Source organism: Tachypleus tridentatus, chromosome 13 (assembly GCF_004210375.1).
Source record: "Tachypleus tridentatus isolate NWPU-2018 chromosome 13, ASM421037v1, whole genome shotgun sequence".
NCBI lineage: Eukaryota > Metazoa > Arthropoda > Merostomata > Xiphosura > Limulidae > Tachypleus > Tachypleus tridentatus.
This window is the reverse complement of record NC_134837.1, coordinates 201,323,305-201,395,393: the sequence shown is the minus strand read 5'-3', so window position 1 is coordinate 201,395,393 and position 72,089 is coordinate 201,323,305. Positions and strand designations below refer to the sequence as shown.

At 34.9% G+C, this 72,089-nt stretch overlaps 3 protein-coding genes across 3 annotated transcripts in view; 2 read left to right on the top strand and 1 right to left on the bottom strand.

Moving 5' to 3' along the window:
• The first annotated feature begins 30,643 nt into the window (after window positions 1–30,643).
• Window positions 30,644–47,484, top strand: LOC143238406 (uncharacterized). Its single transcript, XM_076478577.1, has 4 exons — window positions 30,644–30,736; window positions 35,272–39,947; window positions 41,904–42,218; window positions 45,675–47,484. The coding sequence occupies exons 1-4, from the start codon at window positions 30,719–30,721 to the stop codon at window positions 45,850–45,852; spliced, it is 5,187 nt and encodes a 1,728-aa protein (XP_076334692.1). The 5' UTR covers window positions 30,644–30,718; the 3' UTR covers window positions 45,853–47,484.
• Window positions 47,485–53,517: 6,033 nt separating this feature from the next.
• LOC143236014 (uncharacterized) lies at window positions 53,518–65,990 on the top strand. Its single transcript, XM_076474205.1, has 2 exons — window positions 53,518–53,593; window positions 64,709–65,990. The coding sequence occupies exon 2, from the start codon at window positions 64,759–64,761 to the stop codon at window positions 65,848–65,850; it is 1,092 nt and encodes a 363-aa protein (XP_076330320.1). The 5' UTR covers window positions 53,518–53,593; window positions 64,709–64,758; the 3' UTR covers window positions 65,851–65,990.
• A 4,601-nt stretch (window positions 65,991–70,591) lies between these two features.
• The window catches only part of LOC143236015 (large ribosomal subunit protein eL34-like), a 13,622-nt gene continuing 12,124 nt past the window's right edge, over window positions 70,592–72,089 (bottom strand). Inside the window, exon 5 of the mRNA XM_076474206.1 lies at window positions 70,592–70,707. Within this exon, the coding sequence (XP_076330321.1) occupies window positions 70,626–70,707 (82 nt within the window). The 3' untranslated portion in view covers window positions 70,592–70,625. The remainder of the gene's footprint in view (window positions 70,708–72,089) is intronic.

Genomic DNA, 72,089 nt, shown 5'->3' with positions numbered 1-72,089 from the left:
TTAAGCACGAAGCTACACAATGGGCTATCTGTGCTTTGCCCACTAGGGATATCTAAACCCGGTTTTTAGCAGTGTGAATCCGAAGACATTCTGAGAGACTGTGGTGAAAGATGTTTCAACATACGAGACTCTTATCATTATTTAATAGCTGGTCCGCGTGGAGCGCTACGGACTATGAATGTTTAAATATAGTTGTTGTTGTTTTGAGTTAAGCACGAAGCTACACAATGGGCTATCTGTGCTTTGCCCGCCACGGGTATCGAAACCCGGTTTTTTAGCGTTGTAAGTCCGCAGACATACCGCTGAGCCACTGGGAGGGGGGCCTTTAAATATCGAGCTCGCTTAACGAGGAGCTTGCGTGTACTCGAGGTTACGCTTTAATTTCATAACCGTCACACGTGCTGTTCCAAATTATTTCAAGACAGTTTCCTAAGAAGGACGCTTAACGTTAATGGGCCATTTCGTTTATTATAACACCAGTCCATTATCAAAATAGAGACGACAAAGAAATGATAATTACAGAGGAAAATATGTGCCCAACTTTTCCTCGTACACGTCCAGCTTCCTTGTTTCACAGTATAGACATCAAATGAATTTGTTTTTCTAATAATTGCACAGAACTCCAAGAAAACTTGGAGAACACTCAGTTTGTTTTGTAATAAACATCTTATACTGTGATGAGTCAAGCTACTTAGAACATAAAAAGTGTCCACACAAATCAAAACCACGTCGATACATATCTTTTATATCGTCTTTTGTTCATCATCACTCCTTCAACTTAACTTTTTGTTGTTTTCCAGAACGTGCAGTGCATACTGGAGGGATTTAGACATTTTGGCAATAAAGTTATACTAAAATAACTTTTACTGCCCAGCGAAGCGTTAGCTGAAATAAAAAAAAATATTACTACTATTTTTTTTTATATAATTTTATTCTCAAATTAACGTTTGTCTTTTGACATACGTGTGTTGTTATTGATATAATGGTAGAAATCTACGTCGTACACTTTCCATTTTGATTGGTCGAAAGCGCCACAACATATTTTGTTACAGAACTTGATGGTTAAACACGTTCTTTGATAACACCGGGTACCGTCACGTGCAAATGGAGCTTCACTTTTAACTTCGTTTTATTAGTTCCGTGTTTACTGAACTAGTGAAATCACCCAATGAGGATAAGTCTAACAAGTCTGTTTGTTTTCTTTTCCTGTTTCTATTCTGTTTGACTTTGAAAACTGCTGTTATGGAAGTCTCCAACAGTAAGAACCAATCTTATAAACAATATGATGGTTTAAAAACATGCCACTGAAATTTACAATTAGGAACACAAATATTATATATTATAAAAACGAGCACTGATTTAAATCTTAAGAAAATGTTACATAAGACTTTATCTTGGTAGTAGTTCTAAAGACCGCAACTATCTTATTTATATATGTATCTCATACGATACCACATCTCTACAATGTGAATATTTGAACTTTAAAAGGGTGGAGCAAAGCGACATTGGATTATCTGATGTATCCGCCGAATGGAATAGAATTCTGGTTTAATTTCAGAGTTGTAAGTCCGTGGGTTTACCATTATCCTAATGGGGTGGAACATGAATGGGGGAATGATTGAAGAACTAAAAAACATTTTGGGATCTCCTCTTCTACAAGACGCAGATAGTCTAGTTGACCAAACCAGCCAACCTTTTCTACAACACCTGAAGTTTACTTATGTGACAATTAATTACCAAACTGAAGGCACTCACGAATCACAAGGAAACATCTCACATTTCCCATAATGCCTCAAATAAAGAACGCTTGGTTCATCCTTATGTCTTTTGTATTTCAGTTGTTTGCAGAATTGTGATTGTAATAGGTACTTTAAAACTATTTGCTATAGCATATCTAACTGATATAAACGAAAACGTTAATTTGACTAACAAGTATATATGCAAAAACGGCTCGTTTGGGTTGAGAAAATATTTTACATAGAAGAGCGAACAACGTTTCGACCTTCTTCGGTCATCGTCATCACTGATGGCTAACAAGTACATTTTCTGTTATAAAGAACAGAACTGAAATCGATTAGTGATTTATATATCGTAATTCATTTGCTGAAGATTCTTTAACTTCTCAAATTCGCAGAAACCATTTGTCAACTTCACTTAAAAAGCTTCAAAAATACACATTCCAGTTGTAAAAAATATTTTCCTGTCCATTCAGTAATTACAAGTAAAAAGCTCAACGCATATTTAACAAGTATAATTGAAATTCACAGTCTAATAAACTTCTTGTATGCCATCTACGCACACATACAAACAAACTCAATTTACACTATATAATAACTTCAGAATATGCACTATTGCTACCATCTATAAAATAATAATAGCTGTTTGTAAACTGGTAGTAGTGAAAGATAATAGGTACTGTATCCAACATCTATAAAACAATAATAGCTGTTTGTAAACTGGTAGTAGGGAAGGACAATAGATACTGTACCTAACATCTATAAAACAATAATAGCTGTTTGTAAACTGGTAGTAGGGAAGGACAATAGATACTGTACCTAACATCTATAAAATAATAATAACTGTTTGTAAACTGGCAGTAGTGAAAAATAGTAGGTACTGTATCCAACATCTATAAAACAATAATAGCTGTTTGTAAAGTGGTAGTAGGGACGGACAATAGGTACTGTACCTAACATCTATAAAACAATAATAGCTGTTTGTAAACTGGTAGTGGTGAAGGTCAATAGGTACTGTTACTACCTGGCCCGGCATGGCCAAGCGCGTTAGGGCGTGCGACTCGTTATTTGAGGGTCGTGGGTTCGCATCCCCGTCGCGCCAAACATGCTCACCCTCCCAGCCGTGGGGGCGTTATAATGTTACGGTCAATCCAACTGTTCGTTGGTAAAAGAGTAGCCCAAGAGTTGGCGGTGGATGGTGATGACTAGCTGCCTTCCCTCTAGTCTTACACTACTAAATTAGGGACGGATAGCACAGATAGCCCTCGTGTAGCTTTGTGAGAAATTAAAAAAAAAACAACTGTTGCCACCATCTATAAAACAATAACAGCTGTTTGTAAACTGGTAGTAGGGAAAGATAATATATACTGTATGTATCCAACATCTATAAAACAATAGTAGCTGTTTGTAAACTAGTAGTGGTGAAGGACAATATATACTGTATGTATCCAACATCTATAAAACAGTAATAGCTGTTTGTAAACTGGTTGTGGTGAAGGACAATATATGCTGTATGTATCCAACATCTATAAAACAGTAATAGCTGTTTGTAAAGTGATGGTAATGAAGAATAATATGTACTACTGCTACCATCTGGAAACCTGATTGGGTAACAAAATATTTACTTTTATAGTTGAATAATTATTTTCTTTAATATCTAAGCGAATGGAAAATAAAACAAAAACTCCTATGGGAAAGAAGAAATTGAAGTAGATATTCAAGGAACAGATCATAAATTAATGAAAATAAACAGAATTTAGCTAATATAAATGTGAATTTAAACCAAAACTTGAGGTCAAGGAATATCCAATTGGTGAGGAAATATAAATAAATATATATATATATTCGAGTGACTGCACATAAATATAACGAATCGTGGAGTCTGTTGGATTATAGCACGATAAAATAAGATTCAATATAAAACCTAAACGTACAATCGGTTATAACTTAGAACAAGTCACACTTTTAACTATTACGTTTCATACATATTGTCATAAATACATAACCACCTGATGATCTTCATTTTCTTTGTCCTGAATGTTACGAACCACTGACTTTAATCGTTTAGCCTAGTTTTCAGCCACTAAAACAGAAAGTTCGCTGATGAGGAAGTGAATCTGTCCCTCGTGTAATCGTTATGATTTCCTCATGACAAAAGCATATCCGGTAAAAACTGGTTTGTCATCCCAACGGTTCATCAGCTTACAAAAACGTCCGAGTTTAACCTAATTCTTCATGTAGTAGTTTCACATTTTACAATATCCATGTTGCCTTGCCATCACCGAATTATTATTATTAGTTGTTGGTTCAACAGAACAATTTTAAAATCAACAGATGTTTCGTGACTGTTTCTCTTCAGCGGCGAAGTATAACAGAATTACCTTAGAGGGTTTATCTACCCCTTTTCCGTATATCTTTTGCATCACTAATATAATTCTGTATTTATTTCTGTAACATTGTACATACAGTATTTATTGAAAGGTTTAAAAAACACATACTAGTAAAGAAGGTGAACAGTTTCACACATCAGAAGCAAATGTTTCAGTGACATGTTTTCATCAGTATTCAGTTTTATTCTAGAAATGGAACTTTAATGAATATTTCCATGTATGTATGTATATATATATACATTGTTTATCTATTGTGCAATTATGTTTGACTTTTTAAGTTTATAGTAACTTAGTGGATAAGTTTACATATGAAGAAATCTGAAAAAAACAGTATAAAACACTTAAGATATAATTGTTTTTATAACGTTTCCTCTTTTCTTTAAACCACCTAAAAACGCTGTTCAAAAACTAGATAATAGTGTATTTAAGAGAATATTTGAATCAGCTTCCGGTAACCCAAAAGATGGCTTTCTTTAGTGGTCCATTCCAATGTTTCGGAACATTAAGTTGTATATTGAATTAATCTGCCGTTAAACGTAACAATGTTGAAGAAACTATCGAAATATAACGAAACGTAATAGTTTTATGTGACCTTTCTCAGTATGTGTTGTACATTATTAATCAACGAAAAGTAACGTTGTTATTCGAACTACCCTAATTATCGAAACGTAACGGTGTCACGTGAACAATTCTAATGTGACTAATAGTAAGGTTATGCGTAATAATACGTAATATTACACGTTCCATAATATTATGATGTAAACTTATTCATCCCAATAAGCGGAAACATAAGTGTCAATTGTTCCATTCCAGTATACCATCACATGATGGTATAAACTCATTCACCTTAATAAACGTAACAGTATCCACTAGTTCATTCCAATGTACAATACACGATGGGATTCATTTCTCATCCCATTCAGCTAAAACATAATACTGTCCACTAGTTTAATTTAAAACCAATATTTTATGGCGAACTTTTATCTTTCCAACTTACCAAGTCATAAAAGCGTCTACTAATCCATTCTACCGTACAAACACATGATGCCATTTTCTCATCCCAATATACTGAAAAATGACCATTTCGGTTCAATGTACTGTAACAAAATGGATACCACAGACATATTTCACCGTTCTTTAGAGTGCTGTTCATCAATCCATCTCAATAGACTAGAGTTCGATATTGTCCAACCACATACACCCTACGATACCATAATTTAAAGATGTCCTGCAACTCATTCCAGTCTCGGGAACAAAAGCATTATACTGACCTATATTAATATACTATTGAATATTAACTGAATACAACAGAACGGTATTTCGTCAATAAGGCCGCTTTGATAATACCTGCATAAACGAGTAGGAATCTATCATTGTATTTACTTTCCTATATAGCCCGGCATGGCCAGGTGGTTAAGGAACTCGACTCGTAATCCGAGGGTCGAGGGTTCGAATCCCCGTCACACCAAACATGCTCGCCCTTTCAGCCGTGGGTACGTTATAATGTGACGGTCAATCCCACTATTGGTAAAAGACTAGCCCAAAAGTTGGCGGTGGGTGGTGATGACTAGCTGCCTTCCCTCTAGTCTTACACTGCTAAGTTAGAGGCGGCTAGCGCAGTTAGCCCTCGTGTAGCTTTCCGCGAAAATTAAAAATAAACAAAAAACAGAAGCTATCTACATGAATGCCCAGGAATATATCATTGTATTTATTTCCAATATGAACGTGCAGGAATTTATATGGACACTGACTTGCCATTATGTTACTAAGTGATGTTGAAACAATAAGTTGTTTTTGATATATTTGCATATCTCCCTACACTTTTCAGTCAGGGATTCAATACTAGAAGTGACTTCAAGTTGTGATGATTAGAACGTATTTATAACAAATAACCTATCATGACTATCTGAAACTAGCAGTTTCAAGTTCTATCACCTGTCTTTAACCCAGCTACGACACTAAGAGCCATTGTAATTTCCATCAAGATATAACGGTTCCTAAGCCACAAAACAAACTTAGTTCCCTTCCTGTTTGAACCTCAACGGATATTATTTCATTATGATATAAATTGGTGAATTTGATGTGTTAAAGGATATTAGCCTAAAAACTGTCTCATCTCGAAACAGTTGCTAATAACTTACTTATTTATGGATTTCATAATAAACAAGAGAAATTCAAACCTTGACAGCTGATACGTCGCTTCTACTGAAGACAGTGCAAAAGGTTTAACAATGTTTTATGATCACTTCTTACGGTTATGAGTATAACAAAATCTATTTTCGGGCCTTTCTGATGCTCGTTCCTGTTCTGGATGAAGCAAAATTTACCTTCGGGCCTTTCTGAACCTGGTACTTGTTCTGTTTATCGAATATGTGTACATTCAGGTATTTGTGACGCATTTTATTATTCTGAGTGTAGCAACATCTACATAAAGGCCTTTCTCAAGCCTTCTCTTGTCATAAGAATGATAAAATAAACACCTGGGCCATTTTAGAAGCAGGTTTTGTCCTGAGATTAATGAAAGCTTCACCAGGGCCCATCTGACGCTTGTTTTTGTCCTGAAATTAATAAAATTTCCACCAGGGCCTATGTGACGTCTGTTAACGTTCTGAATTTAAAAATATTAACAATCAGGCCTTTCTGATACTTCTCTTGTTGTAGGAATAATATAGTCTACATTAGGGCCTTTCTGCCTTTTATTCTAGTTCTGAGTATAGGAGAGCCTAAACTTGGGTCCCATTCAGGTGAGGTAGAAAACTGCATAAATTACTTACAATACAAGTAACCATATAGAGCTCGTTTTACGTGTCTTAGTGACCTGAAATCTGTATTCAAGAACAATAAAAGATAAACACATACGACGACATAAACCAGGTTCTACATTTAAAGAATACGAAATAGGGCACGAACAAATATTTTAAAACGAAGGTCTACTAGAAATAGCAACATCGTGTTTATATAATATTATGCATATGTATGTTTAATAATGGTTGTCATTCCCAGGTCCCACTTTTCGGGAGAGCATGTAAAAGGAGGCTGACGATAATTTAGAGAGCCCGCCCTACCCCAGCTTCAGCTCTGGTGATAATGAAATGTGGGTTCGGCCAGATAAAAAAACATTCTGGAGCAATCTGTGAGCTCCATCAAACGATATAAAATATATAATTACCAGTCTGTAAGACTCACTATACTAAAAATGTTTTTAATTAGTGTTTTCTTAAGAAAAATGCACACTCTGTGTCCATATTACTAGGGATCTCTGGATGAATGCACGTTTTCTCTTGTAATGAAACATAAAACAGGTCGGGCGATCTGGATGGCTTCTCTAAATAACGTGTATTTCATTCTACGTGCCCACAAAACCGAAACACTACACAAACTGAGAAAGCTTACAAAGACAGATTACTGAAAGTCAAATCAGCCATGCATGATGTCGAACAGTTAATTATTACCATTGTATGTATATCATTTTATTTTTTATTCTTGTTGACTTACTTTCGACTATAATCTTGAACATGTCGTTCTAGAATCTAAAAAAATAAGAATGGTGAAGGAAATGTTCAGAGAACTTAATTATTTAGGACTAGAGTTGTGAATTTTAACTCATTGTTGTTGATAAACACTATACAAGTTAAGTTACATTGTTGTTGATAAACACTGTATTGGTTGTTACATTGTTGTTGATAAACACTGTATAGGTTGTTACACTGTTGTTGATAAACACTGTACAGGTTAAGTTACACTGCTGTTGATAAACGCTGTACAGGTTAAGTTACATTGTTGTTGATAAACACTGTACAGGTTTAGTTACACTGCTGTTGATAAACACTGCACAGGTTAAGTTACATTGTTGTTGATAAACGCTGTACAGGTTAAGTTACATTGTTGTTGATAAACGCTGTACAGGTTTAGTTACATTGTTGTTGATAAACACTGTACAGGTTAAGTTACATTGTTGTTGATAAACGCTGTACAGGTTTAGTTATATTGTTATTGATAAACGCTATAAAGGTTAAGTTGCATTGTTGTTGATAAATAGTGTACAGGTTAAGTTACACTGTTTACTTTGTTTACATGTTCGTTTATTCGTGGTTTCTAGTTGTTCATGCAGCAAAACGCGGAGCTGACAAGCCAGTTTCGATTTCTTGTAATATCATAAAAATATTACTTCACTTTAACCTGTATGTGCGATATAAAGAGTGATAGTCAATCCATGAAGATGAATGGTTGGTAGTTGGGCGTTTCTGACTGGCGTTTCTGGTGAGCATTTGAAAACTAGGGAGTTAATCTTGGTAGTTACAAAACAAATATTTACATGTAATATTGGTATATACTAAATATAATTAGTGATTATGTATTTTATCTATGGATGACACTTAAAAAAATTACTTGACAGGTTTGGATGTTGTCAGTTCTTTTTTATCGTACTTTATCATCAGTTGCTTTGAATGAAAGTCCATATAAACTAGTTGAAATTATCTTTGTAGAATGAAAAGCAACAGATGTAATTAGATGATAAATGTGAAAATCGTTTGGTATGTTCTCTTCTAACCAGATACCTTAATAATTATGATACTTTTATAAACTGTCCAATTTATAAAAGTCCAATTATATGTTTTATGACCGTAACAAATACAGTGGACATTTAATCACTAAATTCAAAACTGTACCGGAAATTAAACTGATGTATGAAGAATTTTTAAACAGTCAGCAGAATATTATAAAAGTTCATGATTAGTCATAAAATCTTTTTATATCGGTCTTAGTATATTTTAAAGTTGGCAGGACGTATAAACGATTTGACATGGTTGTCAACATTTCCTTTGAAACGTTAAAGTTGTAGCTTCACGTGCAACATATGAACTCAATTTATGTAGTCTACTCTATAGAGTAACAATAGATTGGGCTAATTACCATACCAAATATCAGGTCATTCCTTAAATAATGTCCGATTTTAAGTTCAGAAAAAGAGAATGGATTTCAAACGTTTTTAATGTTATTTAATCAATAATGTATGTTACGTTATTATTAATTACTTCCAGCCAACGATTCACAAGCTTCTGAATCTACTTCTATGCAATTCTTGGGGTTTGGAGGAAAAGAATGTAGAGAGGGTAGTTTTGACATCTACATGTGTTCCAAGCTCTTTTTCATCAAGATAGTTCTGCAAACTTCGGAATAGATGATAATCAGATGGGGCAAGGTCTGGAGAATAAGGAGGATGTGGAAGGTTTTCCCAATCTAGCTCTTCAATCTTTGTAGATGTGATCCTTGCTGTATGGGGCCGCGCATTATCCTGGTGTAATACAACACCTTTATTATTGATCAAAGCAGACCTCTTTTCTTTCAGTAAAACATTGAAGCGCTCTAGCTGTTGAATAGAAGTCTGATGTAATCGTGAGTTACGTCCACGAGAGTGCACGTAGGTGCAAATGTTCACTTTTGCTCTAAGATTGGTTTCATGGTTGTCAAATCATGGGGGACCCATTTTCCAAGTGTAGACACCTTTCCAAGCTGTTGCAGAGACGGTGAACTGTTGAATTGGTTGAATTAAGCTGCTGTGCTAGTTCTTCAACCGTTACAGCATAATCCTCATCAAATGCAGATAGCAGCAAGTCATCATTAAACTCAACATGACGAACTGAACGTGACGCATCACTTAAGCTGTAGTCACCTGATGTGAACTTCTGAACCACCTTCGACATTTTCTTTCATTGAGAGACTCCGCACCATAAACACCTTGAACGTTTTGTGGAGTTTCTGATGCACTATTGCCTTTTTTAAACTCATAAAGCATTATATGCCTAATGTGTTCCTCAGACACATTAATCTTCATAACGGTTTATTTGATTAATGATCTGAAAAAGTAAAGTTGAATTAGTTTCTTTTATTTGTCTGAACATTTTTATACATGTCCTACTACATATTTTAGTCATTAAAGCCTTCTACAAGAACAGAAATGATTATGTACTTTCTGTATTAAATTTTCGGACATTACTTATGGAATGACTTGATATATTGATGCAAAACATTGAGCTGTAAGAACAACAGTGTTCTCACTCGATTTTATCAACTTCCATACAATGTAAAATAAACAGTACGAATTTCAAAACTTTTTAGCAATAAAAAATATTAATTCTGAGTATTTAATTTCACACTTAATAGTATAATAAACCAGCTTCCCGGGGATATCGATATTCGCATCTGATTTCAAGTGACACTCAACCAGTTCGGTATTATGCACGTCACAGTGATAATGTCTCTAGTACAATGGCAGCAATCTAACCTAAAACTAAGTCCTCTAAACCTTAACTCACCACAGAGAAGGATGTCCTAAACTTCTGAAAAGGCTTAAGTTATTGGGATTTTTCACCCTAGAAAAAGAAGGCCAACCTTACAAACATACTTAGGTTAATGGATTACTTTAATTCTAAGGAAAGAAGTCCTAAGTTCCGGAAGTCCTAAGGCTATTGGGTTTCTTCACTCCTGAAGGAGCAAGTCCTACATTCCAAAAAGGTTGAAATTGTTAAGTCTCTTTATCATGAGGAAGAAAGGCCTACCTTAAGTTTTAGGTTATTTCGTTTGTCCATCCAAAAGAAGAGAGCCTTAACTTTATACAGCATTTCGGTTATTAGATCTTTTCATCCCTGAAAAAAAAGTCTACTTTCTGAAGGTGTTTTGTTCATTCGATTCTTTCACTCGTAGAGGAAAACAGAAGGCCATCCTTCCAAAAGTGCTTACGTTATTGGCACTAAACAATGGTAGTTTGTCTGTAATTAAATATGCAGTTCACACAGTACAGAAAACTACGTTATTCATATCGACTGTATGTTGAATATCCAGTTTGACTGAGGTGTTAACTGCCTAGATGTTTAATATATAAATTCAATTGCTGTTAACCATCTAGACTGACTAAATATTAAATATACAGGTTTACAAGGTATTAACTACCTAGATTGCTCAATACTTAATATATAGGTTTATTAGGTATTAAATATCTACATTGACTAGGTGTTACATATCCAAGTTGAATGGATGTTAAATATCTAGATTAACTAGATGTTATATATCCAAGTTGACTGGGTGTTAAATATCTAGATTAACTAGATCAGTGATGTCGAGAAACCCACTTGTTGAGAAATTTATATGCAAAAACGGCTCGTTTGGGTTGAGAAAATATTTTACATAGAAGAGCGAACAACGTTTCGACCTTCTTCGGTCATCGTCAGGTTCACAAAGAAAGAGGTAACTGACCGGAAGCTGACCACATGTTTGAAAGGGGTTGTGTAACTGTGTGTCGAAATGTAGAGGGCGGTATTAGATGTTTGAATATATAATTTTATTTATTTTATTATATTAATATAGGTATAAAGGCGTTCCTTTATATCGGTTTATTTTGGGTTTAAGTTGTTGTATAAGTAAGGCTTCTTTAATTTTGCGTTTGTTTATGTTTGTTTCTTTATTTAGTATTTGAGTGTTTTCTATGGTTATGTTGTGTTTATTTGACTTGCAGTGTTCGAAAACGTGTGAAGGTGACTTTTTATGTTCTTTGAATCTGGTTTCCATTTTCCTACTTGTTTCTCCAATATAGAAGTCGTGGCAGTTATCACATTGTATTTTATAAATAATGTTGGTGTTGTGTTTGTCAGTGTAGTTTTTACATAGTATAGACCTCAGTTTTGTGCCTGGTTTTTGAATAAATTTGGTATTAACTGGAATGTCATATTTTGTTACTAATTTTTGCCAAATGTTGGTTATTTGTTTGCTGATGTCAGGAATATATGGTATACAGCAGTATATGGTTTCGTGGTTTTTTGATTCGTGAGCTGTATTTACTTTAGTTGGTGGTTGATTTTGCTTTTTGTCTAGGTGTGTGCGTATAATGTTTTCTACGGTTTGTGGAGGAAACTTATCGATATTGATGAAGTATTGTTTTATTTTGTCTAATTCATCGTTAATTTTATCTGGTGAGCATAGTTTTATGGCTGTGTTTATTTGGTTTCTTAGTATGTTGAGTTTTTGTTTTGTTTCATGTGCTGAGTCCCAAGGAATGTATAGTCCAGTATGGGTGATTTTTCGGTGGATTTCTGTTTTGAATTGTGTGTCAGTTCTTGTAATTTTGAGGTTAAGAAATGATATTTGATTGCTTTCTTCCTGTTCACATGTGAAGTTAATGTTGGGATGTATAGAGTTAATGTGATTGAAAAAATTAAGTATGTGTTCTGTAGATTTGAATCCCGCAACCGTGTCATCTACATATCTGTACCAGTATAGTGGTGGATGTAATGCTGTGTTAATTGCTTGTGTTTCAACTTGTGTCATAAAATATTGGCTAGAACTGGTGATACTGGGTTGCCCATGCTTAGGCCATTTGTTTGTATATAGTTTTGGTTGTTGAACATGAAGTTGGTCATTATCGTGGTGAATTCTATGAGGGTTGCTAACTGGTTACTGGGAATTTCTATAGTTGGGTTAGGGTCTCGGATATAGAGTTCTAAGGCTATCTTGCAGGCTTCAGTGGTTGGAACTTCTGTAAAGAGGGATATAACATCGAAACTGGCCATTAAGGCTTTATGATTAAGTTGATTTAGATTAGACTTGAAATTAAAAGAGTCTTTGATGAATGAGCTGGCTGATGTTACATATTTAGAGAATGCCCATGCTATGTATTTACCAAGATTGTAATTAAACGATTCATATGTGGACATTATTGGTCGTAATGGACAATCTGGTTTATGAGGTTTGGGGATGCCGTATATTTGCGGTGTGCGTGAGTCGGTTTTACGTAGGTAGGAATAAAGTGTTTGTGAAATTGTGTTGGCTTTTTTCATTTGTAGTAGTAATTTGTTCAGTTGCGTGTCGTGTGTCTTTGTTGGATTTGTGTGTATTGGTTTAAATTTGTTCGTGTCTGATAAGATGTTATTCATTTTTTGAATGTATTCATTCATGTTCATTATGACTATAGCGTTTTACTTATACAACAACTTAAACCCAAAATAAACCAATATAAAGGAACGCCTTTATACCTATATTAATATAATAAAATAAATAAAATTATATATTCAAACATCTAATACCGCCCTCTACATTTCGACACACAGTTACACAACCCCTTTCAAACATGTGGTCAGCTTCCGGTCAGTTACCTCTTTCTTTGTGAACCTGACGATGACCGAAGAAGGTCGAAACGTTGTTCGCTCTTCTATGTAAAATATTTTCTCAACCCAAACGAGCCGTTTTTGCATATAAAAAGATTAACTAGATGTTAAATATCTGGTTTGACTTGGTGTTAAATATCTAGATTAGCTATATGTTAAATATCCAAATTGACTCGGTGTTAAATACCTAGATTAACTAGATGTTAAATAGCCAAATTGACTCGGTGTTAAATATTTAGATTAACTATATGTTAACTATCCCAGCTGACTTTGTGTAAAATATCTAGATTAACTAGATGTTAAGTACCCAAGTTGACTGGGTATTAAATATCTAGAAAACCTAGATGTTACATATCCAAGTTTATTGGGTGTCAAATATCTAGATCAACTAGATGTTAAATATCCAAGTTGACTTGGTGTTCAATACCTAGATTAACTATATGTCAAATATCCAAGTTGACTTGGTGTTAAATACCTAGATTAATTAAATGTTAAATATCCAAGTTGACTTGGTGTTAAATATCTAGATTAACTAGATGATATCCAAGTTGATTGGGTGTTAAATATCTAGATCAACTAGATGTTATATATCCAAGTTGACTTGGTGTTCAATACCTAGACTAACTATATGTTAAATATCCAAGTTGACTTGGTGTTAAATACCTATATTAATTAATGTTAAATATCCATGTTGACTTGGTGTTAAATATTTAAATTAAATAGATGTTATATAATTAAGTTGACTAGGTGTTAAATACTTAGATTAACTAGATGTTAAATATCTGGTTTGACTTGGTGTTAAATATCTAGATTAGCTATATGTTAAATATCCAAGTTGACTCGGTGTTAAATACCTAGATTAAGTAGATGTTAAATACACAAATTGACTCGGGGTTAAATATTTAGATTAATTATATGTTAACTACCCTAGCTGACTTGGTGTAAAATATCTAGATTAACTAGATGTTAAGTATCCAAGTTGACTGGGTATCAAATATCTAGATCAACTGGATGTTATATATCCAAGTTTACTGGGTATCAAATATCTAGATCAACTGGATGTTATATATCCAAGTTTACTGGGTATTAAATATATAAATCAACTAGATGTTATATATCCAAGCTGACTCGGTGTTAAATATCTAGATTAGCTAGATGTGAAATATCCAAGTTAACTTGGTGTTAAGTATCTAGATTAACTCGATGTGAAATATCCAAGTTAATTTGGTGGTAAATATCTAGATTAACTAGATGATATCCAAGTTGATTGGGTGTTAAATATCTAGATCAACTAGATGTTATATATCCAAGTTGACTTGGTGTTCAATACCTAGACTAACTATATGTTAAATATCCAAGTTGACTTGGTGTTAAATACCTATATTAATTAATGTTAAATATCCATGTTGACTTGGTGTTAAATATTTAAATTATATAGATGTTATATAATCAAGTTGACTAGGTGTTAAATATTTAGATTAACTAGATGTTAAATATCCAAGTTGACTCGGTGTTAAATACCTAGATTAAGTAGATGTTAAATACACAAATTGACTCGGTGTTAAATATTTAGATTAATTATATGTTAACTACCCTAGCTGACTTGGTGTAAAATATCTAGATTAACTAGATGTTAAGTATCCAAGTTGACTGGGTATCAAATATCTAGATCAACTGGATGTTATATATCCAAGTTTACTGGGTATCAAATATCTAGATCAACTGGATGTTATATATCCAAGTTTACTGGGTATTAAATATATAAATCAACTAGATGTTATATATCCAAGCTGACTCGGTGTTAAATATCTAGATTAGCTAGATGTGAAATATCCAAGTTAACTTGGTGTTAAGTATCTAGATTAACTCGATGTGAAATATCCAAGTTAATTTGGTGGTAAATATCTAGATTGAATATATATAGATTATATATGGTTTTACTTTGTGTTAAATATCTTGATTGAATATATATAGACTATAGACGGTTTTACTTTGTGTTAAATATCCATATTGAATATATATAGACTATACATGGTTTTACTTTGTGTTAAATACCTAAATTAAATGTATGTAAACTATAGACGGTTTTACTTTGTGTTAAATATCTAGACTGACTCTGTTAACAGTTCGACGAAAATAATCGTTACAAACCTTTTTGTATGAAAAAAGATTACAAAAATAGTTAACATAATTGTCTGTTAATGTTACAAAGCACAGTTTTTACAATTATATGTTAACATCCCTTGATTCTCGACCAATTTATTGTTCACCAACAATTGGACGATGACATTTCTCAAAATAAATTGTGTCAGTTTGTGTGGGACATAAGAAATATCACAGAAAATCTAATGTGTTTCCCTTTCAAAGTTGTAGAAATAAACAACTATAGTGGGTTATTAATACCTGGATTTAGATTGTACTCTACGACCAAGACAAAAATACATATATCTGCATATCAAATATACACAATTCAAATGTATTCTCAACCTCAAAATTATGGTGTATTATTTACTATGATACTTGTAAAAAAATTGAAGTCAAATATAAAAATGAAATAAAAAATCGAAATGTCAAAGTTTGTATAGGAATAGCATTTTTATCTGAATTTGAGAACAGTAACTAAGTAATTTTACTACAAACATTGACCAAAATATACTCTTCAAAAAAAGAAACGCAAAAAGGGATGTTTTTGTTATTTTAAAGAGAAATATACGGAATAACGTTACAAGCTCAGAGTATGTGATGTTACACGTGTTAAGGCACTGATTGTTAGACCAAAATGACAATAAAAGTTGTGCACATTGAAAACGGAGAAAAACATCGGATTTTTCGCCAAAACGCATTCGTGTCCAATAAATTTGTTTGAGAGATCTGCATGTTCTGCAAGTGCAACATGTGCAAAATCCCTATAAAAGTGACGGGTTCTCGTTTTCCATAGCTCAGTGTTAAGCCACCGACACGCAATACAGTTACACCAAGACTGACTGAAGCACAACGCAACAACGCCATTGGTCGCTTGGAAGCAGGCGAATCTCGATCAGATGTTGCCAGAGCTGTGAATGTCCACCAACGCACCATCACAAGGCTATGAAATCGTCACCAACAACATGGATCAACTTGTGACCGTTCACGATCTGGCAGACGTCCTGTGACCACGCCCGCACAAGATCGCTACATTCGGTTACGTCACCTTCGGGATAGGACCACCACTGCGACGTCTACTGCCTCAACCATACCAGGGCTGCGTAGGATTTCCGATCAGACCGTACGCAACCGTCGACGAGATTCTTAGGTCCCATGTGCAACCCATCATGGTGAACGTCAACGACGTTTTTCAACATGACAACGCCTGTCCTCACACAGCCCGACTCACCACTGTCTTCTTGAGACACCACAACATCAACATTCTTCCCTGGCCCTCCAGATCACCAGATTTAAACCCCATCGAACATCACACATGTCATAGAGAACTACCCGGAATAAACTTGTTAACAATATGTCTCAAATTTTGCCTTTTGCGTTTCTTTTTTTGAAGAGTATATGTAAAACTATAAACAACGCTACAGTAAAATGTAAAAGTGAGAAAAATAGAAAGAAACTCATGAAGTACATTATACTCATTAACTCTGCTGTCCTCAGTTTAAAACTGTGGATCTGAGGGATCAAGATTCCTGTCCATTTGCCACAAAAGCGCACCCTGCACTTTGAATCTGTGAGTGCGCTACCAGAGGAAGACGGTTAGGTGAGAGGTGGCGGCGAGTGATGATAACCTCTAGTCTATCAATGGAAAAATTAGGGATGGCTATTCGCAATTAACTCTTGTTTTGGTTTGCGCGAAAAATTAGAAGAAACAAAAATAAATCCCAGAAACTCCTCGTTTCGGAAGTAATTCACGCGTGAAAAAGTGAACATGTGTTACAAAATTACTTAATGGCAGAAAACATGCACAAGGCATACGTTAGTTGGAAAATATCTAAACTGGTAATGCATTAGGACTTGTAGCGTGTAGAAAGTCGTTTAAGTTACAAAACCGATAACTTAAGGTGTATGTTTGAGAATAGTTAATTAAACGTTACACTGATGCACCACTTGAATTAAAAACATCTTTATTTTTTCCTTACTTGATACGTTGCTTTCAAATGTTTTTGTTTCTAGGTCTCCCTAACATGCGTCTTCAAATAATAAAAAATTAGCTCCTATGTGTTTCTGAATGTTGTCAACAAAATACTAATTCGAACATGGAAGCTATTTATAATATCGCTTGTTTCTATCTTATATTGATTAACAAGATATTGAATGTGTAAGTCAGCTACTCACGTGACAGACATAGCTGATATAAAGTCAAGGTGAAAAAAGAATTGTATCAAAACTTCGTTTGGACATTGTTTGGCCTTTAGCGATACCACCGGAAGGAAATTGGTTGCAAAATATTCATCCCAAACAGACTGGGGTTTATAATTTTCAAAACAAAAGAAAAGTGTGACCCTTGTAATAGAGCAGGGGTTCCCAACCGGTAGGTCGCGACCCCCCAAGGGGTCGCGAATCCTTGGTAGAGGGTCGCAAAGCTTTGGCAGGGGAGTCGCGTAGCCTTGTTAGAAGTAGCTTGGGATAACATTAATTTTATTTCATCAATTACATTTTCATGCTCTTACATTTTTTTTGTTTCGGTGCAAATCAAAACGTGTGCTACGTTAGTTCAATGTCATTAGGTAATATTATGGGTGTATGTATGCGTGCCTGTGAGTGAATGTACCTGTGTGAATGTGTATGTGTCTGCAACTGTATGTATGTGTGTACTAGTGAGTAGCGAGTATGTGAGTGCACGCGCATGTACGTATGCTTGTGTTCTGTTTAGCTGTGATTAAGTGTGTGTGTGCTCGCTGTCGACACGTGAGTCACATGTCCGTTGCTGATTGGTGGATGACGAATCGCGCGACTGGCCACGCTCCCTTCCCTCCCAATACTTACCCCATCATTACTCTACCTGCACCCCCCACAAGTAGTCAGTGTAAGATCTACAGTTGCCAAAGCATTCATTATTCAACATTTTTATTTTATTTTAACAAGGAGATAAGTAAGCAGTAGAGGTGAGTTGTGTCCATGACTAAACGGCGCAGATACTCAGAATGCTACCTCAACATTGGCTTCACCACTGTGCTCGCCAACAACGGCATCGAGAAACCACAGTGTGTTTTGTGCCATGCTGTCCTGAGTGCAGAGTCAATGAAACCATCAAAACTCAAGCGTCATCTCGAGACGAAACATCCAGAACACGCAAAGAAGGGTTTGGATTTCTTCAAACGGCATGAACGGTGTCTTAAAAGCCAAAGAATCGATAGAAGTGGGTCGTTTCAGCAGCAGAGTGCAGCCGTAGTGGAAGCTTCATATGAGATTGCATTCGAAATTGCTAAACAAAAAAAGCCTCAAACGATTGGAGAAACACTTCTTAAACCCTGCATGATGAAAGCAGTAAATCTTATTCTTGGAGAAGCCAGTGCAAAGAAGATGCAGCAAGTATCCTTGTCAAATAATACTATACAGAGGCGCATTTCTAAAATGTCTATGGATGTGAAGGAACAGGTTTTGACTGAAATCAAGGGTTCCCCTTTGTTCTCCTTTCAGCTCGACGAGTCAACAGATGTAAGTTCATGTTCTCAGTTGCTTGTCTTCGTGAGATACATTAATTCAGGTGACATCAAAGACGAATTCTTATTCTGCAGTGCACTTGAAACCACAACAAAAGCTGATGATATCATGGGAAAAGTTTCAACTTTTTTTCAAGACGAAAATATTCAATGGGAAAACGTATGTGGGGTTTGTACGGATGGGGCACCGGCTATGCTGAGATCGAAATCAGGATTCCAGTCGAGAGTGAAGAAGCTAGCACCTCGAGCAAAGGGCATCCACTGCATGATTCACCGATATGCTCTCGCCAGTAAGACTCTCCCTGCCTCTCTGCAGGAAGTGCTTGAATCTGTAATCAAAATTGTAAATTATGTGAAGACTCAAGCACTCAACACTCGCCTATTCAAAGAACTATGCAAAGACATGAATGCTGACCACGAAGTCCTTCTCTTCTACACAGCAGTACGTTGGTTGTCGAAAGGAAACGTTATTAATCGTGTCTTTGAAATGAAAGATGAAATAAAGCTATTCCTGGAGACTCAAGAAAGGAAAGATCTTGTAGCTCACTTCGAAGATGAAGCATGGAATAAAAGGGTTGCGTACCTAGCCGACATTTTTGACCAGCTGAACAAGCTCAATTTGAAGCTTCAAGGAAGGGAAACACATGTTCTCCTTTTTCAAGATAGTCTTCGGGCCTTTGTTTCCAAACTGCAGAACTGGCGTCGGAAAACCAATCTTGGAAACATCGCTATGTTTGAAAAACTTTGTGGAGTGACGGATGAGTCTCAGATCCAACTGGATCAGTTCCTCAAGGATGAGATTACCGAGCATCTTCAGGCTCTAGAAAAGGAAGTCGAGCGTTACTTCCCTGAGCTATCACAGGAACAGGATGCCCTGGTAAGGAACCCATTTTGTACTGAACTTGTTGTATCCAGCATCCCAGATGATATCCAAGATGAATTTCTGGATCTAAGGAACGACTCTTCAGCTCGTGATCTCTTTAAGGTGAAATCCATGACTTAGTTCTGGTGCGCTATGGAGTATCGGTCATACTCCAAAGTCAGCATGATAGCTTTACGTGTCCTTGTTCCATTTGCTTCTACCTACTTGTGTGAGGCAGGATTTTCCACTCTTGTCAATATAAAAACAAAGAATAGGAACAGATTGGATGTTGGAGATGACATGAGACTGGCTCTAACAAACGCTCGGCCACGAATTTCAAAGCTTGCTGCTGAAATGCAACATCAGGCATCTCACTAGCTGTTCAAACCTATGTTAATATTATTTTAAGAAATATATGTTCTTTTTGTGAATTCAGATTGAACCAATGTGATTTAATTTGCTAATAAATAATTACAGAATTTTAAAATATTTTTAGATGTTTCTTTTCCTCTCCTTCACAGAAAATAAAAGAAAAATTAAGCTGCTGATAGTAAGCCCTAAGTAGGGGGTCACATGGGTTTCAAACTTTTAGGTAAGGGGTCGCGAGTGCCAAAAGGTTGGGAACCCCTGTAATAGAGAACACAGGAATTCGAAGGTCAGTGACGAAAACAGTCCACATGATCCAGGCAACAGCCGTCTGTAAAAAAAGCGACACAAGTCACATGTAATACACAAGTTGCTTCCACGACATACCTGTTCAACCATTGCACACCTCAGGCAGTTTGAGATTTAAACTTGTTCTTATTTCTATTCCGGACGCAGCACACTAAGTGAATTACAAAAAAGTTGTAGGGAAAGGTGGCATGCTTTGAGCATGACAGCCTTAACGAGTCTACATTACATAATACTGTTAAGATGCACGGTTGTCAGTTTAATCATCACCATACGTGACGACATGAATTGTAATCACGTGGTGAGGCTCCAGAAAGGTTTTGTGTATAACACGATTAACCTCTGCAAAAACGTGTTAATGCAAAACGAACCTAGACCATAAAGAACATTCGACCGATCGCTGAAACTAGTTTTGTCAATAACTACAAAATGTTGAATCTTCTGGTCTGTTAACTTAGTAAAGTTAGCCATTCTTATGACACATAATTTGATGAAAACGCGTTTACTGTTAGTTTCTTATTGTTGATTACCAGAACAAACCAAAGTACTTAACAAACTAACCATTGTTCCTCGGAAAACTATAATTACAATATTCCAAGTTATGTCGTTCTTTAATTCTCAGAAAAGAGTAGAAGTAAGTTCCAAATATTTCATTTCTTGGAAGAGCACTTTTCAGAAATAGTTTTCTGGTTGATAGTTGGATTGGAGACATGTGGGCCACTGTCTCACTTTCTTGTACTTTAGATGATGTTTCTTTAGAACAAAATAATTAAATGTAAGAAGCGTAGCAGGCGAAAGTGTATTAAACGATGAAGTCAGTGATTGTCTTGAAACATGAACATTTCATCCATTAAAACTGATTAATTTATAATATTGAGTCCAAGAAAGGATGGACAACAGTTTTTGCAGAGAGGAGGAAGAACAGATAATGTTACTTTATGAAATACATGGAAATATGGACAATACTACTTCAAGGTGTGCATGGAAAGATAAACAATGCTACTTCAAGGTGTCCATGCAAGGATGGAAGACCCTATTCTACTGATTTTAAGGAAAGATGTAAAATGACATATTATAGAGTTAAAAAAAATGAATGTTCAATAGGGCTAACTACTGAATCAAGAAGCAATAAGTCTTTATGAAATAATATATTAAACACGAGGTCTAGTTGACGAATTCAGATATGGCTCAGCTAAGCAAGTAATAATCATTCAGCCAGCTAATTCGAAGATAATTTTAAATAAAACTGACTGTGTTCCCACCGTTGACAATATGTGAACGTTTTTTATAGTGTCATGTGACAATAAGATTATAGAGCTGTTATTATTTACCTTATTATGGATAGTCTCTGTAAATTGATTTATCTGCATAAAAATAATTTATTACATGATGTTCTTGATAAAAATGAAATAGAAACCCTATAGCCCTAACGCTTTCGAAAGGTGGACCTTTCTTCTCCAGAGGCAAACGCGTGGTAGCGTGATTAAAAGAGTGACATATATATATATAAGTTGTTCAGTGACATCACGGGGTCATCCGGTTTTCCGGGAATTAATTTTTATTACAAATATTTATTAGTATTTGTGAATCATTATTAGTGAAAACACGAGTATAAACACTATTTCCACTAAAGGTTAAATATTCAGCAGTAATGTAAACAAGAATGAAATGTAATACATATATACACGTTCAGCAGTCATAGTTCCGATCAGACTATACCGAAATTTATTTTATTTTTCCAACATTTGATAAGCACTTGCACCTCTTGTTGCTTGTTCTTATTTGTTGTCACAAGCAGAACAACAAAATATATGACTGCTGTTTTAACTTTTATGTTCTACTTTCCTGCTCGGTGAAACATTGTTGTGTGACTAATTTGTTGACTTGTATGTTCAAGTTTCCTGGTATGTGAAACATTGTTGGGTGACTACTTTGTTGACTTTTATGTTCTACTTTCCTCCTGTGTGAAACATTGTTGTGTGACTAATTTGTTGATTTTAATGTTGAAGATTCATACTATGTGAAACATAGTTATGTCTATTTTTTATTTTCAGGTTTCTTGCTATATGAAACATTGTTGAGTGATTAGTTTGTTGATTTTCATGTTGAAGTTTCCTGCTATGTCAAACATTGTTGTGTGATTAATTAGTTGATCTTAATGTTCAAGGGTCCTGGTATGTGAAACATCGTTGGTTGAGTACTACGTTAACTTTTATGTTCTACTTTCCTGCTCGGTGAAACATTGTTGTGTGACAAATTTGTTGATTTTCACACTCACGTTTCATACTATGTGAAACATTGTTGGATGACTAGTTTGTTGAATTTTATGTTCAGGTTTCCTGCTATGTGAAACATTGTTGTGTGACTAATTTGTTGATTTACATGTTGAAGATTCCTGATATGTGAAACATTGTTGTGTGACTAGGATGTTGATTTTTATCTTCAAGATTTCTCCCATGTGAAACATAGTTATGTGACAAATTTGTTATTTTTATGTTCTACCTTCCTCCTATGTGAGACATTGTTGTGTGACTAACTTGTTGATTTTTATGTTCAACTTTTTGCTATGTAAAACATTGTTGTGTGATTAGTTTGTTGATTTTTATGTTGTAGGTTCCTACTATTTGATACATTGTTGATTGATTAGTTTGTTGTCTTTTATGTTGAAGTTTCCTGCTATGTGAAACATCGTTATGTGAGTAATTTGTTGAATTTTATGTTCAAGTTTACTGCTATGTCAAACATTGCCATGTGAGTAATTTTTTGATTTTTATGTTCACGTTTCCAGCTATGTGAAACAATGTTGTATGACTAGTTTGTTGATTTTTATGTTCAAGTGTCCTCCTAGGTGAAATATTGTTATGTGACTAATTTGTTGATTTCTATGTTCTACTTTCTTCCAATGTGAGATATTGTTGTGTGACTAATTTGTTGATTTTCATGTTGAACTTTTTTATTATACAAAATATCGTTGGGTGACTAATGTGTTCATTTTTATGTTCAAGTTTACTGCTATGTAAAACATTGTCATGTGAGTAATTCGTTGATTTTTATGTTCAAGTTTCCTGATATGTGAAATATTGTTGTGTGACTAGTTTGTTGATTTTTATGTTAAAGATTCCTACCATGTGAAACATAGTTATATGACTAAATTCTTGTTTTTATGTTCTACTTTCCTCCATTGTGAGACATTGTTGTGTGACTAATTTGTTGATTTTTATGGCGTTTCCCGCTGTGTGAAACATTGTTGTGTGATTATTTTATTGATTTTAATGTTGAAGTTTCTTACTATTGTTGTGTGACTAATTTGTGGATTTTTATGTTCACGTTTCTTGCTATGTGAAACATTGTTGGGTGACTAATTTGTTACTTTTATATTCTACTTTTCTCCTATATGAGATATTGCTGTGTGACTAATTTGTTGATTTTCATGGTGAAGTTTCTTACTATACGAAACATCGTTGAGTGACTGATTTCTTGATTTTCATGTTGAAGTTTTCTACTACGTGAAACATAGTTATATGTCTACTTTTATTTTCAAGTTTCCTGTGATTTGAAACGGTTATGTGATTAATTTGTTGATTTTTATGTTCAAGATTCCTACCATGTGAAACATAGTTGTGTGACTAATTTGTTAATTTGTTATTTTATGTTCTACATTCCTCCTATGTGAGACATTGTTGTGTGACTAATTTGTTAATTTGTTATTTTATGTTCTACATTCCTCCTATGTGAGACATTGTTGTGTGACTAATTTGTTGATTTTCATGTTCAAGTTTCTTGCTATGTGAAACGTTGTCGTGTGATTAGTTTGTTGATTTATATGTTCAAGTTTCCTGCTATGTTATACATTGTTGTGTGACAAATTCGTTGATTTTCATGTTAAACTTCATATATTATTATACGAAATATCGTTGGGTGACTAATTTGTTGATTTTTATGTTCAAGTTTCCTGCTATGTCAAACATTTTTGTGTTATTAATTAGTTGATTTTTTGTTCAAGTTTCATGCTATGTAAATCATTCTTATGTAATAACTTTGTTGATTTTATGATGAAGTTTCCTGCTATGTGAAACATTGTTATGTCTATTCTTTTATTTTCAAGTTTTTTGCTATGTGAAACATTGTTGAGTGATTAGTTTGTTGATTTTCATGTTGAAGATTCTTGCTATGTGAAACATTCTTGTGTGATCACTTTGTCGATTTCTTTGTTGAAGTTTCCTGCTATGTCAAATATTGTTGTGATTAATTAGCTGACCTTAATGTTCAAATGTCCTGCTGTGTGAAACATCGTTGGGTGAGTACTTTGTTAACTTTCATGTTCTACTTTCCTACAATTTGAAATTTGTTGGGTGACTAATTTGTTATTTTTATGTTCTACCTTCCTCCTATGTGAAACATTGTTGTGTGACTAATTTGTTTTTTGAAGTTTCCTGCCGTGTGAAACATTCTGTGTGACTAATTTGTTGATTTACATGTTGAAGGTTCATGATATGTAAAACATTGTTGTGTGACTAGGATGTTGATATTTATGTCCAAGATTCCTCCCATATGAAAGATAGTTATGTGACAAATTTATTTTGATGTTCTACTTTCCTCCTTGGTGAGACATTGATGTGTGACTAATTTGTTGATTTTTATGTTCAAGTTTCCTGCTATGTTAAACATTGTTGGATGACTAATTTATTGATTTTCATGTTCAAGATTCCTACCATGTGAAATATAGTTATATTACTGATTTGTTATTTTTGTTCTACTTTCTTCCATTGTGAGACATTGTTGTGTGACTAATTTGTTGATTTTCATATTGAAATTTCTTATTATTATGTGGCGACTAGTTTCTTGATTTTAATATTCAAGTTTCTTGCTAGGTGAAACATTCTGGTGTGATCTGTTTGTTGATCTCTATGTTGAAGTTTCCTGCTATGTGAAACATTGTTGTGTGATTAATTAGTTGATCTTAATGTTCAAGTGTTCTGCTATGTGAAACATTATGTGACTAATGTGTTGATTTTTATGTTAAATTTCCTGCTGTGTGAAATATTGTTATGTGACTAATTTCTTTTGATTTTTATATTCTAGTTTCTTGCTATGTGAAACATTGTTAGATGACTAGTTTGTTGACTTTTATATTCTACTTTCTTCCTATGTGAGACATTGCTGTGTGATTAATTTGTTAATTTTTATATTCAAGTTTACTGTTACGTGAAACATTCTTGTGTGAATAATTTGTTGATTTTTCATGTTGAAGTTTCTTGTTATACGAAATATCGTTGTGTGACTAATTTGTTGATTTTTCATGTTGAAGTTACGTGCTATATGAAATATTGTTGTGTGAGTATTTTGTTGATTTTTATGTTCAAGTTTTATACTGTGTGAAACATTATTATGTGACTAATTTATTGATTTTTATGTTAGAGTTTTCTACTATGTGAAGCATTGTTTTGTTACTAATATGTTGATTTTCATGTTGAACTTTCTTATTACACGAAATATCGTTGGGTGACTAATTCGTTGGATTTTATGTTCATGTTTCCTGCTATGTGAAACATTATGTGAGTAAGTTATTGATTTTTTGTTCAAGTTTCATGCTATGTGAAACATAGTTATGTGACTAATTTGTTATTTTCATTTTCAAGTTTCCTACCATGTGAAATATTGTTGGGTGACTAGATTCTTGATTTTCATGTTCATGTTTCATGCTATGTGTAACATTCTTGTGATATCAGTTTCTTAATTTTTATGTTGAACTTTAGATTAGTTTGCTGACTTTTATGTTCAAGTTTCCTGCTATGTCAAAATTCTTCTGTGATTAATTAGTTCATTTTTATGTTCAAGTTTCCTACTATGTGAAACATTGTTGTGTGACAAATTTGTTGATTTTCATGTTCATGTTTCTTGCTATGTGAAACATGATTGTGTGATTAGTTTGTTGATTTTTATCTTCAAATTTACTGCTATGTGAAACATTCTTGCGTGATTAGTTTGTTGGTTTTTATGTTCTTGTTTCCTGCTATGTGAAACATTATTAAGTGATTATTTTGTTGATTTTTATGTTGAAAATTCCTGCTATGTGAAACATTGTTTGGTGACTAATTTGTTGACTTTTATGTTGAAGTTTCATGCTATGTGAAGTATTGTTTGTGACTAATTTGTTGATTTTCATATTGAAGTTTCTTACTATACTCAATATCGTTGGATGACTAATTTGTTGATTTTGATGTTCAAGTTTCCTGCTATGCAAAACACTGTTGTGTGTCCAATTAGTTAATTTTTATGTTTAAGTGTCCTGCTATGTGAAACATTGTTATTTGACTAATTTTTTTTAATTTTATGTTCAAGTTTAATGCTATGGGATATAATGTTATGTGACTTGATTGTTGATTTTTATGCTCAAGTTTCCTGCTATGTAAAACATTGTTGTATGACTAATTTGTTGATTTTTATGTTGCAGTTTCCTTCCATGTGAGAAATTGTTGTGTGATTAATGTTTTGACTTCTGTGTCGACGTTGTGTGGCTAGTTTGTTTATTTTTATGTTGAAGTTATTAGTTGTAAAATACCGTGTTTTTCTTCATGATTGAATTATCCCAAGTAACTTGGTATATGATGCTATAGGCCCATATATCGCAAGTTCTAAAATAAACTCGATGTTATTGTCAAAAAAAAATCTTTTACAGACAAGATATCAACAATATCTTTAGGTGTACAAATGTTGAAATAAAGTGAAATAAAAGATATAGTTGAATACAAAATTTGACGACAAGTTGTACAAAGGTTACCTGCACTGACCGTTTTTTTAACTTACACTCAATACAGAAGTAAGCTAGTCCAAATCACTTAATCCAGCTTTGGGGGTAATTTAATGAAATACTTGGATTTAATAGTTTTTCACAACTTCTTTCAAGGCACGTAGCTACGAACCAGGTCTCTTCAGATTCACTGTCTAGGCATACAACCAGTAGGCCTTACCCATCCCAAAAAAAATCACAAAGACTTTTATTTGTTGTCATACACAAAGTTATACCATGGGATATTTGTAAGAGATTCAGTTTTTATCGCAGATTTATACAAAGCCACTAGATGGCTCATGATTAGTCAAACCGTACATTAAACACAAATTTCTTTACGCATTACATTAAATGGAACGGCAAGCTTTCGACTCGAGAGAGTAACTGACATTTAAAGTGGTGAACAAAGTATGACAAAATAAGTAAATATACCACATTTACTAGTTTCTGATACGTGTTGACGCGAAGAAGCCAAACAAATATTTATTCAAGGTTGTCTCGTATTCTTTTGATGTTAGGGACATCCATTAAAGCAATACTACTTTTGGTTTCAAAAGAGTAAATCAACACTCTTACTGGTTACAAAGGAGACCAACTCTTCCATTGGTTGCAAGATAATAAATAAATACTCTAATTCCTTGCAAGACAGTAACACAATACTCTCATTGGCTACAAAATAGTAAATAAACACTCTTACTGATTGCAAAATAGTAAATTAATACTCCCATTGGCTGCAAGACAGTAAATTAATATACTCTCATTGGTTGTAATGTATTAAATCAAAACTCCTAAAAGACGCAAAACACAAAATATTTAAAGCCTGTAATTAACGATCGATTAAAATACTATAAGTAGATCCTTCAGAAACGTTATACTATTATACGTGGAACACGTAATTCAGTTGTATAAATATCACACGCCAATGAATGGTCATTTTACTACAAGGCTCAAGATGTATGACCTGAAATATTATCAACAACAAAAAACAATTGTATACAAATACTGGTGGAAGATAAACGGTTTTACGCCTGATTCCATCATGTGTAAACCATGGAGTTAAATTCTTCTGGATAATTAAGTACAACAAATGATAAATTACAGACCTGATAACAGACAAGACAACACAACACTGCGATATTGGACAGGAACACAAAGTTCAAGACGTTATTTCTGTCTTTACGGAAATATCAGGAACGACAGGTCCATCTTTGCCCGAATGTCGATGAAGAATGTATCTTATATTATAATGAGGTTAATACATTGTCCACAGTGAATATTATTTTAACGTTGCTTTGTTTGGCGATAAAACAGGTGTGGTCTGAGTCAGTGGTAGAGCTCTGTGTATCGGAGTTTACGATCGAGGTTCGAATCCATGCGAACCACAAAATACTTCCCGGACTTCCAGTTGTGGTTGTGTTATAAAAGTGACAGTAAGTCCCTTAGCTGGTCAGTATTTCAGAATCAAGGACGGTGACACATGTATACAGTAAAACAATACGCCACTAATGTAATACGTAGATTATGCTAAACTGTTGTGATAAAGACACGTTTGAGACACGTATCTACTAAGTTCCTTATTCGACATATTTTGAAAAAGTTCTAACTATGTTTGTTTGTTAAGAACAAAAATATATAGTAGGCTATATGTGCCCTGGCCACAGCAGGTATCGCAACCCGATCGTTTGCCTACAGCTGAGCAAGTTCTAAATAAATTATTTTGGTCATAATTACAGCCAGTAAAACGAACACTGAGGACGAGTCTTGTGAAACCTCTGTAAAAGAAACCAAATGTTACTGAATTGTTACACATTTAAACACTTTGTTTATTCTAAACATACAAGTGACACCACGGCATTTAATAAAATATATATCAGTCTTTTTTAAATGATAGGAAATGAGTCAATAGTACCAACCGCCATCATTTCATCAAACAATAATACGAAGGCTGTAAGTTGTGTAGCACGTTTTTTACGGTAATGGGCTGTGAACCATGAACCCCTAGATTACATTCCTAGTACACAAACATAACACTGGTAAGTAAAGTATGTAAACAACTCTAGGTTCAATCATGGCGTGAACGACTTATTCTGCGGTGGCGAAGCGTGACAATAATAAATTATTTTTGTCATACGACAATGGTATTAAGTTAAGTTAATGTGCTGTAGTGTTCAGTTGAACATAGTTAGTAAACAGATAAACATTCTGTAATCATTGAAGTTAGCTATTTCTCTGTTTACTAAATAATACTAGGATTACTGTATCTTTCAACACAGTTTTCCTCATTCGGTCCCTTTGAGTGTTTTACGAGAAGAAAGCTGATACATAAACTCGTGTTTAATACCTGTAACGCTTATCGACAATAGTACACGTTGATTTAGCAAATATAATTCATTCGTCTAATGTGTGACAAAGTGACTGCCTATAATAAAAGAATTCTGAACAATTAAAGATAAAATCGGACGAGATGTTAGTGAGAATGAGTTGCCTTGAATCTTAAAGCTTGAATATCTTCTGAAAACAAACGACATTAACTTCTAATGTTTTGTTCGGGAAATTTACAAAAAAAAACTAAATGTATACATTTGTATACGTGATCCATATACGTGGATCGCACGATTAACATATTATGATTATAAAAAAAAATACCAGCGATGTGTTTGTGAAATAACAGAAGAAAAACGGGAATCAGAATCCTATAACAATGTTTTCCATAAATCATTTAATGGTTAAATGTGAAGAAAAAACAGCAGTATGAAACGATTTCATAATGAATTGTTTTATGATTCAGCGAACAAAAACAACACTACATTTGTGAAAAAGCACATGAAATCTTACCTGTATAAAAACTAACCCTCCCAAGAACAAAAACGTGTTACACAAGGAAGTTGATTATTTATAGAATATAATTTTAAAACGGGTTGAACCTTAAGAAGGTGTTGGGTAACTTTTTAAAGGGAAAATTGTGTAGTAAATGTGATGGATCTACTTTCATCAGACTGTACTTTACAAAAACGTTTTTAACACTGTTCAGTTCATTTTGATAGCAGAAAGACGGTTGTAAAAGGCCATTTCAAGTTATAACCTAATTACATGAGCACTGCTGTTTGATCTAAAATTATAATAACTATGTGTGCATACAGAAATCATATAATGAAATAGATCGACAAATCTTCTTTTTATACTTACGTGCAACAAAATTTTATGAGACGGATAGAATCGTCTGATCACATAAGTGAACTCTTTCCGTAGTTGTAAGAAACATATTTAAAATTAGGTCATGAATCAAAACCGCCCGCAGTACTATGAAATATATTGTCTTTTCGAATTATTCTTGTTTATTTTACCATATAGAAATATGCGCACGCAGTCATCGCGAAACTCTTTGATTGGTGGGTATCCTCCCGTATAAAAAAAGTACCATATAACAAACAGCAAAGAACCAAGTAGCCCTTAGTAACGTGAAAGATGACTAGCCGTTCGAAGGTAAGAGACGTTTGAACTCTTAACTATTTATAACAATCTGATTAAGACATGACAACATTCTAATGACGATAAATGTTGGAAAATATTATTAAACTTATTACATACTTATTTGTTTCCGATATTCAAGCTACCATATCTAAGCGTGAACAGATGGACTAGAAGGAAAGCAGCTTGCCACCCTCTACCCCTGGGTTACTTACTCTAATCGAATAGTGGGATTTGATTGTCACTCTTATCACGCATCCGAGGCCATAAAAAAACATTGAACGCGATTTCTTTTTCTTTTCTTTCTTTTTTAAAACGAAACGTAAGCCCTGAATAATCATCTCAGATCCAGAGTTCGAACACTTACCAGCAAGCCATACTTGACCCATTATTATATAAATGAATCGTAATAACTTTTGAATGTAGTTATGTATAGTCTGAACAATGAATATTATATATATAGTCTATTTCATCATGGACATTTTAATTTCTTATGTCGCTCTCTAACTTTATAGAACTGAATGTTGACTCGGCTGTGGACGAAACACACAGATTCCATTAATTACAAATTAAATAGTTCTCTTCGGTAACAAATGGTGAGAAATCCCCAAACTTTGTTGAGTATTTCTTTCCATAATCGCGAACTGTAATTTCGCTTGTCCGTGTTACGCAATTAATAAGTTTTCTGCTTTAGATCTAATTAATAAGATGCAATTAATAAGTTTTCTGCTTTAGTACTGTTTTAAGAAAGTTCCTGAAAATAATGCCAAAAATGCGATTTTCGATTCCTACTCTGAAAACAGTATTGTACAGATTTGTGATTAAAACAATCTTAAGAGTTAAATGAGGAGAGGTTCTTGTCCTGAAACGTAACAGGAAGAATCACTGTTAATAACTTGCAACAATTCACAGTTATAACGATGTTGTTAAGTGCAAAGCTACACAATGGATTACCACGGGTATCGAAACGTGGTTTTTAGTGCTTCAAACCTTCAGGGTTCCACGACTATAGCAACTAGGTCATAAACTTTGAAATTAGATCATGAGATTGTATGATAAACATTGACTACTCCAAGTATAAAGGTATTATGATTAGATCGTTGATTTATTCTTCGAGCAAATGCTAATTCAGAGCAGAAATTATTATATTATAGAAGTTGTTGAAAGGTTCTTGTGAGTTAACCCTTAAGTTCAGCTGCTATACATCACGGTTTCAAATGCTGATCGCTAGAGAATAGAAAGCACCGTTTATTCATCGAATATAGTTAACCCATTCATTTAACGTCTGCTAGCTATAATACATGGTGCATTTGGTTAGGGTTAAACTCTGGTTGATTAAACATGTATGAAAGACTCCCACTGAAGTAAAATACACATCCAGGAAAGAATATCGGCTCTAAAAGTTTCTGATTAGTCGGACACACCTAACCTTTGACCTATCATTATTGTTTAAGATGTTGACGTATAGATGACAGCTATAAGACCTGTACCAAGACCCATGTTGGTCCTTTGCAGTTTCTATCATAATTTTATTACCAAGCATCTCCCACTCCAGGAAAAAGTGTGATCTTGTTACTCCCCCTAAAGGGTCCAAATTCTAGAACAACATATCCTCCAGCAATAAATACACTTCTCGGGTACACAATGTCACCTACACGCTCATTTGGGTGTGGAACAGTAGTTAACATGCAAGAATTGTGAATTCGAAGGTTCCAAGTTTGCATCCCTTTGTCGCAAAATGTATTCCAGTATGCGACCGTAGGTGTGATAATCAAATAGTGATATTTGATAGGTTCAGATAGGCTATTGTGTAACTTTGCACTAAAAAATAAACAACAACACAGATCTGTGAGACGTTTACAACAAACATCCGTACTGATGTCTCCATGCAATCTCAAGTGACCCATAATAACTGTATTCGGTGATGAAATTCTGTTTGTACTCTGAATGTGAAGCGCAAACATTATATTACTGGTAGTGTGGTTATTTGTCAGATCTGGTGGTACAACGATCAACAGTATTCTCAACTTAAAGACTGCTCCTTACACTTTGATTACTTACAGTTACTGTATTTGCAACTGAAGTCAATACCTACTCTAGCTACGGTTTGCTATGAGTCTTAACAGCTGTGGGTGAATGAAATGGTTCACCTTACACGACCTTGTCTTTGCTGTATAGTGTAGAGACCAGTCAGTGGACTACAAGTCATAACAACTATGGATAAATGATATAATTCACTTTGAATGACTTTGTCTTTGCTATATAGCGTATAGACCAGTCAGTGGACTACAAGCCATAACAGTTATAGATAAATGATATACCGTATTATACGCCATGCAAGACGCACATTTTTCTTTACAAATCCACATACGTTTTCCAAAACAAAAGTGATGGATTAAGACAAGAGATTAGCTTAGGGTCTACTCAAAACGGCCTCTCATACATATCGTAATCTAATTATTTACCAATTACAAGTATTTTCAATAACATAAAACATTCAATTTAACTAATACTGTGGATATACTGTGAAGAATATGATTTATTTGACTGTATTTACTCAGTAGGTTAAAAAAAAGTCAAGGTTACATCAAGGTGTTGGTTGCTGAGTCAAAATATTTTGTTCTTAGAATTGTCTTTACAAAATTAGGGTGCGTCTTCTATGATGCAGCGTCTTACAAGGCGTAAAATACGGTAATTTACTTTGAATGACCTTGTCTTTGTTGTCTAGTGTATAGATCAGTCATTGGACTACATTTCGTAACGGCTATGGGTGAAGGACATAATTCACTTTGAATGACCTTGTCTTGGCGATATAATATTTAGACCAATCAGTGGATTACAAGTCATAACGGCTATGGGTAAATGACATAATTCAGTTTAAATGACCTTGTTTTGGCTGTATATTATGTAGACCAGTCAGTGTACTACAAGTAATAACGGCTGTCTTCTGTTTATCTAATTTCGAGCCCAGACAAGTTTGTCTAACACTTCAACTTTCATCAAATATTCCACTCGTTATCGCAAGATTATACAAAAAAAAAAGTAACCGAAACTGAAGTAATCTCCAAAGACAAATAATTAAATCTAATTTTTAACTGACTAGAAGAAAGACAGGTATATAATTGCCACCGTCGTCATTTTTTTGGCTACTCTAGTCGAAAAATGGGATTTGACCGTCACTATTATAACGCACCCACAGTCCCAAAGTTCGGAGTGCGGTTTTTGTAACAACGGACGTGTACCGTAAATTCTCGTAGGCATAATCAGAAATGCTAACTAATGGGCCAGGAATGGCCTAAAATTATAGCTCGAGAAAGGTTTGCGGCTTTTACAGGACATAGGGGTTTAATCTCAATATTTTTAAACAAGTAAACCCTGAACTTTTGAACTCACTGAGGCTTTACTCTAACTTAATAGAAATTGCATCAGATAGATACTGCAGAGATGCCAACCATTACAATTTGAGCGTAATCATTACGATTTTAGTGTATACATTACGACTATACGCCCATACAGACAAATATTACGACTTGTTGCAACTCCCTAATTGTTATATATTATATAGGCCTATACAATAAAGTGATAAATTGTTCCCCCAAGGATTGAAAGGGATGAAAAGAAAATTTCTAGTGAGATACAAATAAATTTTGATAATAAATAAAAGACACAGTCCAAATGGCTACTTGCGATAATCATGTTTGTGCTTGAAATAATAAAAAATATATTTGTATATTCGACGTCTACCAATAGTTTGAGTGCGCTGTTTCTCCATACTGGGTACGTGAGGAATCCATAGTTACGTCATCAGTGCTTGTCAGCCAATCAGCGCTCACGTAGATTGGTATTTCTCGTTTTCTAAGCGGCATAGAAACACCAATGCGATTGTTTACAAGATGGAAAAAAAGAGGCCTCGTTCACCAGATTGTCTTGTTTCTGGCAAATCTAAAAGGACTAAAACTGTGAAAGGGCTCTGTCTACAATCATTACGCTTAGTCATTTGAAATAGTTGGCATCTCTGGATACTGTCATAATTGCAAGTATAGAGCTCATTGAGTTCATTTTTTCTTTTGCTTTTAACCTGAAGACACGTTAAGATCAAAATTTTTTTTCAGAGTTGTAGCTTATATAATGAACTATTGATACATTTAATTATAATGATTTCAAAAAGTTGTTGTAAAGTTTACTATTGAAACATAAAAGGATTGCAGTTTGAAAACATAAGTCTAAATTATGTTGAAAAGTTATTTAAGAGAAAAAAAATCAAAACAACCTTGGATAAATTATTGTGGTACAAAGGCTGAAAATATCATGATATTGGATTGTCATGGTATCACTTGCTAATTTCCGAGAGTTTGTGAAAAAGAAATAGGTAATTTATCAATAATCTCTGAGAGTCGGTTTTCGTTATTTCGTATTACAGCTAGTTTCATTATACGATTTTACTATACATGATGTAAAGTTTCATAGTAATGACAATTTGTTTATACTTTATTGAAAACCAAATAATTTCTTTTACACTTCTCTGTTTTATTTTCATTAAATCATTTCAGGTTGTCACTCTTCTTCTGATGGTCACTGCAGTGACCTCACAAACGTTTCCTGGCCAACTCGTTGCTAGAAATTTCCTGATACCCCAAAGGTTCCATGCACCTAGTTATTACCCTCTAAGTCTGAGGACACTTGCACGACCATTAGAAAGACCTCCTAGAAATGATGAAAAAAATGGTTCTCAAAATATTACACGCAATGCAAATGGTATCTTGCCAGAGGGCGTTGTCAGGGTTCCCTTCATAAAGAAGGGAAACGTAACTGTTCAAAAAAGTAGAACACACCCAGATTCAACTAAACAAGATTTTCTTCTCCAACCCGTTTCAGTCAAAAGTGTATTAAATAAATCCGTAAATCCTAATTATTCACACAGTGATAAACCTGAAATACCTCCTAGTGAGACACTTCTTAAATTAAAACAAAACAGTTACGTAGAATATCAAGCTAACCCTGAGATATATCAAACAAGGTCTCCTCATACCACGATAAAATCAATAAGAAATCATCAAGAAGTCAGCAATGACGACAATAAATCTCGTTCTCAGCAAGAACGCCCACATTTCTCCTTTAGTAATGAGAACGCTGGTCGTGAAATGCCACCCTATGAAAGACATCATTCTTATTATACGAACTCTGATGCTGAACGGCCACCCTCTGAAAGACCTCAGTCTTATTATGAGAACATTGGTGCTGAAAGGCTACCCTCTGAAAGAGGACCTCAATCTTATTATGAGAACACTGGTGTTGAACGGACACCCTCAGAAAGAAGACCTCAATCTTATTATGAAAACACTGGTGCTGAACAGTCATCCTATGAAAGACCTCAGTCCTATTATGAGAACACTGGTGCTGAAAGGCCACCCTCTGAAAGACCTCAGTCTTATTATGAGAACATTGGTGCTGAAAGGCTACCCTCAGAAAGAAAACCTCAATCTTCTTATGAGAACACTGGTGCTGAACAGTCATCTTATGAAAGAAGACCTCAGTCTTACCATGAGAACATTCGTAGTAAACGGCCACCCTCTGAAAGAGGATCTCAGTCTTATTATGAGAACACTGGTGCTGAAAGGCCACCCTCTGAAAGACCTCAGTCTTATTATGAGAACATTGGTGCTGAAAGGCTACCCTCAGAAAGAAAACCTCAATCTTCTTATGAGAACACTGGTGCTGAACAGTCATCTTATGAAAGAAGACCTCAGACTTACCATGAGAACACTGGTGCTGAACAGTCATCTTATGAAAGAAGACCTCAGTCTTACCATGAGAACATTCGTAGTAAACGGCCACCCTCTGAAAGAGGATCTCAGTCTTATTATGAGAACACTGGTGGTGAACGGCCATCCTATGAAAGAATACCTCAGTCTTATTATGAGAACACTGGTGGTAAACAGTCATCCTATGAAAGAAGACCTCAGTCTTATTATGAGAACACTGGTGGTGAACAGCCACCCTATGAAAGACAACCTCAATCTTATCTTCGACCAGGTGAAACCAGAAAATCTTATACACCTGATCAAAGACCAGAGCAATATGATGATTATTATTACGATCCAGATGGTGTACAGTCTGATTACCAATATTACGAGGACGAGCCCCTTCCACGTCATTATACTACACCCGATCAAGAGTTAAAAAGAAATTACGATTCGATAAAAAACGATAACGAATCGCAAAACAGTTTACTAAAGTCCAAGGATCGTGATGCAGTCAGACCTTACTACCCTTCTCGAACCAAAGAAGACTCTGAAACTAATGACCACTTTACTCTTCGTCCACTTCAACCTACAGAAGTTTTTTATCCTCGATCCAGCTATAGTGATCAAAACCTAAGTATTCCATTGAACAGCTATTCCCATTTAAATAAATATGATTCTAAAGCTCCACATCCTTCTGTCCCCAGGGAAGAGCTTCTTTACTCCAGTCCTGTTCAGAATGATGACAGATCTTATCCCGGTTTTGAGTCTGGGGAACGACAGTATTCTCCACTTTCTAGGGAAAAGCAGTCTTATCCTTCTCGTGTTCCAACTGATAAGATCAGTGCAGACCAAAGTAACCATCAGCCAAGTAATCTCACTCTTGAACAAAATGAGAAACACCAGTATAACAACCGTGAGTCAAGTGATCCAAACCCATATAATCAGCCACCTTCTGCTTCTGAACCAAATGATCAATATCGGTCCTATCCTCTTTCCAGTGACCAACAACCCCATTCTCATCGAGATCCAAGCGCACAACGTGCTTATGTATATCCTAAAATCAATGAACAGATTTCTTATCCTCGTCATAAGTCAAATGTGGATCGCTCACATTCACTTCCTGATTCCAGTGAACAGCAAAACTACCCTACTTCTAACTCTAATAGAGATCGTCCACGCCCCCCTCCTGAGTTCTATAAACAGAGCTATTATCCTTGGTATGACTCCAGTGATAATTATCCATATCCTCCTCCTGAATCCAATGACCAGCGCTCATATCCTCGATATGACTCCAGCAATGATCGTCCATATCCCCCTCCTGAATCCAATGACCAGCGCTCATATCCTCGATATGACTCCAGCAATGATCGTCCATATCCCACTCCTGAATCCAATGACCAGCGATCTTATCCTCGATATGAGTCCAGCAATGATCGTTCATATTCCCCTCCTGAATCTAATGACCAGCAATCTTATCTTCGATATGACTCCAGTGATGATCGTCCATATCCCCCTCCTGAATCCAACGACCAGCGCTCTTATCCTCAATATGACTCCAGTGATGATCGTCCATATCCCCCTCCTGAATCCAACGACCAGCGCTCTTATCCTCGATATGACTCCAACAATGATCGTCCATATTCCCCTCCTGAATCTAATGACCAGCGCTCTTATCCTCGATATGACTCCAGCAATAATCGTCCTTATTTCCCTCCTGAATCCAATGACCAGCAATCTTATCCTCTACATGATTCCATAGACCAACGTCCATATCCTCCCTCTGAATTAAGTGGCCAGCACTCTTACTCTCGACATAAAGCTGATAATGATCGTTCGTATAATCCTCCTGAAGTTAACAACCAGCGATCTTATCCACGTAACCAAGGTCGTTATCTTTCTCAAAACCCATCTAATCAGCACAGTAGCCATCGTTCTCTTGGTCAAGACCAGCTCACTTACTCTTATCCTACTACATCAGATCAACAATCTGATTCTCTTCAACACTACAGTAACAATTTTAATCCAGATAATCCACGTTCTTATTCTCACACTGTATCACGTGACTATCAACCTTTTGTCCATCCTGACCATCAACTTCAACACAGCAAAAATATTTCCCATTATCATTCAACCCCACATGAACAAACTTCAGAAGAAACATCTTATCAATCTCCTAATCATCAAAATAACCAGCCACACCAAAACATTCCTGATGTACCTCAAAAGGGCCATCAGTTACCTTCTACAGACCAAAATGTTAAAGATACACAGCATTCTACTCTTCTCCCTAAATCTATTCAAAAAAATATCACTGTTTATAATCCTATTGCAAAAGAACAGACTCCATCTCCTAAAGACAAACAACGAAACGTTCCACAGACATTTCTACCTCCTTCTGGCTTTCCACCTGCTATTCCCTTTATACGCTTTCAACCAAGAACTATATTTCCTTTTCCTGTGAGACATGGCAGGCATATATCACAAGAAATAGAACCTATTCAACAGACGGATCAACAAATAGAAAACTCTTATAAAAATGCGCAATCAGATAAAGATAATGTGAAAAAATCCCTTACTTCACACGTACTTAAATCTGATGACACTTTGCCTTCTACCGTCGAATATAATAAAGATACAACCAAAGATTATAATAATAGCATGAATGTTAAACAAAGGTTATCCCCTGAAGAAGGTGGAAAGTACAACTCGAGCTCTTCGGTAAAACATACGATTGTTGACGACAACGCAGATCACAGTGTTTATCCTCCACAGGGATTGTCATCTGATCGTCACGAAGATAAACAGTTACGTCCTTCATTAAAATACACCAAAAACAGAAACTTGAGAGCCAACGATGGTGTGTTGTCTTCTGATGAGAGAACACAGGAAAAAAAGAATCCCCCAACGTCAGTGGATTTTCAAAAAATAGGTTCAACTGAGGAACAGCACAAGTTAAAAGGTGACAATATTTCTTCTTCATCATCTATAGAACTTAGTAATCCATTACTTCATACAAAGGAAGATAACTCTTCATACTCTGACCATCGTGAAAGAACAGATATTAAATTTCGATCTGCCAGTTCTGAACCAGATCATATTCTTCGATCACAGCCAGATGAATCTATTGATGGACCAGCGTTTGCTCCTGGTCCCACGCCAGAATTGACACCAATCTATGTTCCTCAATCAAATACTCCTGAGAAAAAAGAATCTGCAACAGTTTCTCGACCAGCTCCTTTAGAGTTAAATAGAAGACTAGCATTGTCTGTATCAGAAACCCATTATGGGTTTGGTTATCGACTACCAATTAAACATCACCAGGACAAAAATCATCGATCATCAGATTCTAACTTGAATGTTTCGATCAACCGACCGCTAGAGACTGCACTAGATGTCACTACTTACAAACACGGCAGAGAAAGTCATCCCAACTGTGTACAAGGCGATAACACCTATTGCTTGAAAGATTCAGAATATCCGAGGTATGTGTATTTTGAATTGTTTTAGTTAGTATAAACTTAATATTCAATGAAGTAAAATATACGATTTATTTTTTCTTTGTACTATTAAAAATAAATTATAAATAGTTTGGCGGAAGCTCGCATGTTCGATGTTGTTATTTAATACTTTTCAGTCTTTCCAGATAAATATCAAGTCATTGTCATCCACAGATACATTTACCATGAAACTTCTTAGGGGATGAGGGCTAATACTGTATAACATGTTTCATCGAGCTCGGTCAAAATGTGTAGAAATGAAAAGGGATACATAAATGACACTTCTTTATATATATAATACATATATTTGCATACACAGAGAAATTATAACAAAGATTTTTTATTAGTAAAGAACTATTTGCTGCGCTCCATACATCTGTAATTATTCCAGCGTATCAAAAACATGTTGAAGAATTTATCCCATTGTGAACTATTTACGCCTCAAACAATAATGTTACGTTATTGACTCCTCGCGAGTGTTTTCATAAATGCTCAGTTTTTACATATTAACTTCAAAGTACTATTGACCTTTTGAGCAAGTGAATCACTAACTTTAAAAACTTGGTAAGTCGGTCGTTGAATCTCATGCAAAGTTACACGAATGATATCCACGCTAAACGTCCCTATTTTAGAAGTGTTAAACTGGAGGGAAGGCAGCATTACTGTAATCGAATAGTGGAATTTACCCTTACATTATAACGTCCCCACGGCCGAAAGGGTGAACGTTTCCAGTGATGAGAGTCAAACCCACAAATTTCGTCCTAACCACCAGACCATGTCAGGCACTACCACTACTTCTGTTCCATTGTTTGAAAGCTCTGTTAACATTCATCCAATCCCATAAACCCATTACAGGTATGAAAGTTCTCTTTACAATAATACTAGTCAAGCGAGTATTTCCTGAAACCATCACTAGTTTAAGTAGTAATTACCAACAATTTTGGCTGATAGAAAAGCTTCCTATGGTAAGCAGCCGGTGCAAACACAGTTACAACCATCCATCTGTGCTGTGCTCGCCGTGGGCATCTAAACTCGATTTTTAGTCTTTTAAACCTTCAGACTTACACCTGAACCACCGGGGAAATTTGTGTTTTTTTATAGTTTATCTAATCTATTAGCAAAAATTAAAGCTTCATCGAGAACGGTACTTTAAACTTCCGCATTCAAGACAACACATTTCCATATTGTAACAAAAATTAAAGCTTCATCGAGAACGGTACTTTAAACTTCCGCATTCAAGACAACACATATTGTAATATTGTTTATCGGCTTTAATCGTTACGCCTTATGACAAGTATTTCATGTAAAAGAGGTGTGAAACTATATGATTCACATTCACGATGTGTAAAACTCAGTATTTCATACTGAAGAGGTGTGAAACTTAACAATTCGTATTCACGAGGTTTGATACCCAGTAATTCATATTTACGATGTGTGAAAATTGGTAGTTAATACTAACGTGATATGAGGAGTGAAACTCATTAAGTGATATTAACGAGGTGTTGAACTAAAACATCATTTTCGAAAGTTTTCGTAATGAACAAAAGAAACAGTTTTTATGCTATTTCATCTTTAATATTTTGTGGGACAAATTAGTAGGTTAAAATGTTTGTTTATTAGAACATATTTCAACCTAAGAACAGCTTCAGATTTCATGCTAGAACATCTTCACACCTCCAGCGTCCAGGGACTTAAACAGTCTCTAGTTCCTCAGTTAATTTTTCCCAACAGGGGTGCAGCTAATATTCTGGTGCACCGTCAACTTATGGAGTCGCCAGACACCCCTAATTGACTATTACTTAAATCACGAAATTATCTTCACACTTGCTCTTGTAAGGACAAATGTTTCTATGAAAATATTTATACAACCTTCATTTGTTCAAAGATAAAATTTAACAATCTAATATGCTGCTACTTATTTTTTGTTGTTGTTTTTTATAGAGAACTAATCATGCATTACATCAATAACGAACAGCGTGCAGTGAGTCAGTTATTGGCTGATATCGGTAATCAGTCAAACAGTCAAATTGTTGATCCAGGTTTATACAGCAATGGAAAGTTTACTTACCAGTTTGTGTCCCAGAACGATAAGGACTCCGAAAACAATAATGACTACAATACCTGCTCTTCGAAAGTTGTGTATGAACGCCCTCTTCGTGCAAGAAATAAACAAGGCCAATGGAAATTTATTTTAAACCTTAAGATTCCAAACGGGGGGAAGAAATACACTCAGACTGTGCGGTTAGAAACGTGCATGTAAGTATATATTTACTAACAGAGATCCCTAAGTATGTATACAAAGTGATTACGTAATGAACTTTAGTCACTACTACAGTTTATAAAATGTCAGTTTTACTTTTGAATTTCCATAACTACATTCGTACTAGAAATTTAATTTTGCCTTTGTAGATAAGGGATTATAAATTATATTGAAAGGATATACTACTTTATATTTATCATATTAATATTAAGCCCTAGCTTAAGCCTATATTTAATGCTATTTGTATAAATAATTATCTTGTGTAATACTACAATATTTATGACGCATGGGACTACGCTAAGCCAAGCTTTAGCCTATGTTTGGGACCATCGTTAGACCTAGGTTTAGTTTATGCTCAGGACTAACTCTAAGCCTGATTTTAGCCTATATTTGGTATTCACATTACACTTAAATTTAGTTTTAATTTATTCTAATTCAGCAGGATTAACTGAATTATTGTTTACAATGAATGGAGGTTTCGCAAATATATAAAATAACTTATTTGGTTTAATCTAACATCAGTCTTATTTTGATATTACATCACACACACACATATTAATGTTAATCTAACACTACTATAAATAGAAACAAATAAAGTAAAATACCTTACTGATCCAACGTTATGATATGATATCCGTTTTATTTCACCGAATATATTATTTACAATTCACCATTATAAGATCCCTAATGGTATTTATTTGGTTTACTGACCCAAGAGACGCTAATGAAGTTTTAATAGCCGAAACTGCAGCACAGAAGAGAGTACAGATAATCAAATAAATACGCCAGGTCTCTATATCACAGATTATCTTTCTAGCTTCACTTCCGGTGAAAAATAAAATATCTTAAATGTGTGTGTATACACAGTTATGACACGATTTAATTACTATCAGTTTTGTTATCATGTAAGATGGTGTAAAGTACCGTCGGTTGTACTAAAACAAAAAATTAATATACTACATTTATTTAAAAGCAGTTGTTTTTATTTGAGTGTACGTTTGTGTACTGTTGTTGTTTTTTTATAGCAAAGTCACATCGGGCAATCTCTGAGTCCACCGAGATGAAATGTTTGTGTTTGAAGTTATGCACACAGCTACGGAAGAGGCTATCTGTACTCAGCCCATCACGAGTATCGAAACCCAAATATTAGCGTTGTAATTTCGCAAACATGTCGCTGTGCCACTGGGGAGCATTAAAAGTAGTCAAATGATCAAAAATGTTAATATTCCAACTATATCAAACATTAAAAATCTATATTTTTCTTCTTAATTTCGAAATGATCCATGCAGTTATTTTAGAAATGAACGTAATACATTACCAGTTTAGAGGCAGTTTCCATTGTTTACTATGGTAAAGATTTTCTGTATATCAAAATGATTCTTAATTATTGTTTTTCGTTTGTTTTTGCGTAAAATATAACCCATATCGTTTGAGTCAAAATATATATTTTTTCAAATCTAAAATTTTGTTTTAAAAAGATCTATCAAATTATTAAAATTTAGAGTATGGTAAATTATGAATCAACTTGTAATTTTTTATACCAAATGTAAATATTTATTGGAATCGTTCATGCATTTTAATCGAGTACCAATGGGTTTTATTAGATATTTGACCAAGGATTTGATTAGTATCTTTGAGTATGCGCAACCGCAAATGCACTAATTTAAAAAAGAAATAACAGATGATAAAAAATCTTCAAAATAAACCAATTCTGCAAGTCATATCTCACGACTAAAACTCCAGATGAAAGATAAAACATGCTAACTTTTGGCCAGTGACGAAACATCACACAGTGATTAAACAACCAACAACGAATCACCCACATAATATATTACTAATAAAACACAGATATTACTACTAAATGTTATGTTCCACAAGCTAAGGTGGTTTAAACTCTAATAATTGTTAGAATATTATTATTATTGGCATGTTTAATAGAGTGTTTTCGTATACGAAAATTACATACCGACTCGTAAAAATAAAAGTGTATAAAGTTATTTATCTATCGAAAGTTCCGAAACCTCGACATTATTGTAGAAATCAATATGATTATTTTATTTACAAAAATAATGCTTGCATATCAAATTAATTTACAACTAGCCAACTCTCTTTAGGCTTAGCATCAAATTAATTTTAAAAAATCAATATAAAGCAATATTCGAGATTGTTTCAAAGCATTCGGTCTTTGAAGGATTACGTACTTTACGCTTTATTCACTCTAACAGTACTAGCTTGGCCATAAAACTGAATTATGTATGTAGACACAAAACCACTATTAAGTAGGGGTACCAAGTACCTTTGTAGCTGCTTTAACAAATTCTTATATTAATGTTCATAACATAACTATGAACATCATAAATCAATCAATGAGATTTGAAATTTTTATCAAACGTTTCGAACCTGAGCGCCTTGAAACAAAACTTTATAAATACCGATGTAAAGTTTATAATTATTACAAAAAATAAATATTTTATCATAGAACAATCACTAGAGAGTGCATTGATCAAATATGGAAAATGGAGTAATTATGAATACACTGTGTCTTATTTGAAGAAAAAAAACTTTTAATTTTTCTTTTAAGCATATAGAATATGTCGTGTATAAGTAATCTTTTGAAACGTTATGATTACATATTTCTGCCAAGCATTTAATTTTACTCGAACGAAGCTTAACTGATAATACCACTCTCACATCACTTATGGAGAGAGATGTATTACCACAGTTTCTTTTATTTACATTTATCGATTTGCATACCTATTAGTTCTGTTGTTTATGACTCACAGTTGTTCAGAAGTTAGCTAGAAGGTTTATAACGCTAAAATCTGGAATTTGATTCCTGCCCACATGACTCCATTGCGTGGCTTTGCGCTTAACATCAAACGAGACGTTACTAGCTGTATTTGGATATGGGATTGTTGATTATTTACTACTACTTGCTCTACTTGGATATGGGATTGTTGATTATTTACTGCTACTTGCTGTACGTGGATATGGGATTGTTGATTATTTACTGCTACTTGCTGTGCTTGGATATGGAATTGTTGATTATTTACTGCTACTTGCTGTGCTTGGATATGGAATTGTTGATTATTTTCTGCTACTTGCTGTACGTGGATATGGAATTGTTAATTATTTACTGCTACTTGCTATACTTTGATATGGGATTGGTGATTATTTACTACTACTTGCTATACTTGGATATGGGATTGTTGATTATTTTCTGCTACTTGCTGTGCTTGGATATGGGATTGTTAATTATTTACTACTAGAATATCGAGTTTTAAACCCAAATTTATTATTCAGATATCAAATAATTATTTAACTTTATTTATAAGTTTTCGAGACAATAAGTAAATGTCATAATTTATTTCTGGATGATGAAAAACTTTTTTTAAGAGATACCGTGTTTTTCCTTACCAAACAAGTTTGTATCGCTAAATTTGTTCCATTAGGTATCCTGGTGTCCAGTGTCGCTCGTCCAGTAATTCTTACAGCACTCGATGTCATCAAAAATACAACCACCAGCGCCTCCTGGCATGGGAAAATGAGAGGGGATTCCACATAGACGCTTTCCTTTTGCCTGCAGCTTGTTCGTGTCACGCGCCGTCTGTCGATGAGAAATTAATTTGAAATCACGTGAGACTTACTTACCTATTCAGTGGACAAGACTTTATGAAATGAGGTCAAATATTATATTATGTATTGCACTAAATATATCTTTGAGTATTGTTTAATACTGTTTGAAACCTAGTTTCAACGAATTTGTTCATGAAGCTTTCCTCGTTTATCGTCTGAGAGGTTAATGATCGCAATAAGAAATATGTAAACAATGATAAATGTTGAAATGAAAAACTAGGTAGACTGAGACCCTATTGTTGAAACTTCTGTTTTCTTATTATTATAAACATGACGAACTGTTACTTGGACATCTTTCTCAAGAACCAAGTAAACATTTAGGAATAAACGTGATTGTTTAACATAATAAGTAGAACTGGACACTCATTGGTTCTTCAACAAAACTGATGGACATTTTTCATACTGATTCATAGTTTTATAGAAAAAGTGCTATTTTTATCATAACATTATTGTTGAACTGTAGCATGGTTCTTTGAAAGTTACAATGTTTTATTTTAACTGTGTTTAACTCTGATCTTCATTTTATAGCTGTATCAATGTAAACTCTACATTAAACAAATCACATGAAAAGATCCAAGGTTAGCATTCGTATTAATTATAATTACTTATGAAAGAAGAAATAAAAATTCTTTTTTCTCTCGCTCTTTATAGACTCAGAATTCTAACAAAGATCCAGGGGAGGCTAATTTTCTGCAAGATCTTGGATTTTTCTAAAGTAAATATGCAAAAATATATGGATCTAGTACTGAATTGTAATGTAATTTTACAATACACGTTGGATTTTAAAGCCGTTTCTACAATAGGAAGTCAACTCTGAAAAGTAAAAATTGTAGTCCGAAACTTTTTTTGTGCTTGTAAAATATTTAAATTAAAGTACAAGTTTTGTCTTCATGTTATCTTTTATTAGCACATTCGTGTTGTTTATTTTTATCCAAATATCAGTTTCGCGAAGCATTGAAGTAAATAAAGCCGTATGATGGCGCTAAAGTAAGTTTTCGAAGCTTCTCCTTTGAAAGCCATGTTCTACTGTGTTCTTTTACCCTTCCCTTCACCTATTGTAATGTTCTCAGTTTGATGAAACGTATCTCGCCTCTTTACAACAAACACTGAAAACCAAATATTGTCAAAATATTTAGTAGCATTTGTTTTTTAGAATGATAAAGTAACAAAGCTGTTTTAGTCGATATTAATGTAAAAGAACTACTCTACAGGTTGCGTGAAATAATATATTAAGAGCTAATTTAATAGAGTCAAATTTCACTTTTAATACACGAGGAATATTTTATTTATTTAAGAAATAATTTATGAAGTAATGCTTAACACTGCTACCTAGCCTTCTGGCTGAGATACGATTCAAAGTGTTAGGTTTAGTTTTCATCGATGGAAAAGTTTGAATTATTATAGATAATCTGTATCTTCAGTTCAACTGATTGTGAAGTATTTGTGATTATGGAATAACATGGAACAAACAGTAAAAAAACCTCGGTTTAACCTTAACGTTCTTAAAATCAAACTGTTTTACAGAATCTACAGTGCTCACTGAAGTTGGAAAAGTTTGTACACTATTAGCCCTGATGAAGCTGCAATGTCAAAACGTTGGGTGAAATAAAAAGTTTTGTTTTCTAACGTTGTTGCCAAAATGAATAGTTATTTAGTTTTTTTATTATTTCCTCAATGTGAGAAAAACTAGAATAAATAACTTTCAATTGATAACTCTGGATTGTTATTGATTTCATCGATGCGCTTTTATCAAGTACAAAGATAAATTAACCAATTATGAGACTGAGGACTTTACTACAGATAGTGCAGTTTGACCAGGAATGAAAAAGATAGTTATCAAACTTTCTCAGCAACAACAGGATGACCAGAAGTTTTTTATTTCAAATTGAGTATGTTTCTTATTGTTTTATAATTAATATCCATAAGCATAGCTTAGAAACACGTGTATCAAATTATAAAGACATGAGGGTTGGATATACACACATAATTCAGCATTAATCTTTTACAATTCCTGTACTATACAACGTAGTTGTCCCTCGGTGGATCAATCATAAATTTGTGGACTTACAACGCTAAAATCTGGGATTAGATTCACCTCGGTGTACAGAGCACATATGGCCCATTGTGCTAAAACACCAACCATAACGTGATCAAATTCCACGTGATATTTAAGATTTAAAATGGAAAATTCGTGTGACAGCAGACTGGATATTATAAAGACACTTAGATTAGTAACTAGAAAAGCTTTGGCTGTTATCTTCTATACATAATCTAACTGGCATTATTAAAGTCAATACAAATTTATAATTTTGGGTGTCCCTAATTCTACAACATTGGTGACTTTTCTCAGCATAACCACATGGCAGTTCTAGTGGTGCAAGAATGTTATTGGCCAATTTATTAAAATAGCTTTAAGGGACGTTTGAGATATTTTTGAGTTAGATTAATGATTTATAGAGTTGAGTTAAATTAACATTTCTGTGTACTTCACAAGGCTAGTAATCAAACCAATCCAGCTGTAAAGCTGTCGCGTTTTAGTTCAACTCAACATGACAAGATAACAGCTGTATCACACTATAAAGTGAAACATATTTAGTATCATTTCTTACTACCAAAAGCCCCCTAGTAGGTGAATGGTAAGTTTGTGAGCCCACAGTTTTACGGTTCGATTTCATGCAGTGGACAGATACATTACACACACACACACACACACACACACACATATATATATATATACATATAGTCTGTTGTGTAGATAGATTCATTGGTTCAGATGGTTATAAAAGCAATCTTTATACAATTTTTGTGAAATGGGAAATCATGTATGAACTACTTTTGGTTATGTGGCACAAATGTCAAACTCACACCTAACACTTATTAGGTGACTAACAGTGATACAGTGTCAGAATACTGATTGAAATGAAAGACTAAAATTAAAAACACTATAACCAACAGTATTTTTTATTTAAAACGAATAGAGAAATAAAATTACTTTCACCAAATGATATCTGTAATAATAAAAGAGCTTGTTTGTGTATGTGCGTTTGTGTGACCGCCATAGCTCCAAAACGAAAGAACCTAGAGACCTGAAACTTTGCATACATACGAGGGTGATCCTGAGGGCGTGAACCAGGGTATTATATTTTAGGTTTGACGAAAAATGTTGGCTAAATTTTCTGTTCTTAAGTCCAATAATTGTGCTTCCGGAAGGTCTGCATAAAAGTATCTTTGTTTTCTAAATCTCACTTACTACCAAATATTATTCAGAAGAACAAAATGGTAAAAAAAAATCTGCCAAAATTGAACAGATATTTAGAAAAAATAAACTTATTTTAGCAAAAATTAACAAAATTCAATAGGGTTTAGAACTGAACAATTTTAGCTAGTCAAAAGCAACATGGAGAAAAACAATGGTATCAGAACCTCCAAGGACCCATGGAAAAGGATACAAAATATAATATAAAACTTAAAGATTAATATTATCGCTCTCGCAACCTTGAATTAAATTTTAAGAAAAGGCTGCAAACTAAATAGAAGAAAAATATTGATGATTCTACAATAATAGTTCAGAAGTAAATAAAACAGTGTGAAAGATAAAACAGATATATTTGCTTTAATAATTTATAAGTTTGGGAAATAGCATCAGACAAAACTGTTAAGAGTATTGGCGCATGCATTAACGAAATTCAAATAAGACAAAGACAAGCACAAATCTGAGAATTAGAAAAGTTGAATTGAACTAAGTCTGAGAAATGTCAACAAACAACGGGAGTAAAAATATGAATCATTAAATAATGGAGAAATTAAATAAAAACATAAGAATAAAAATGAACTTGAAAAGATAATAGTGAAAATACTTTCTTTTAAAAACAGTTGAATTGAATGAAGTTCGGGAAACGGTAACAGACATCAGTTAATAAATTGACGAATTGAAGTAAATTATGACCTTTAAGTGCTACTCTGAGGCCTCTGTGAATCATAAAAGGCCTTATAGCGTGGTTATATTATGCTAGTAAACAATAAAATTGCTATAATAACCAAAAAATAATAGTAATGTTATCTATAATGTCTTACTTAACAGGCGAAACTTGCGAGGGAAATATGACAACAAAAGTTGCCTCGCTTATAGCGCACACATGCGCATTATTCCCAAAAGGTTAAAAGCCTACTTACGTTGAAGATGGCGAATGTATTTGTAAAGAATTTTAGAATTATTGCTTAATTCCAATTTTCATGGAAAAAAACAACAACATTTTAACAGATGAGACATGATTAAAATATAACAATTTAGTTGGAAATAGTTTTAAAAAGTAATATTTACAAAGTGTATAGGCTCCATTTTCTGCAAGATCATACATCACAAATCCCATAAAATCTGTTTTTTTTTACTATTAAATCCGAATGTGTTCTTTACACGATACTACTATAATGTTCCGACTGTGTATTTTTACAATTACATCCGAATGTGTTCTTTACACGATACTACTATAATGTTCCGACTGATATTTAATTTCATTCTTCAGATTATTTGGTAAACAGACATATTTTTGCCATATATTAGTTTTCACAAACCACAGTCTGCTGGGGGCTATGGTACACCATATATTCATAATACGGAATGTTAAGAATTCCATTTTGATAAACGGTGTGCTAATAAAATATCGGGCCAAGACAACTGTGCAAAGTTCCAAGAGCTTCACCAGAGGGCACCGCAAAGCAGTACATCTTAATTCATTATTATTTAATGCTATAAAAATCTGGCAAACTTAAACTAATGTAATTGTAACCACAAGGATTTCCGTCAGTACGATTCCAACTACCAAGTGGCTTAACACAGATAGCCCATTGTGTAGTTTTGTGCTTAACTTCAAACAGATAAACATCTCTTCCATAATTCATGGAATAATTTACAGATTTATGTATGAAGTAGTTGTTTTTGAAGATAATTCCTAGGACTTTCATTTCTACAATTATTGTGATAATGTATTCACAAAATGGCTGGTGTGGGTATCAAAACTCTAATTAAAATAAAGTAGAAAACAATGTTTCGACCTTCTTAGGTCACCTTTAGGTTAAGAAGATTAAAAAATCTTCCGGTTTTTACCTCAAGTGGGTTTCTTGTCATCGTGAATTATTGCGATTATGATTATGGACTGTTTGTTTGTTTGTTTGTTTGTTTGGAAATTTCGCACAAAGCTACTCGAGGGCTATCTGTGCTAGCCGTCCCTAATTTAGCAGTGTAAGACTAGAGGGAAGGCAGCTAGTCATCACCACCCACCGCCAACTCTTGGGCTACTCTTTACCAACGAATAGTGGGATTGACCGTCACATTATACACCCCCACGGCTGGGAGGGCGAGCATGTTTAGCGCGACGCGGGCGCGAACCCGCGACCCTCGGATTACGAGTCGCACGCCTTACGCGCTAGGCCATGCCGGGCCTATTATGGACTGAATACATTATTTGTCTTTTTTTTTTTTAGGATTGCCTTTCTCGGTATGTTTGTTTTTGTCATATTTAATTTCAGAGATACAGTTCTTCTCACGTGCTCCCCAGTGGCGCAGTGGGATGTCTGAAAACTTACAATGCTAGAAACCGGTTTTTAATACCCCTGGTGGTCAGAGAACAGATAGATCATTGTGTATTTTTGTGCTTAACTACAAACATAACATAAACTTCACATTCTTTTCCTGTTTTACAATCTATCTACCAGTTTTTAATGACTGGTTCGGTGTTTGTTTAGTCCAAAGCTACACTGTGGGTACTAGTGATTTGTCAAGTTTTGGGACTCCGAGGCTCTAATTTTGCTAGAAACATTGCAATTATTCAACAACAACACTAACCACCAACTCTTAGACTACTCTTTTACCAATGGAGAACAGAATTAGTTGTCACATTATAACGTTCCCGTAGTTCAAAATATGAAGATGTTTGATGATTATGATTCGAACCTATGATTCGCAGATTGCGAATCGAGCACCATAACCACGATGTCAGGGATAGAGCATTGGCTTAACGGTTAGTCTGAAGGCTCATAACACTAAATACAGTTTCGATAATCATGATGAGCACAAAAGATATAGCCCTTTGTGGTTAATTACTAAAACAAACACAAGGGGACAACTGATTAATTAATTATTTGGTTTGTGTTTTTCTGTCACAATTTTAAAGTTGTTTAACATCAATTCTCATGATAAAACTTGTTAATATATTATATCGTTCATGCTGTTTCTAATTCAAGTCTGATTTATTTCTATACTTGAGTAGTCCTAGTAGTTACGGGGTTTAACTCTTAACTTGCGCCTAGAAACTTCAAATCTCATCCCTAAACTAGCCTTTAAGCTGTGAGAACATTAAAATGCGATGGTTATTCCCATTTTTCGGTGGTAAAGAGAAGCCCAAGAGAGGCGGTGAGTGGTGTTGACTAGCTACCTTACCTATAATCTATCACTTTAAAGTTTGGGACGACTAGTGTAGACAGCCCACGAATAGTTTTTGCTTTCTCTGAAGGTTATTAGTACCGAATTAGACATGACTAATTGCAGATAGTCCTTGTGTAGCCATAAGCGAAAATTCTAAACAACAATCTTTATCTTTTGAAATATATTAACTTATTTACTTTATTGTTTTAGTACAAAGATATATAGAGGGTTTCTGCGCTATGTCCATTACGAGGAACCCAATCCCGGATTTTAGGGTCGTAAATCTATAATCTTACTGCTGACACTTTGGAGGGCAGTTATTATCCTTAATTTAGATAAATCTCTAAAACTGCTTTCTGACACAATTCCTTTTCCGAAATAAAAATTTTGTTTTTTATATTTTTAGCCGCGACATATCGGTTCATAGGTTGACTCTGAGTTTTTTCAAGTACAAACTTTAGCTCTGTCATATCTTGACCGATTTGAGATCTAATTACAATTTTGGTTTCAGGAGGTCAAACTCTTTCGACTGGTGTATTTGACAACGCACAAATTCTCATAGATTAATTTATTCCAATCCTACCTAAAATAATTTCAATTTGAGGATAGATACTGAGGAGTAATGAAATCGAACGTGGTACACGCGCTTCCCACGTTCCTTATTGTTGGAACACAAAAATGTTGCTAATAAAATGAAAAAAAATGTTTCAGAGATTAATTTTTTCTAATCCTGCCTAAAAATTTCTAGTGCCGCAGATATTGAGGGTTCCCTCATGTTTATATTAGCCAACCACGTTTGTTCAGTGACAACTGACATGTTCTCCCATTAACCTGCTCTGATAAATAACTAAAAGTAAATTGTGCCCCGTTTTGTTGCCATTGTTATTTTGCATTGTTACCCCGTATCTTATGAGACTGACACAGTTTTAATGTAGCTTTGTACTTAACGTTAGCTCTACTGAAGGATACTACGAAACTTGCCTCGTTCATTTCTTACCCTTCTCATCTGTTACTTCATTGTTGGCCAACGTTTTGTTCTACGGACTAGCGATAAAATATTTAAAGTGATAAGCAATCGGTTAATTTAATCTGCTGTTTGAAATGGAACAAACGTAAGTGAACGAAATTCACCAAAACTCAATATAAGAGCGTCACTAGATGGCACCAAAATGGGGCCTTCGCGCGCATGCTTGATAAAATACAACGTTGGTTGGTGAATGATTTTATTTTTAAATCACGTCTTTTGCAAGAAAAGCAGAAAAATATCCCGATCTTTCTTTGTACTAAAATATCTTCACATCGGCACATTGTAAGGCAAGTAAACCAAACATGTACATATGTACCTTATATGTATATATTACTTAAATGTTCTTAAATACATGTTTTTGTAATGTGTTATATGATCTATATTACCGTGTTTCTCCGATAATAAGACCTACCCATAAAATAAGACCTAGTGTGATTTTTGGGGATAGTTTTGATATAAGCCCTACCCTTAAAATAAGCCCTAGTTAAGAGTGGCAGGAAGAGGAAAGAAATAAAAAAAATTAATTTATTAATTAGTTTAATAGTTAGTTAATTAGTTTGTTTAAGTATTAATCAGTTAGTTTAATAGTTTAATAATAGTTTATTTTAAATGGTTAGTTTAATAGTTTTACTTTGTAACTTCATTTTTTTAATATATCAAAATAAGACATCCCCCGAAAATAAGCCCTAGTGTCATATTTTGGAGTGAAAATTAATATAAGCCCTGTCTTATTTTCGGAGAAACACGGAATATAGACTTTGCTCCACACATATAGATGTATAATGTGTTATACCTTATGGACTATATATAGTTTATTCTATAGAAATCTATATATTAAATGTGCCTCGTTAATCTTTTACATGAGTACACTGGAATGGACGATAACTGTTGTAAAAAAACACGTGTAAGGGAAAACTTAGTAAACGTCGTTCTTTGTACGTGTGTTGTTTTTACTACAAGAAGTTCCAGTGTGCTCATCATGTACATTTTATAACACAGTTGTTCATGTCTGTAACAAGTGTTATAACATATTTATGTCAAATTAGTAATGTTAAAGTAGCTGTTCTAATTTTTAACAGGTCTAATAACGAATTAATGTCAAACTACCAGCGTTAAGGTACGTGTTGTGATTAGTAATACCAGCGTTAAGGTAAGTGTTCTGTTCTGATAACTAATGTCAAACTACTAGTGTTAAGGTAACTGTTCTGATCTTTAACAGGTGTCATAACGTATTAATGTCAAACTACTAGTGTTAAGGTAACTGTTCTGATCTTTAACAGGTGTCATAACGTATTAATGTCAAACTACTAGTAACTGTTCTGTTAACAGGGTAAGTGTTCTGAACTTTAGTGTTAAGGTGTCATAACTTTAACAGGTTAATGTCAAACTACTAGTGTTAAGGTAACTGTTCTGATCTTTATTGATTGATTGATTGATTGATTTAGTGTTTTATGGCACAAAGCAGCGAGGCTATATGCGCCAGACATTCGGTAAAAATGTAAAAAAAAATTAAAAAATAAATAAATAAATATAGTAATAGACATAAATGGAAATGAAATTAAAACAAAAAAGTATAAAACCAATGTTATAAAACCAAGAGTATAAGAAGTTGTGTATTTACTCTAGCAAAAAGGTAATGATCATAACCCGCCAGGAAGACTAACAGGTAAGTTCAAGAACCACCGTCAATCACCTGAAGTTGGTCTTTCCAGTCCTAGTTCCGGGTTATGAGTCAATATGGCCAGTGCTAAAAAGTAAAGTAGTAAAAGTGTGAAATGATATGCAGCAAAAGTATAATAACAACTCGCCAGGACGACTAACGAGTAGTTCAAACGGATGGTTAAAACAGTAGCGTTAGTCAGCTGAAGTTGGCCTTTCCAGTCCTGGTGTCGAGTTATTTAAAGTTCTGGCCATTGTCCAATGTCAAATTGAAGGAGAGAGATTAAAACTGTAAAAAAGGAACCACAATTAAAAAGGTGTAATGAATAAATATGCAACACTTAAATGAGATTAAAAAGATTAATGGCCATTAAAAAATTAAAAACATTATCAAGGTGGACAGAGTCACCATCACCAATAACTCTGTCCAATGTTACAGACTGACCCAGGGAAAAAAATATGTTTAAATATTACCGTCGTTGAGAATTGTAACGATGGCAAGAAAGTAAAACGTGGCTGATAGTGATTTGAGTGTTACACAAACTACACATTGGTGCATCAGTTCCAGATAAAAGAAAATGATGAGTTAAAAAACTGTGACCAATGCGTAGCCTAGTGAGAACAACTTCCTCCTTCCGAACTTTACGGAAGCTAGATGGCCAAAGTCCAATTTTGGGTTTGATTTGAAAAAGTTTGTTGTCACGTTGCTCACTCCAAGTGGACTGCCAGCTGGCACGGAGCCGAGCCTTGAAGACAACACCATAGTCCATGTACGGAATAGGCATAGGAGTGATGGTGCTGAAGCAGACATATTTAGCTGCCATGTCTGCAAGCTCGTTCCCGCGAATACCAACATGGCCTGGTATCCAGAAAAACTGGATTGAAGTAGCTGCTAATGAGAAATGGGCCAGTCGGTTTCGAATATCAGCGAGAATAGGATGTGAGCTAACGTGTAGCGATTCCAAGGCAAGTATAGAACTAAGCGAATCAGTATAAATAGTGCAGTTGGAGTACTGCTCAGCTGCAATATGATCCAGGGCAAGAGATATGGCATACAGTTCAGCAGTGAACACAGAAGCTGTAGAAGCGATTCTGCGCGCAACTACTGACCCATAGCAAACCATAGCAAAGCCCACTGAATTACCTGATGTGGAACCATCTGTATAAATGGGAACTGAATGATTGTTTGAAAGATATTCATTGAATAAAAGACGGTACTTCCAATCTGGAGTATCTGCCTTTTTTAGGTGACTGAAAAAAAGGTCACATTTGGGGGCTGTAATAAGCCATAGTGGGATGGGCCAACCTGTGGAATGTGCAATGTTATCGAAGGACAGACCCAATTCATCCAATTGCGCCCGGATGCGAAGGCCAAACGGAGCAATGACAGATCGTCTGTTCTGAAAAAGTACTGCCCACCGAGGAAGGAAAACACATTTCCAGGTGGGATGCTTTGGTAAGGAAGGAAGTTTCGAAGTATATTGTAAAGATAGTTGCAAACTGCGAAGGTGTAGAGAAGGTTCATGAGATTCAATGTATATACTTTGAACTGGAAAGGTACGGAAAGCCCCAGTGCAGAGTCGAAGTCCTTGGTGATGAATGGGGTCCAGCATCTTTAAGGCCGAGGGTCTGGCAGAGCCATAGACCATTGATCCATAATCGAGTTTCGATCTAATAAGAGCACGATATACCTTTAATATGATGGCATTTATCTTTATACTGAAGAGTGTAACACTCAATACACAGCCTTGAGGGACTCCAAGTTCCTGTACAAAAAAAAACGGGAAAGTGTCGAACCCACACGAACTTGGAATCTCCTGTCCATTAAAAATTTTTTAATAAACATGGGTAGATGGCTACGTAACCCATATGTATGGAGGTCTCGCAAGACGCCATACCTCCATGTTGTGTCGTAAGCCTTCTCTATGTCAAAGAATATTGATACAAGATGTTGGCGGTTGAGAAAGGCTTCTCTGATAGATGTTTCAAGACGAATTAGGTGGTCTGTGGTGGAGTGCTGTCGACGGAACCCACACTGGGTGGGCGAGAGGAGGTTGTTTGATTCAAGGAACCAAACAAGACGAGCATTAACCATCCTTTCTAATGTCTTACAGAGACAGCTCGTCAAAGCAATTGGACGGTAGTTTAAAGGAATCTTGGGATCTTTCCCTGGCTTAGAGAAAGGTAAAATAATAGCCTGGCGCCAGGCATCAGGAAAAACATTCTCCTGCCAGATCCGATTGAAAACAATCAGAAGGACATCAAGAGAAGCAGGAGATAGATGGTGCAGCATGTCATAATGAATATCATCAGGTCCAACAGACGTACTGGCAGACCGATGAAGGGCCATTTTTAGTTCCACCAGTGTAAAGGGACAATTATAGTCAAAGAAACAGTCAGTTCGAAAGGAAAGAGGTGATCGCTCTGCCCGAGTCTTGATGGTCAGGAAGGTGGAGGAACAAGCAGAAGTGCCAGATACCCGGCAAAAGCTTTCACCTAGAGTGTTAGCGATGTTCCGAACATCAGTCACCTCCTGACCATCAGAGAGTAAGATCGAGAGGGGGACAGAATTGTAGTGCCCATTAACCTTTCTAATCCTGTCCCATATGATCTTGGAACTGGTGGTAGAAGATATGCTGGTTGTGAACTTAATCCAAGATTCCTTCTGGCTTTGACGTCTTACCCACCTAGCATGTGCACGGGCCCGTTGGAAAGCAACCCGGTTTGAAAGTGTGGGATATCTACAAAAAGTATCCCAGGCCCGCTTTTGAGCCTTCCGTGCTAAGTGGCAAGCAGGATTCCACCACGGACGAGGATATCGTGGAAAACGTGTCGAGGTTTTAGGAATACACTGAGCAGCTGCATGTGTAATACAGTCAGTTACCGCTGCTACACAGTCGTCTATTGATGGCTGATTTACGATGGCAGGATCAAGTTCTGCGAGAGCAGTGAAAGTGGACCAGTCTGCCTGATCCAGCTTTCACCGGGGCACGCGGGTAGGGTGGCATCGACCACGGCCAGTCTCTCTCAAAAGGATCGGAAAATGATCACTGCCTAGTGGATTACTGTCAACCCTCCATGAAAAATGGAAGAATAATGAAGGGGAGCAAACTGAGAGATCAATAGCGGTAAAAGGACTGACTAGGTGCATGAAAGTAAGTGGAAGAACCAGTATTGAAAAGACAAAGATTGTCTACAGATCGGCCCCTCCCATCAATAATAGCACTTCCCCAGAGGGGATGATGTCCATTAAAATCCCCTAGGGTTAGAAATGGAGATGGCAATTGTTCAACGAGAGCATCAAGATCTGATTGATCATATGTCTCTCCAGGGGACAGGTACAGAGAACAAACAGTGATGGTATGACCCAAGGAAACACGGATGGCTACAGCCTCCAAGGGTGTGTTGAGTGACAAAGACAGGGTGGGCACGTGTTGATCAACCAACAGTGCCACCCCTCCATGTACTCGACCATCACACAACCTGTCATTTCTGTACAGAGAAAACTGCCGAATGGAGACAGTATCAGCAGTTTTGAGAAATGTTTCTTGTAAAAAAAGACAAACAGGATGATAGGAAGCAATCAGCGTTTTGATATCATCCAGATTAGAACGTAAACCTCGACAGTTCCATTGTATCAAGGTGGTCATTTTTAAGAACGGGTAGGTGAAGTGGCTGGAGAACCCTTCGGTTTACGACCACGTCTTTTTTCTTTACTGTCTTTAGTCGCAGGAGGTCTATCAACCTCCATGGATCCTGCTCTGGGTCGGGTGGGCAGGTTTTTGTTATTGGAAGGGGAATCCAGTGACTGAGGACGCGAACGAATAATTGTTTTGTCTCTTGTGGTGGGAGAAAAAGATGTATCAGAAGAAATGCCTGTATTTGAAACTGAAGGACGTGGATCTTGAGGTTTGTTGGAAGGTATGGAAGGAACAGAGATGGGTGTGGAAGTCGATTCATCAACCTTTTAACCACGGAGGTCAAAAGGCTTTTCATTTGTTTTGAAAACGATTCTCTTGGAGGCACAGAGAGATCTGTCTGCACTCCCACTGTAGTTGTGGAATAAAGTGCAGCAGCATATGTCCGAGATGGAGTTGTGGACAGCAATTTCCGAGCCTCAGGATAACTAATGTTATGTGTCGTTTTTAAATGCTGCACCTCTTTTTCCTTCAACCATTTTGGGCAAGAATGAAAGTAAGAGGGGTGAGAACCATTGCAGTTTACGCAATGTGGGTTCATGTCACTGTCATAGGCATCGTGGTCCTTGTCTCCACAAAGAGCACATGTCAGGGAACCACGACAAGATGTCTTTGAGTGGCCGAATCTCTAACATTGGAAACATCGAAGAGGGTTTGGTATGTATGGCCGAACCCTGCAAATGAGATAGCCTGCCTTGATGGTGGCAGGTGCACGTGGTGAAGTAAATGTTAAAACGAGGGTATTTGTTCGCAGTGTAACTCCATCTTTGCGAGTGGAGATGCGCATCACTGCAGAAACTTCTTGAGTGGAGAGACCAGCGAGAATCTCTGACTCGGAAACGTTCTTCAAATCTCTTTCAACAATAACTCCTCGTGAAGAATTCAAGGTAGCATGGGGTGTAACCTCAATAGGTGTGTCCCCAATTGCCTTTGAATTCAAGAGGAGTTCACTGTGTTGGGATGTGGATGTTTCAACCAATATGTCACCAGATCGAAGTGACATATTGATTACTGATTTTGGAGAGCCAGCAAGTCCCTCTAGTCCTTTTTAAATAAAAAAAAAAGGGGACATTTGCCCTAAAGGTTTTTCCGAAAGAGAATGTAATATAAGAAAATGAGGTACGTGTGTTACTGATGTTGAAGATTGCTGTTCTGAGTATTCAAGACGTGGTCGCTTACCCATTGACTGTTTTTTACAATTTTATTTAAATTTTTTAGAGGATCCATAGGAAAAAGAAAAAATTTCGGTACCCACTGACCCCACCCACCATGGAGCCCTACAAGGGGACGCACTACAAAGTCACGCAAGGACAATGCAGCAACGCCAGGGTTTCGTGAGCACTATACCCAAACACCAGCATCAGGCACAATGTCCACAACATCCGTTGAGAACTCCCAACACTGGTACTTGGTTGACTCTAGCCCAAGTGGACCAGCCGATTGACCCAAGGGGGGCCACCCAAAGGCCGCCCGTCTACAGGAATTCGAGGCCAAAGTGGTGTGTTAGGGTTGAACCCCTCAACCACCAGGATCCTCTCCTCCCCTTCACGGGTCGCCACGCACGCAAACACGTGGGTGGATGTTTAGATCCCAGAGAAGGTAACCAGATAGAACAGAACCTTCCCTGGGAGGTCCCCTCACCACGTACAGGAATCCACACTGAGGGGTTCTGATCTTTAACAGGTCTGATAACGAATTAATGTCAAACTACTAGTGTTAAGGTAACTGTTCTGATCTTCATCCTTGTTTAATAATCCCACCACGATCCTTAGCTTGACCTCTCAATCTCGCAGTGAAATCACGTTAGAACAGTAAAAGACGTGGTATATAATAGAAATGATTCGCTTTGCAAATAGGCGGCAGAAAACCACAATTTTACTGGACTGTGAAGGATAAGGATAAAGAATAGCTACCATTGAAAGTTGTTTGAGCTTTGAAACCAGTGGTTACAGCTAATATGTGTCCCCTGTCCCAATTCATATACGTTTTGCCGCCTAGCACTAGGAATCACACAGTTTAATAACAATTTAATTAAAGAGAGCGAATTAAAAATCAGTACACAGAATATGTGAAGAACTAATCGTATGCTGAAGATAAAATGTTTCTCGAACGCCCACGAGTTTTTCCAACAACACCCCAGGTTAGCTATATGCGTACTTCTACTTGCCTATCCAAGGATCCCCAGTTTATGCCCCTTAAACACAAAATCACGGTACCTATTTTGATGTTGACAGTCGGCGATATGAACACTTTTTTGCTATCCTTCTGCTCTGTCAGCGATAAAATTACGATTAACTAACGTAGATAACCTTTGTATAGCTCCGCTTGAATGTTCTAAACAAATGGCCCTCCAGTGGCTCAGTGGTATGTCTGCGGAATTACAATGCTAAAAACCGGGTTTCGATACCCGTGGTGGGCAGCGCACAGATAGCCCATTGTGTAGCTTTGTGCTTAATTCAAAACAACATCTAAACAAATGAAGGGTTAGATGTGTCACCTGTTAATAGACTTTCTTTGTGAAATCATTTTGACTGTAATTGTTTTTCTCAAATTACATACACAGCACACAAGTTGTTGTTTTCAACTTTTACGATTTTCTGAATCCTGGTTAATAATAATCTTCTGTTGTGGATATTGTTCAGTTACTAATGTTTTAAGTTTCAGTAGGCTTAGTGATATTGAACTGTATGCCTAATCTCGTCATAAACCATAACTTATTACATTAATCTATTTCCCGTCTCTAGGTTTACGAGTAGATTTCAAATTTTATATTTTGACCTTTCAGGTCACTTGTCCTTCTCATTTCTCTTCTCTCAGTATAGTTTCTTTACTTCCAGTTAATATGATTTGCTTCATTCTAACATGAATCCAAAGGTAAACAACACCTACAAAACGCTACACTCTCCTTTCTTTCTATGTTTATGTTCCTGGCAAGATATTTTAAAGATTCCACTTATGAGTAGATTTTCTCAATGAAAAGAAAATTTTTCAGATTACGGTTACGTAGTCTGGCGCCTCTAGCCTTCTCCAATTTAGCAACGTAAGACTAGAGGAAAGGCAGTTAGTTATCACCACCTACTGCCAACTCTTGGGCTACTCTTTTTTACCAACAAACAGTGGGATTGACTGTAACATTATAACGCTCTCACGGCTAAAAGGTCGAGTACGTTTGGAGGGGCGAGGATTCGTACCTGCATCCTCAAAAATACGAGTCAAGCGCCCTAACCACCTTGGCCATGCCGGACTTGACAATTGGACAGCGGTAAGTCCACGGATTTACAGTACTAAAATTCGGGATTCGATACCGTAGTGAAATAGAAAATAACTTCAGTACGGCTTTCCTGTAACACAAGAAGACAAGCAAATATTTTAGTCCGTTATGTCATACTTACAAGTTGTGCTTTAATTATAATTTATTTTTCTTTTGGATCTGAGAATTCATAATGGTATCTAGTATAATAATTAATTTTTCTATATTCTTAATTGAATATTCACTAGTTTAAGCAGAAATGACGTCAAACTACTCAGTGAGGAACAAAAACATTAAGACACTTTCAACTGACCAAATAATTTTTCCCGTGGTAAGACAGCTGTAAATTTACTGACTTACAATGTCGATTTTCGGGATTCGATTACCTACGATCGACATAGAAATGTGGCTTTACTCTAAAACAAACCATTTTATGACCTTCATTATAGGAATTCATTATAAAATTCTACAGATAACAAACGGTATTGTGAAATACTTACAGTTTCTACTAAATTAACAGAATGGTTTCTTACACATTACAAGTATGAAAACCACCATGTGATAAAATTCTAGAACTAAATTTAGGTAAAAGCATTTTATAACTTTAATTTTATATAAACCTAAGTAAAGATATGTATTGTCAGAAACACGATGTTTCACGACCCTTCATTTATACTAGACCCATTCGTTTTCTTCTGTCAGCCGGAACAAAACTGAACTACTTTAAAAAACAAAGCACGAGTTGAAGTTGAACAGACGTCTGATAAACAACAACAAACACAGAAACAGAGCACGAATTAAAGTTGTACAGACGTCTGATAAATAACAAACACAGAAACAGAGCGCAAATTAAAGTTGAATAGACATCAAAAAACAACAAAAACAAAAACAAAGCACGAGTTGCAGTTTTACAGACGTCTAGAAAACAACTTTCAGGGTCTTAATTCTCTTTTCGTACCAATAAGCCACTAAGAACGACAAAACTTTCAACTTGAAACATTAAATGCGGTTTTAAACTAGTTAATAAATTAATTTTCATAAAACAATCTTATTTTTTCATAAGAACATCAGAACAGATTTTTAAATTTAGTATATTTTTCTATAATACACATAAATGTTTGTGTGTGTGTTACATATATGCTGATTACAGATTTTGATGGTTTAACGAAATACACATTTGGGGTATCAATACTAAGTTCACCGGGTGAGTGGATCGAACATCAGATTTTAGCAGTGTAAATTCTGAAACTTACCATTATTTCGGATGACAGACTTATGATTTATAGAATAAGTTTTAATGTATACAGCCGTGTTATTCTCTATGAACCTTTAATCTTGCTCAATGCGTGAACATAAGTTTGATTTTCTTTAAGATACACCTTCCTCTTTATCGACCTATAAATCTTTCTTTATACAGATGAAAACGACACAGTCGTAAATTTCAACTAACGACAGGATTTTTCTTGTTTCCTACACAGATGTATGTAGTTTTTGAATTACAGTCCATGTTTGCAAAGATGTTGTTGACAAAGACAGACACAGGTTGTCTCATGGGAATAGAAGACTAACATTTGTCTTGACGGTAGAAGTTAAGCAAACAAAGTTGATGAAAGGATGGTTGACATATCTCTTGAGAACGTGCATGGTGGCTTATTATATTCTGATAAAGAAACCTATTATTCTCTATTCTCCAACCCATTAACTTAGTTCAGAAAGTTGATTGCGTTCGTGACGTCGATGATGTATTTATATTTGTTATTATTTGGCGTGAAACACGTTTTCTTTGGGGGTTTTTTTCCACTATTAAAATTCAAAGATTCGTTTAAATACCAAAATTTTGCATATGAAAACAAATACTGTCTTTGTTCATAGATACATCTATTTGAAAAGCATCTTAAGGTAGTACTGGAAACTGCTTTAGTACATTATAGATGAGGGACGCTTTTGAGTTTTAAAGTCTGTCTTCATTTGGCTCTACAGAGTTGAGTAACAATGGTCAGTGTCCTAATTCTCCTGTTATTTGGTCCTGTAAATCCAAAGCTCTTGTATTCTAAATTCTCCTTCCACTGATTCTCCAATTCCACTGGAGTTGTGTAACAAAAGTTTGGTACCCTAGATTCTTCCTTCATCTAGTTCTCCAGTTCTATAGAAGTTGAGTTACGAAGGGCTGATATCCTTGAACTTTTCTCAGGCTTGCAGTACTTTTTATATATTATAATAAAAAGTCAACTTTTGGCATCCATTTTAAATTCCACTTGTTAAATCCAGATTCTTTAACACAATAATCTTATTTATGAAACAAACGTTTAGGAATCTTTATTGACTTATTTTTAGTTTGGTGCGAAATATTCCCTACCCATAAATTTTTACCGTGATTTTATCTTCAATAGCATGTCGAAAATCAACCTGACAATCAGCATAATTAATGAAATACAGATTAATAATATAGTATAAACTACTTAGTTTAATGCACTCTCTTTGATGTGAACCCAAGCTGTTCGTGATCTAGTTTTATACAGATAATATTACACACTTCTGTTTTGTAGGATCACAACAATTTGTCCTTCTAGTGTGAAAATGAAGAGTAAAAAGAGATTTGCTTAAGAAATATTAAACTGTGGCGTTTTGACAATATATCAGCCAGATACAAAAATGGAAATGAATAATAAAGTAACTAAATAATAATAATTTGTATTGTAGAAGTAGAATAAACTTCGTGTACCATAAATTAACATTAGTATTTTCCCACGCTTTAAATAAAGATCTACTTCAACTTTCTCAATTCATTAACCTAGAAACTTGAATCATCAGGACTACAACAGAGAAGTTGGCGATACATTAGGTAATGTCCAACATATCGATAACAAGACAAATTTCCATTGGTAAATCTTCCACCAGTGAAAGCAGAAGATGTCCGGGGCCTAGACGAGCAATGGCGGTTGTGCAAGAAGATGATGAGAGGAAAACTATGGAAAAGACATTGTCTTCTAGTTGTCAAGCAACTAGGTTCGAGAGACGTGGAAGTTCTCTTCGTTTACAACCAGGAAGAGGACCTTGTGTCGGAGTTCGCTTTTCTACAAATGAAACTGCTCCAGATGAAGGCAATACTGAAACCAAATTAAAACCGGTAAGAGTTGGGTGGAAATCATCTAAATTATTCAGTCGAACACTATCTTCTGCTGAATTCCTGCGTAGCTTAAAAAGGCTTTCGGTAACCTCAAGTGCAGATGAATCCAAGTCTTCTCAACCTGTGACAACCAAGTCTTTAAGATACAAAATTAGATCATTCCAGAAAAAGAACTCTGGTTGCGAGGAAGGAGTAGCAGGATCAGATGAGCGAGTGGAAATAGGATCAATAAAACCTAGTACAAGTAACATTGACCATCACTCTGAAGATAAGACTTGTCAGGAAAAATGGAGACAGAAGAAAGGAATAATTTGCAAAACTGAAGACTTAATGTTTATTATGTCTGACGTTAATAAGAATGAAGAAGAAATATCCAAACCACTGACTAAACAGATGCCTCGTCGTTTTACACGATCAAACACGTTGAATCCCTCTACTGACAAGTCTCTGAACCTCCGAAGGGAAGGATCACTGATTCGACCAGCAAGTCACCGAGGAACACGTCCACGATTACAAAGAACCTCATACCGAAGAACTTGTAGCGATGAAGCAGAGAAAGGAAAAGGTTCCACTGAAATTTGCAAAAAAAAGTCGACCGACAAGACGTATGTTAAAAACGACAACGTGAAAGAAATAAAGGAAACCTCTCCTGCTGACAATGACAAAGAATCTGGCGACGAAGGAACCGTTTCCTGGGATGATAAAAACTTGTTAGATGCCATGATGCTAGGTGACGCCATTGAATCTTTCTTGAAGAGCTCTATGGGTCCAGGAAGAGAGAAACGAGTGTCTTTCGAAAATGTAGAGTGAAATATTAACAATTTACAATAAAAAGTTATCGCGTTATTGATACAAAACAACCAAAACAACTATATTAACAACTCAGAAAAACTGACCAAGTTGCTAATACTAAAACTTTTTAATCTACTGTAGACGTAAAAGAAATTTAGAATTCCTTAAAGATATGAATAGACACAAGTTTCAATTAAACGTTAAACATTTTAGATGCCTAGTTTTAACTGCCAAAAGAATTTCTATTCGACCAGTTTGTTTTAACAATGACTGTTAACCCTAAAATGTACGAGAATTTATTTGTATTCAAGCAGCTTGTTTCAACAATGGTTATTAACTCTAAAATGAACGAAGACTTTGTATTCAACCAACGTGTTGTAGCAGTGATTATTAATCGTAAAGTGTATAAGGAATTTGTACTCAATAACCTTATTTTAGCATTGACTATTAACCCTAAGATCTATAAGGAATTTGTATTCAATCAGTTTGTTTCAACAATGGCTATTAAACCTTAAAATGTCAAGGCTAAAACTCTTCTGGAGGTATAAAACTGATGTAAATCAAAGAGATTTAAAAACGTGAGGACAATAATTGAAGGAATCAATGAAAGCTATAATTTAGAACTGACACTAAACATTAAGTGGTGGTAAGGTGTTAAAACTATGTACACACACACACACACAGATTGATATATATTGTTTATAAAATGTTGATATTTTTCTGTTTAATTTTACTATCCACTATATAGTTATGATGGTTAACAGGGTTTTAAATGTATATTACATATGAGTCTTTGCAATCACCTATTATCTTCAATTTGTTACCCAATTAAAAGTTGAACTAAACTTTACTTTTGAATTTGTAAATTTTCACCTCCAGTTACAATTTTTGACAGTTTGTTTTCTTGTAACTTTAAAGTTTCAAAGATGTCAGATTCAGTGGAAATGAAAATTTTGTCATCTATTTATAATTTCATTACCTAAAGATAAGCAGGCCTAGCCAAGTTAATTTTAAATTCAATAAAATATATAATTTTTAATATAAAAACCTATGTATCAGGCAAATACTGAAGTAGAATCTTTTGTTGTTTTTATTAACACTTGATAAATATATTAGTTTTAAACTAAGAATTAACATTTTTAACATAATTATTAGTGAAAACAAAATAAAAGGATTTTGTTGAAAGAGGTTAAAAGGTATTGAACTTTAAATAGTATGTTACATGTTTATTCCTCACAGCAACAAACCTATATTAATATAGGGTTCAAGAACACGTAACGTTGTTTCTACTAATCTATTCTTGTTAATTATTTGTCTAATATTCAGTTATCAACTGTTTGTGGTTGTTGTTTTAAGTATTAACTTTAGAGAATTTAATACTTTAAATAAGGAAGTAATATACGTCGGATTGATATGTTTATAAAAATTACAAGTTTTATATTAATAAAGTTGAAAGACAAAACTTTGCAGAATGGACGGCTACTGCCTGTTGTGGAGACACGAGTGTAGAGGAGAGTAGCCGCCCATTCTACATAGTTTGGTCAATTCATTTACCCTTTAAACTCCAAATTAGAAAAGGTTATGCTGTAAATTAGTATAAATATGAGCATTTCAGTGATTCTATGAAAATTTAACGAGATGCACTAAATCATTTTAACTGATTTTCGACAAGGTTTTTCAATAGATCTTTTATATTTCTTACATCCCTTCATTACTACAGTTGTTTTCATGCAAAACTACACAGACTATCTGCGTATAATTGTCCCTAATTTGGACTGACACACTGTCAGTTAACAACACTCTCCGCCAAATCTTGTCTAATCGAACACTGGAGCTTTGGCATTTACTCTTATAATGCACCCAGGCTCCGAAGTGCGTTTTTTGCATCAACTGCCCATGAAACTTGAACCCTATTCACAGAAGGAACTCACCACCCTACAGGTGATAAGAATTTAAAAAAATAAACGCTACAGAGTGGAAAACTATTGAATTTGAGGTAAAAACACCTCAATTAAAACTTCTTGCTAACATTGTACCGATAGTTGACTAAATACTTACTATTAATGTTCATTTCATTTGCTGTCAAAACAGAAAAAAAAAGTGTACTGTTTTTTTAATCGTGTAAAATGTAGCACCATGTGCATAAATATATAAATTTTGAGTTGCGAAAAACAGATCGCAAAGACATTGTGTTATAAGATGTACAATAGCCTGTACATAAAATAATACAAACTTGTACACACACAGATGACAAGTCCATGGGGAACAGGTAATACTTGTCTGTAAGAGATATCTGAGAAAAAGGATCCATGCAATAAAAGCTGTATATCGTCTATTAGATTCGACGACTATCTGCAAGTTTCGGATCGTATATATACCATTAAAAGGACATATGGATTTTCACACATGCTAAAAACAATGTTTGTTTTTCAATTTCGCGCGAAGCTACACGAGAGTTACCTGTGCTAGCGGTCCCTAAGTTTGCAGTGTAAGACCAGATGGAAGGCAGCTAGTCATCACCACCCACCGCCAACTCTTTTACCAAAGAATAATGGGATTGACTAACATTATAACGCCCCCACGGCTGAAAGAAAGAGCGTGTTTGGCGTGACGGGAATTCGAACACGCGACCCTCAAATTACGAGTCCAGTGCCTTAACCACCTGGCCATGCCAAGTCTTGCTAACAAACGAAGTAAAACAAGTTACCACAACCAAATTATTGGATTTGTTTATAGCACAAAGCTGATCAATTGACTGTGTGCTCTGTCAACCTTAAGAAAGTTGGACCTCGAATTTTAGTTTCAAGTCGTAAATTTGTTTATAGTGTCAGAACCAGTGGAAATGTCTCCCCTAAATTTGGGCATTCAGCTCCTATAAGGCCAGTAAAACACAATACAAAAGTAGCGTAATAAAACTTCTATAGCTCAAAAATAACAACAAATACATTGAATCTCCATCCCACTAATACAGAACCATTGTATTACCTATCAAATACAACGTCAACTTGCACAACACGGGCATATGTAACGTATAGTGAGTAACATTTTACCAAATTCCACGTTTTCTACATTGTGGTATTTATGAACATTAAAAAGGTAGTAATATAACTTTGTCATCTTTGCATAAATTATAACATCTTATAAAACGCCATCGTAGGAGACAATCAAATTCCCATAATCAGAATTTTAATATTCAACAAGTCACTCAATATTTGAAAAGGTTCACTGTCCCCCGATTAAATATATATATATAAAACTAGACCTTTACATACAGAATTTAAATTTGTGTAGAAAGAAAACTCCAAAATATATAGAGAAAGCCCGTGTAAAGTAGCAGCAAAACACGAACTAAAACGACAATAATTCACGTCTATCCTTCAGAATAAAAAAAATATATATATCTTTTAGAATTACAACAGGGTAATTATTAAACCTGTAGGTTAACATTTTGTATGAATAAACTGCACTTGAAAAACTTTTCTACAATTAATACTGATTCGTATTCAATTTACACAACCACAAATATAACATCATGGCATAAAAATCGATCATTTTTCAACAGTGTTGTTACAGCACGACAACAGATTACGAGTCAAGCACCCTAACTAGCTAGGCCCAGTTCGTAGAACAAGATTTCTAGGCTGAGGGTTTCCACTAAGGTAACAAGTTTCAATCTATTATTAATAACAGTTTCAGATGACAAACATCTCCATCTCTATAATTACACTTATAACTACAGATTCCGTTTCTAATGCTAACATTATCTACTCACCTTTTTTATTGCCTATCATACTACGCATCAAAAGTCACGTCTAGCCCTAAACATATAATTAAGCCTATTTCTAAACTTTGTTCACATCCAGACGTCGGCAAGAAAACATACATACCAATAAAAGTGTAGCGACCTTGGTTGAAATTATGGCATCACACACTAACCAGGAATTTGAAAATATTATCATTTAGAGAAACATGACCAACCTTGCAATCCCAATCAGATCAAGACATGTCACATGACATGAAGATAAAAGTCTGATTAACATTATTTGTCGAACGTGATGCTTTAGAAATTAAGAATATTGCCAGGGGTTTGGTATGGAGTTGATTCCCGTATCGACTATACTACATTTCTTTGCGACAGTATTTTTTATGATAAAAAATGCACTTCATTACGAAGTAACGTGTACAAATTTAGGTTAGTTTACTAAAGATATACTTACGAACCTATCTCTACAAGGACTAAGGTGCAAACCGTCACAAAATTTGAGCTCGTAAAACTGTAAGGAAGACAGTTAATCAAAAACATCCACGGTCCCAAAGTACAGGGGACGAATTCGTGGCAACAGAACGTGTATTAACTAGTCAGATCTGTAACATTTATTCTCAAATAAACAAAAACTTAAATATTTCAGGTGGTTTTAAAACTGGTCATTCTAACTGAATTATTAAATTGAGGCATACGAATGTAACTTCTCCCTAATAAGGCAAATAAATGAATCGAAATTTAAGACATTTTGTATTTATAAAAAATTATACACCACTACAAGTATAGTTCACTGAACTAGTAATAGAGTCAACGGTTATTTTGTTGGGAGACAATTACACTGCTGCTACTATTTCTTTAACAATTTAAGACAATATAAACGTCATTCTATTTACTGGTACGTTTTAAAAGACTATTTATTAATTACACAGTAACGAGTTTTTCACTTACACTTTGTTTTTCGTCGCGTATTGTTACACAAATAAGGCACAACAACAGTTTTGAGAAATATTTATTCAAGTTTACAACATTTCTACTGTTTCGCTGCTGCCTGCTGGGCCTTCATCACCTTCACAACAATCTTCTGTTCTTCTATCAGGAAAGCTCTGATAATCCTGCACAAGAAACATTCATGATGAATTATAAAACATTCTCAAATCATTACATTAACTGTCTTTCCTGTTACAACACTTTCAGTCTTTATGTTCTAACTTTGTCTGCTGGTCAGACAATGCTATAAGTCAGTTATATCATTCTTAAATTTAACACAAACTGGAGTTTATTGTATTTCTACTGTACAATAAAAACCTAGATCTCCAGGTTGTATCTTTAGCACTAAATAAAGATATTTCCTGGAGATGTAGGTTCTTTTATTTACTAAAAATGGCATTTCTCAACCACTGACCAATGGACTAGCAGCAGTCCATTACAACCAAGTTCTTGGTATGTAAAATTTCAGAAATGTTTCTTGTACTTTCATTCTAGTAGTATGCAACAGGCAGCCAGAAAGTTAGTCACTGGCACAGAAATGATCATGAGAGATTACTACAAAATACCAAAAAATTACTTAAGGTTATCCAGTTACAACACAGTTTATGTTCTAGCTGTGCCTTCTAGTTAGTCAATACTATATATGAATGATTAAATTTTTCTCAGATTCCTAATTTTTCAACTACAGAATACTCCATGTATTCTTTACACTATAAAATTTATTACTACAGGCTGTGGTATGTAAGAGAAGTCTTACAGCCTGAACTGTAATACATGTTAAAACACATTAAGAATACATTTAATAACCTAATGAGGGACCTACTGGTCCATCTGGACTTTCCCATCCACTAAACTTAAACTACTAACCCTTCTCAAAGCCAGCCCTTTTAATTAATGTGGAATGAACCATTTTACCCTTCAAAACAACAAATATTATTGTAATGTAGACAGTGATGTATAAATCTAAAACAAATAAATAACACCAATTATAGACATTCTTTTTTTTTTGAGAGAAATAAAAACACTTGCACCCATTGACCCTATACAAGAAAAACAATCTGAAACTTTAATAAAAAGTACAATTATATAATCAAGTTTCAAAGGTAAACTCACTCCAACTTCAAGACTAACTCACCCTACAGTTTAAAGAATCTAACAAAGATACCAACGTCTCTGCCACGCTACAGATCAACTGTTTCTTGTACCATTCATTATCTTTCTTGTTATCTCAGTCTTATAGTCAGGTTTATTACTGGAATTTCAGTACATATGTAATTAAAACTGTTTAGTGAGTTCAGAAACAACCACAAGTTGCCAGAAAATAAACAAAATTATTTTCTATGAAGGTTACTGTTTGAATAAAAATATGATAATGAAATGGACAGAAATAAATTTAAAGTCAAGAGAGGGGGCAAACAACAGAAAACTTCGAGTCTTGCTATAATGTAATCTACTGTATTTAAATTTATCCTCTCAGAACATATTTCAAGTCTTTATTTTGCAATGA

Coding starts and splice junctions, on each gene's coding strand:
- LOC143236014 (XM_076474205.1), top strand. CDS start 64,759: ATGTCCAACATATCGATAACAAGACAAATTTCCATTGGTAAATCTTCC.
- LOC143238406 (XM_076478577.1), top strand. Junction 39,948..41,903: donor AAAGATTCAGAATATCCGAG/GTATGTGTATTT, acceptor TGTTTTTTATAG/AGAACTAATCATGCATTACA. Junction 42,219..45,674: donor GTGCGGTTAGAAACGTGCAT/GTAAGTATATAT, acceptor TTGTTCCATTAG/GTATCCTGGTGTCCAGTGTC.